General features: G+C 38.8%; 2 protein-coding genes across 11 annotated transcripts; both read left to right on the top strand.

Moving 5' to 3' along the window:
• Window positions 1-7,863: 7,863 nt before the first annotated feature.
• LOC104092343 (proline transporter 1-like) lies at window positions 7,864-15,971 on the top strand. Of its 7 annotated transcripts, none has more exons than XM_070196992.1 (7): window positions 7,864-8,012; window positions 9,601-9,699; window positions 9,939-10,033; window positions 10,390-10,579; window positions 14,519-14,643; window positions 15,203-15,418; window positions 15,573-15,971. In XM_070196992.1, the coding sequence occupies exons 2-7, from the start codon at window positions 9,633-9,635 to the stop codon at window positions 15,948-15,950; spliced, it is 1,071 nt and encodes a 356-aa protein (XP_070053093.1). In that variant the 5' UTR covers window positions 7,864-8,012; window positions 9,601-9,632; the 3' UTR covers window positions 15,951-15,971. The 7 variants fall into 7 exon arrangements, with proteins under 7 accessions (XP_070053093.1, XP_009596228.1, XP_009596225.1 ...); XM_009597933.4 differs by having other exon boundaries at window positions 9,601-9,825; XM_009597930.4 differs by having other exon boundaries at window positions 8,010-8,282; window positions 9,601-9,825.
• A 26,737-nt stretch (window positions 15,972-42,708) lies between these two features.
• Window positions 42,709-53,761, top strand: LOC104116604 (proline transporter 2-like). Of its 4 annotated transcripts, none has more exons than XM_009627490.4 (7): window positions 42,709-42,925; window positions 50,473-50,697; window positions 50,794-50,888; window positions 51,256-51,445; window positions 52,370-52,494; window positions 52,872-53,087; window positions 53,329-53,761. In XM_009627490.4, the coding sequence occupies exons 1-7, from the start codon at window positions 42,766-42,768 to the stop codon at window positions 53,704-53,706; spliced, it is 1,389 nt and encodes a 462-aa protein (XP_009625785.3). In that variant the 5' UTR covers window positions 42,709-42,765; the 3' UTR covers window positions 53,707-53,761. The 4 variants fall into 4 exon arrangements, with proteins under 4 accessions (XP_009625785.3, XP_070053089.1, XP_070053088.1 ...); XM_070196988.1 differs by having other exon boundaries at window positions 52,872-53,091; window positions 53,329-53,520; XM_033661403.2 differs by lacking the exon at window positions 42,709-42,925 and adding an exon at window positions 49,726-49,928.
• The last annotated feature ends 18,328 nt before the right edge of the window (window positions 53,762-72,089 follow it).

The raw sequence follows: 72,089 nt of genomic DNA, 5'->3' as shown, positions 1-72,089 counted from the left end.
ACTAAAACCATATTTCCAATGTCATCCAATGTGTTGTAACAACTTATCCACTTCGAAATATTTTGCACAAACCCGAGCTTTCGGGTCGATTGGCCAAATGGGCCGTAGAAATCAGCGGGTACGATATTGAGTATCGACCCCGAACCGCCATCAAGTCTCAAATCTTGGCAGACTTCGTGGCTGACTTTACGCCGGCCTTTGTATCCGATATTGAAAAAGAACTACTGATAAAATCGAGTACATCTTCGGGAGTCTGGACACTCTTTACGGACGGTGCTTCGAACGCAAAGGGGTCCGGACTAGGCATCGTACTAAAATCACCCATATGTAATGTAGTTAGACAGTCTATCAGAACTACCAAATTGACTAACAATGAGGCCGAGTATGAGGCCATAATTGCAAGTCTCGAACTAGCTAGATGCTTGGGAGTGGAGTTCATAGAGGCTAAGTGTGATTCCCTCCTCGTGGTAAACCAAGTTAACAAGACTTCTGAAGTCCGAGAAGACCGAATGCAGAGGTACTTGGATAAACTACAGGTTACTCTACATCGATTTATGGAATGTACCTTGCAACATGTACCTAGAGAACAGAACAACGAGCCCAACGCTCTTGCAAACTTAGGTTCATCGATCGAAGACGATGAACTCAACTCAGGGACTGTCATACAACTCATGGGATCTGTAATCAAATAAGGTCACACTGAGATAAACTCCACAAGTTTAACCTGGGATTGGAGAAACAAATACATAGAGTACTTAAAGAACGGGAAGCTTCCATCAGATCCAAAGAAGTCGAGAGCTCTGCGCACAAAGGCAACACGGTTAACTTTGTCCGAAGATGAAACGTTATTTAGAAGAACGTTCAATGAACCTTTGGCAATATGTTTGGGATCGGGAGATACCAACTACATCCTACAGGAAATTCAAGAGGGCACTTATAGAAATTATTTCGGTACCGATTTGCTGGTCCACAAAGTAATCAGAGCAGGGTACTATTGGACCGATATATATGGGGAAGGATGCAAGAGAGTTCATTTGAAAATGCGATAAATGCCAAAGGCATGCGCCCATGATTTATCAACCCGGGGAACTACTCCACTCGATCATGTCCCCATGACCCTTCATGAAATGGGGAATGGACATCGTTGTCCCTCTCCCGCCGGTGCCAGGTAAGGTTTAATTTATTTTGTTTATGACTAATTATTTATCTAAATGGGTTGAAGCACAGGCTTTCGAGAAAGTCAGAGAAAAGGAAGCCACATCATATGTCGATTCGGGTTGCCCTCCGAGATTGTATGTGATAATGGAAAATAATTCATCGGCAGCAAAATAACTAAATTTCTCGAGGATCACAAGATCAAAAGGATCCTATCAACAACTTATCATCCCAGCGGGAATGGACAAGCCGAATCGACCAACAAAACCATCATCATAAATCTTAAGAAAAGATTGACCGACGCCAAAAGAAAATAGAGAGAAATACTACCCGAGGTTCTATGGGCATACCGTACAACATCGAAATCCAGTACCGGAGCAACACCGTTCTCGTTAGTTTATGGCGCCGAAGCTCTGATACTGATCGAGGTCGGATAACCTAGCATCAGGTTTCGATATGCAACAGAGGAGTCGAATAACGAGACCATGAATACGAGCCTAGAATTATTGGACGAAATACGCGAAGATGTTCTCGTCTGATTGGCTAGCGGATCGAAAGGTACTACAATAGAAGAGCCAATCTCCGACATTTTAACATCGGGGACTTGGTGCTAAGAAAAGTCACCCTCAACACCCGAAATTCAAATGAAGGAAAACTGGGTCCGAACTGGGAAGGACCGTACCGGGTTCTCGAAATCATCGGAAAAGAGTCCTACAAGCTCGACACGATGAACGGCGAACAACTGTCGAGCAATTAGAACGTATCGCACCTAAAACGATACTACTTCTAAGGTACGGCCCCTCACATTTTTATTTATATTTTAAACTAACCCTTGCAGGTGTTCGACCAAAAACAACGATTGATTCTTTGACACGAAGCTTTTAGGTCTGAAAGCATGCGTTGCACTCTTTTTCCCTTAGACCAGTTTTTTCCCAAATGGGTTTTCCGACGAGGTTTTTAATGAGGCAACCATTGATCGTGCTAACTTAGAACAATTCAACAGTATCCGAGGCTTCTTTACAATTAACCTCGAATACTGGGGGGCATTGCCCTCGAATATCAACTTTGATGCAAGGAAGTTACTTCATGGCAGCAGGGTCTCGATAGAAAAAATTTGTAAGGGCCAAACGGTCAAACGAACCATGCCTGTGTAGTTTGCTCAAGCCCTGGAACATAACATGTACACATGTATAATCATTTATAAAGAGAAGTATTTTTCTTTACCAATATCCGAAAAAAATTTCTACTTTACAATTTCATACTCTCGATCTATTATGTAAACAGGCTTAAGGGCCGACCATGACCAGAGTTCGGATAATTACCCCACGCTCAGGGAATACTGTCCGAAAAATAAACGAGATTGAATTATTAAAACTCTGAGATCATAAGACCTTTTAGGCAACCCTCGATTTTTATAGGTCACGGCCACCCCACTCGGGGACTGACACTTTGGGAAAGCTCGAAGTAAAATGGGAAAATAAGCCCAAGGGAAAAATCCAGAACAAAAAAGGCTACGGGCGAATTAACATGGGTCGGAGACATACGAATTCCATAACAAAACAGGCATTCAAATTCTTTCATAAACCGGTTAAAAAGGCTTCCCTTGGCAAAATCATAGAAGGCTTCGATAATATCAAGCCTCGAAAAATCTAATGAGTACACAATTGTTCAAACTCTCGAACAATTACTTATTTCATGCTAAGGCATTACAAGTTTTACAAATACAAATGATAAAAAACTTTTTCAAGCCGAAAAGGCGAGAAAGCCATAAACAATCTTTTTACAAAAGCCTAAGGGCTGTTTTTTGCTTCGAGTTCGAGAGACCATCCTTGCTCAAATAAAAAACTTAAGGGTTACCTTACTTGGAGTTCGAGCAAGCACTCACTCGATCGTAATGCCTAAGGGCTATACTGGTTCGGTTTCAATCAAATTGTCTAAACCTCGAACCTTAGGAAACAACTTCATAATTTTATAAGGCAGAAAAGAAAAAAGTTTATATATATATATATATATATATATATATATATATATGTGTGTGTGTGTGTGTGTGTGTGTGTGTGTGTGTGTGTGTGTGCGCACGCGCGCGCGCGTCTGTGTGTATGTGTGTGTCAAAAATCATTTACAAGGGTAGCATGGCCCGATCAAATTTCTCTACAAAAAACCGAAACGGTCTTAAAAGAAACACAAAAAATACTAATCCTAAAGGACTTAATCTTATCCGGGAGCAGCATTTTCTCCCTTAAGGCCTTCTTCGCTTTTAGATCTGCTCATACTACCAGAATCATCATCATCAGGAAAGGCCAATACTCTGGCTTCAGCTTCAAGCTCCTTAGCATTCTTGATCAGCTGTAAGATCGAAGCCACGAGCATGGATCTCCTCGAGAGTCTCCCTTCGAGACTTGCATTTAGCATGCTCGGCAACCCAGTTTTCTCGAGCTTGAGCAGCTTCGACAACCTCCTTTGCTCGAACCTGAGCAGTTTCAGCGTCGGATCGGTAGACGGCCACCATTGCATCAACATTAGCCTTGGCCATTTCGAACTTCGATTTGGCCGATGCAAGTTCTGTGGCCAGCCTCTCTTGATCGGAAGTTGCCGATCCCAACCGAGACTGGAACTCCTCAATTTTCTTGGCTTGCTCCAAGGCCTTCTCTTTCAAGCTTCGGAGTTGGGTCTCAGCCGAGACTAGTTGAGCTTGGGCAACCTCCTTTTCTGAGGCAAGGCGGTCCATGTTCTTCTTCCATACCTCAGCCTCCGGTTTCACTGCGTCCACTTCCTCACGAAGCTGCCCGATCACATTGAGCTTTTGCTGGACCTGTGGGACTGAACTGTTAGCCATCTCGTCCGAGTCAGTGTCATTAACTTTAAAGATTCTTTTTACCTACTCGGCCAGATCAACCTGTTCTGTCTTAGCTGCTTCTAGCTCAACCCGAAGTCCTTTTGCTTCCCCTTCTCTCTGCTCACTGAGAAACTTGGAGGCATCTCTCTCCTCAGTAAGCCCTCGAATTTCGGCTGTGTACCAGCTCAGCTCCCTTCAGTATCGGACGAAAGCCTCGTGATGAAGCACAGAAGCCTACAAAAATAGAAAGAAGGAATTATACAATGGGAGAAAAGTACAAGTATGAAAATTGACAAAGAAAATATGAACTTACCCGGTTCAGGGCCTATTGTGCTTCATTGAAAAGACAAGGCATTCCCACCTCGTCCATCTGGGCTTGGTCTTCTCCTGTGACCAAATATCGGAGGTAGATAGCCACCCCTACGGGGGTAGCAAGAACCCGAGCATCCTCCGGGACCGTGATAATGATTGTTCGCTTACGCCCGTGATCAACACTAGGGGCCGAAAATTGATTGGTCAGTTTAAAACTCGAGGAAGCCTCGCCCGAGCTCTCCATGGCCCGAGCATCGCGTATCATCGATTCGAAAAATGAAGGAAATGAGGGGGAATCCCCGATGTCTATTGCCATAGGTGGGTCTTTTGGGGCGGCGCCTCCGTCTTGGGGAGCCTCAAGCCCGGTTTCTGCACCGACATCCACCTCCTCTTCAACGGTTTCTTCACCCCGAGATAAAGCATCTTCGGTTCCCCTCGGCTCGGGGACTTGGGCCGAAGTCTCATCCCGACCTCATCAAGCCTAGACGAAGTAGTATCAACTCCCACCAGTTCCGAAGTTCTCCGAATCTCGGTGCTAGCTCGTGCACGGGCCACCAGCCCGGAATTATCTTCTTTCTCTTCATCTTCTTCTTCTTATTCTTCTTCCCTTAGTCTTTAGACTAACTCCATAGTCAGTGGGATTGTGTTCCCCTTGGGTTTACGGTTTGTTCTCTTCTTGGGTTTTTGACCCTCGGAGTTCGAGGCCCTTTTCCTCTTATTCTCCTTTGCCAGTTTCGAGATATGTGGTGAAACTTCTTCATCACTGGACAAGGGTCTCATAGTCGCATCCTTTTCGAGACCTACAAAAGGAGAAGTAAGTAAACTCATGTTTGAAAAGATGTTTGAACGATAGGCAAATCGGTAAGACAAGAAGAAGGCTTACCATGAGTACGAGCCTCCCACCGGCCTTTTGACAAATCCCGCCATGAACGCTCGGCGTATGTTGATGTCGAAACCAGGCTCCTGACCTAGTTCTTGAGGTGGGGAACCGCACCTGGCATCCAAGCAACGACTGCATTGAGAAAAACACTGATAAGAAAGGATGAAGAAGTAAAAATAATGAATAGAAATTAAAGACGAAATCATACTTACGTTTCATATTCCATTTCTCAAGAAATGGCATGCTCTCAGCCGGGATTAGGTCAGTGATCTTCACCCGAACGAGCCGGCCCATCTAGCCCCGATCTTTGTCTTCATCTGTACTCGAGATGAGCACCTTGGTGGCCCGTCATTGAAGCTTTATCAGCCCACCTCGATAGAGTCGAGGGCTATATAATCTTATGAGGTGGTCAAAGGTGAAGGAAAGCCCGTCGATTTTGCTCACGAAGAAACAGAGCAGTATCACAATCCTCAAGAAAGAAGGGTGAATTTGGCCGAGGGTCACCTGGTATTTCTTACAGAAGTCTACGATGACCAGATCGAGGGGACCCAACGTAGACGGATAAGTGTAAACACTCAGGAACCCTTCCACGTGGGTGGTGATCGCTTCTTCTGGTGCCGGTATCACAACCTCTTTGTTTCCCCAGTTGCAATCTTTCTTCACCTGGTCAAGAAGGCTTTTGGATATAGAGCATATATATCTCGATATCGGCTCGTATCGACCGATGAGAGTTTCTCGACCTTAAAGTCGGAATCAATGACACACACCCCGGGAATAAGTTCTTCAGGGCATGGCTCCACCACTGGTTTCTCGCCGGCCGACCGAGATGAGGAAGCAACCTCTTTATGCGGAACAGTTTTAGATGGTTTGGCCATTTAGTTTTTGTGGGCAAAGAAGAATGGAGATTGAAGTATTTGGTGTTTTAGGAAGAACACGCAAATAAACTCAAAAACCTGAAGATAAGAAGCTTTAGAGAAGGCAAAGAACTATGGATGATTGGAATGAAAAAGATTTGAAAGTAAAAGTTTGAAATAATGAAGAAGGGAGCTATTTATCCTAGGTTCAAAACTGGTAGTGGCCGACCGTCGACTGACGCGCATTTAATGCCTTGGTAACTGGACCGACGGGACGTTTGTCGCATACGTCACAATCGGGCTCATCGTTAATGTCATTGATCATCTAGTCAGAGTTCGAAAATTCATATCGTTTCTCGCTATCTTCTTTCCGAGAAACGAAGGGACTATCTGTATACGGTCAAAACTGAGTTTGTCCTTCGAGATTGGAACATGATGGACCAAGGTTTATCATTGTAATATCGAGCCATGATACGAAGTTAGATTGTCGAGCTCGTGCCCCAGAGACCGATCAAGATCGAGATCGGCCAAGATCGAGCTCGAGACCCAGAAACCAATCGAGATCGGCCAAAATCGAGGTCGAACAAATAAAGACCAATCAAGATCGAGATCGGTCAAGATCGAGATCGAGCCAAGAAACAAAAAAGGCGTTATAGCCGCAATTAAGGGGAGAATCTCGGTGGAAACCACGACACATATCAAGGAGAGACTAATTAATTAATCTATCATGGGATCCCCACTATGCATTTTTAATTATATCCAAAATAGGATTTCCCCGCTATATCAAGGGTTGTTATTATTTGTAGAGAGGGGGGGGGGGAGGGGGGTCAGATTCATTGAAATTTATAGAACATAAAGCAAATACTGTCTTTTTCTGGCTTTGATATTTAATCATATTGTTCTTCTATCAATCACTCCCCATTCAATTTGAAGTTGATAAAACTTGAAGGCTTAGACTAACTAATTCATTCAGTTTGCATTCATTTCTTCTACAACTAATTTCGATATTCATTTACTTATTTTTTCCAATTTGTACCAAGTTATACCACGTATCCTTAGAATTACGTATAAATTCAATTGCTATCCATTTTTCGGGTAAACAATATCACATTTAGAAATTGAAATATGTGATATAAAGTAATTTTCGAATTACATCTTCCCTTGTGATATGGGATACAAAAGTTCATATATCACTAATTTTCCCACCCTATTTGAGCAGTACAATTATTTCCGACAAAGAGATTTAGAGCCCGTTTGGACATAAGAAAATTTTACCTTTTTTCCAAAAAAAATTTACCTTTTTTCGAAATCAGCGTTTGTTCATAAAATTTTCAATTTTCACTTGAAGATGCATTTTGAAAATTTCCGAAAATTTGAAAAACTCCAAAAAGCTATTTTTCAAAATTTTCACTCAAATCACTCACAAAACTTCAAAAAAACCCAAAATTATATTCATATCCAAACACAACACTAAATTTCAAATATCATTTTTATTTGAAAATATTTTCCCCCTATTTTTGAAATTTTATAATTCTTATGTCCAAACGCCCACTTAATTGAACTCTTGCCTCCCTTTAGCTCCCTTAGTATAGTTTATACTAAATTATACAAATTTATTATAATTAAATGATAAATTAATGTGAGAATTTATATTAATTAGTTATGATTTAGTAATAACCATATTTATGTGACATAATTTTGCCATCTATTTATTGATTTTGTATGTATAGATAATTTTTGTAGATGAGATAAGTGCTTACCTAATTCTCTACGTTTTCAATAATTAGAAATAAAAAACAAAACAAAACATGTGGAAGCGGACCGACGAGGGAACTAATGAAAATAATGAATCGCAGGGGAGATGGAAGGCGTCACGATTTTGAGAAACTTGGCCAACCCAATTAGAGGTGGGTTGACATTTGACATTACATGACAAAGACAAAAGACAACAAGTAACCAAGCAGAAAGGGATCCAGTAAGCATTTCAATTATTTTCTTGTTTATTGTGTTGGCGGGTCCTCTGGAAATTAGGCAGAGCTGGCTCCGATTGAATTAGCTTCGGCTGGAAAGCAATTGGAGCTGGCGTTCGACGACGGCTTAATTAGGGATGGGGCGGAGGAGGAGAGCATCTTGCTCTTGCCCGGACGGGAGAATGAGATTGTTGAAATGGGAAATGATAGCCCTTCTCGGAAAGAGAATGTGGACGATCACTACCCTGTTCATACTGCCCACCAAGTCAGCAACGGTCTCTTACGCTTTTCCAATTTTCAATTTCATTTACTTCAACTCCTTGTTTCCAATGTTAGTATTTGAATTGATGAGACAGAAAATGGGACCTTATAATTCCATTGACCCATTGTTTTTCGGCTGTCCCATTTGATTCTTTAAATTCCTTGACTTCTCACCTCAATAAACTCTTCATCTTTTTGGTGTTGGATACATTGTTTTATTTGATCCTTTTAAATGAACTTTCCCCTTCCCTTTTAATGTGGGTACTCTATCTATGAGAATTTAGTTTGTTCTTTACCTACAGTATTTGGTTAAATTCCTATTTCATTCGATTATGACAAATGATTAACTGTTCCATTCTGTCCATTGAAAAGTTAAGAAGAAAGCATTTCTATGATCTGTATTGACAGTTAATTGTTTTGTCAAATGATCTTTCTGAATATGATTTGATGAAAAAGGAATGCCAATTACAGATTGAGGCCATTGATCCATTGATTTTCAGCTGGCACATTGCAACTTTAAGTTCCTTGACTTCTCGCCTCAGTAATTTCTGTGTGAACGGCACCTCATGCTATACTTGTAAAGTTGTCATTAAATTTCAGTTTACATGATACTTTGTAGAATCCACATAAAGCTCACTTAATAAAAGATTCAATAGAACAGACTTACATTTGACTCAGGTGCTTTTGTCCAGTAACTTGCAAGAATTAAGAAAACTGAATTAAAATGAGAAATTTATTGTGTTTATGCATTTTCCAACTTTTCCCTTCTTTCAAATGGCTAAATTAATCCATGCGTATACTCTATCTACATGAATTTAATTTGTTACATAACTATAGAGCATCTGTTTGGATTCCAATTTTATTGAATTTTGACAAGTGAAGAGAAAGAATGAGCCGTTTGGACAACTTTTGGAAAAAGCTTATTGATAATCTTTTCAAAGAAAAAGTTTGTGCAAAAAGGAAATGTGGTTGGATATTTCTAGTTTAATCCAAAAGACCCGTGAGTGTTTTATGAGTAGAAGCAAAACCTTTATTTGAAAGACACCTCAAACCATTTCTTTAAAAAGACAGTTTTTTTCAAAACAAGAAAATTTTTTGAAAAATATATTGCAAGATCTCAAAAAGAATTCATGGAAAAACTCCACCTTTATTTCCATTTTGTCTTTTGAAAAATTAAGAAATAGTACTTTGTGATGTGTTATGATATTATGAAAGAATCTGTTTTTCTTTGTGTTTTCTGTATCTCTGTTGGTTTTTTTCTGTAACTCTTATCATTGGCATCAATGCTGTTGACTCATTGTAATTTTACGTTTCCTTCTTTTTTTTTTTCAGATTCATGGTTTCAGGTGGGAATTCTTCTCAGCATGGGCGTCAACAGTGCATACGCGCTGGGATATTCTGGCACAATCATGGTTCCTCTAGGTTGGATAGGTGGTGTAGTTGGTCTAATTTTATCAACAATGGTATCATTGTACGCAAGTATTCTTACTGCCAAACTCCATGAAGTTGGGGGAAAGAGGCATATCAGATATAGAGACCTTGCAGGACATTTATATGGTACAAATAATAAAGGAAACACATCAACTGATGTACAGGCATCAGACATCATTCTTTTTATTACTTGATCAATTATTTGTTTGAATAAAATTGAGCTTATTTTGTTGCTGCAGGAAGGACAGCATACTTGCTTGTTTGGGCATTACAATATGCAAATCTTTTTTTGATAAATATTGGATATATTATCATGGCTGGTTCAGCATTGAAGGTCAGATCTTTTCCTGTCCTCCAAACCTTCTTTTCTTATTTATTCGATGAGACACTTTAGCAGAACCATTACCATTCCCCTCTACCCAGGCAAAAGGAAAGAGAAAGATTATACAGAGTAAAATAAAGGGGGGGGGGGGGGTAAGGAGTTGCCAGATAAAGATGATTAATAACTGAGTCTTTTTTACATTTTCGGTTTTGTGATGTTGGCTTGATTTATTGTTTAGTTTTTCTGCTGCAAATATTTGTTTGCTTGGTAGATTTTGACAGTATGATTACTTTGTGTATCTTTTGTGAATACAATACCTAAACTAACCTTTCTTAGTACATACTCTTTTGACTTGATTGCAATGCCAGGCCTTCTATCTTCTCTTTAGGGATGACCATCAGCTGAAGCTGCCACATTTCATAGCGATCGCTGGATTCGCATGCGTGCTTTTTGCCATCGCGACGCCCCATTTATCAGCACTAAGGGTTTGGCTGGGGGTTTCATCATTATGCTTGCTACTGTATCTCTGTATAGCATTTGTGTTGTCTCTTGAAGATGGTATGCTGCTTCCTCTCTTTGATTTTTAACTAGCCAGCATAGTGCATTGCATGCTTGTGTCAATGTTGGTATTGATTTAATAATGTATCAAAAAGAGCACAACATCACCCTCATGACTTGTGCATAATATTACTGCCCATATAGGCAAAATAACTCGAGCAAATATCCATGGTCTGTTTGAAAGTTCAGTGCAATGTTGTATCCCGATATCAAATGTCACCAGTATGTGAAATTTATATGGAAAGGCATCTAGGTTTACCAGTGTAGCTTGTTCCTTGTTCCAGCCTTTCTGGTGGTTTCGTTTCTGCTCGAGTTATTTCCTGTAAAGTGATTTGAAAATCTGAAAGTCTCTTCAAACAAAATATAACAACAACAACAGACCCAGTGATGTCCCACAAGTGGGGTTTGGGAAGGGTAGTGTGTACATAGACCTTATCCTTACTCTGGGAGGGTAAAGGGGCTCTTTTCGATAGACTCTCGGCTCAAGAAAGATGCAAAAAACTCTTCAAATGAAATATGCTTTCTCAAAATATTAGAAGAGTTAATTATAAGCACTTAATCCGGGAAATAATAATTATACACTAAAAGAATTAGTCCCTTGTTTTTTTGTCACATTTCTCCTTAGTCAATAGCATTCCAAGTTGTCTTAATCTTCAGAAAGCTGTCATATGGTAGTAAAGACATCATATTCACTGCCACGTTATCATTATATGAGGGGAAGCATTCACTGGAAAATGCCTGCTGCCACGTTATCATTATATGAGGGGAAGCATTCACTGGAAAATGCCTGCTCACGAAGAGGGTGATCCTATTTGTTTGCCTGGTATTTCATACAAGCACATTGATAGTATCCTTGATGAGCATCTCGAAAACCATGCGGAATTGGAAAATTGTAGTGTTTAGAATTACAGGAAGCAACTAAACTATTAAAAGAATAATTTATGCAGGGTAGGCTGATTAGCCCCCCCCAAAAAACAGAAGCAAATAAGGATGCAAAAATCTGTATTTCGGTCTAGAATTTCCTATTAGAAAGGCTTATAGAATTTTGGAGGAAATTCAATTTTGAATGAAGGTTGAAAATGTTGAAAATTAGAGACAAACTTCTAGTTTCAGACGGAAGTCCAAACAAGATATTACATTTGTGATTTCTAACTTTCATCCTGAGCCAAACGGAGGAAGAATATGAACTTCTTCTTGTCCTTGTATTTCTCTTTTCATCTTCTCTTTCTTCCCAAAGCAAGGACATGTATGATGGGGCTAAGGAACCGGGTTAGGACAGTAGGAGGCGACTCTGAGCATTTTCCGGTTGTAATGGAGTTACACCAAGGTTCTGCGCTCAGTCGGTTCTTATTCGCCCTGGTGATAGACGCGTTAACACACCATATTCAAGGGGATGTGCCATGGTGCATGCTATTCGCCGATGACATAGTTCTGATTGATGAGTCGCGAGCCGGTGTTAACGAGAGGCTGGAGGTTTGGAGACAGGCTCTTGAGTCTAAGGGTTTCAAGCTGAGCAGGACGAAGACGGAATACCTGGAGTGTAAGTTCAGCGCTGAGCCAGGGGAAATGGGCGTGGGTGTGAGGCTTGATTCGCAGGTCATCCCGAGTAGAGGCAGCTTCAAGTACCTTGGTTCGGTTATCTAGGGGGGAGGGGAGATCGACGAGGATGTCACACACCGTATCGGGGTAGGATGGATGGAGTGGAGGTTAGCATCTGAAGTCCTGTGTGACAAGAGAGTGCCACCGATACTCAAAGGTAAGTTTTATAAAGCGGTGGTTAGACCGGCCATGATTTATGGGGCTGAGTGTTGGCCCGTTAAGAACTCACATATCCAGAAGATGAAAGTAGCAGAAATGAGGATGTTGCGGTGGATGTGCGAGCACACTAGGATAGATAAGATTAGGAAAGATGTTATTCGGGAGAAGGTGCATGTGGCTCCCATTGACGACAAGATGCGGGAAGCGAGGCTTAGATGGTTCGTACATGTTCAGAAGAGAAGCCCAGATGCTCCGGTACGGAGGTGTGAGCAGCTGGTTGCGGAGGGCACGAGAAAAGGTAGAGGGCGGCCTAAGAAGTATTGGGGAGAGGTGATCAGGCAGGATATGGCGAGGCTCCAGATTTCTGAGGACATGACACTTGATAGGAAGATGTGGAGGTCGAGTATTAAGGTTGTAGGTTAGGAGGTAGTTGAGTCGTGCCTTACTTCGTACCATTGTGGGACTAGCCATGTAGGGTTTTTGTCTAAGATAGCTAGTGGCAATGTTGTGGTTTACTATTTCGCTTTTCAGTGCATGTCCTATTTACTAGCTATCGCTTTTGCTTTGCATCTTTCTTCTAGATTTCATGGTGTTCCTATTTTTCTTATGATTGTTGTGGCGATACTAATATTTACTAATATTGTCTCCCTTTGCTTTGCATCTTTCTTCTGGATTTCATGATGTTCCTATTTATCCTATGATTGTTGTTGTGATACTAATATTGTCTCCTTTTTGTCCTTTTGTCTTTTTGTTTTTTTTGAGCCGAAGGTCTTTCGGAAACAGCCTCTCTACTCCTTCGGGTAGGGGTAAGGTCTGCGTACACACTACCCTCCCCAGACCCCATTAGTGGGATTTTACTGGATTGTTGTTGTTGTTGTTGTTGTTTCTTCCCAAAGCATCTAGAATTTTCATCCTGGCAAGTTGAGTGTATTAGAACTTCTGTTTTTCAGTTTACTTGAATTTATTAGCACCATATTTAGACTTCTGTTTGGGCCTGAACTAGTGCATGATGATGAATGTCTGGTTTTTCATGACATGCATATCCATGAAATATGGAAGCGTCATAACAGTGTCTGGATAGATGGTTCTTTAGGACTTCACTGGAATGGTAAGGATGTAGGTTGCCTTTCATTAATTTGCCATTGGATTGATTTCTAGCAACTTTAATTTAAACAACTTTATTATGTTATATTTAGTTTTTCCCGAATACTTGGAGTAGAAGTTCAGTGATAGGATGTCTGAAGTAGCAGGGGAAGTGAAGATTGATTCACAAGTCATCCCCAAAAGGGATAATTTCAAATATCTTGGGTTTGTAATCCGAGGCAACGGGGAGATTGACCGTTACTCACCGTATTGAAGCGGGGTGGATGAAATGGAGGCTCGCTTTTGGGATTATGTGTGATAAGAATGTGTCACCAAGACTTAAAGGCAAGTTCTACAGAGTGGTGGTTAGACCAACTATATTGTATGGGGCGGAGTGCTGACCCGTCAAGAAGTCCCATGTCCAAAAGATGAAGGTAGCTGAAATGAGGATGTTGAGATGGATGTGTGGGCATACTAGGAAAGACAAAATTAGGAACGAAGTTATTAGGGACAAGGTCGGTGTGGCCTTGGTGGAGGACAAACTGCGGGAATCGAGGCTGAGATGGTTCGGGCACATGCAGAGGAGAGTCATAGATGCCCCAGTCAGGAGGTGTGAGAGGTTGACCATGGCGGGTCTAAGGAAGGGTAAGGTAGGCCTAAGAAGTATTAGGGTGAGGTGATTAGGCAGGATATGTTATTGCTCCAGCTTTACCGAGGACGGGGAGGGTGGAGGTCGAGATTTTGGGTGGAAGGTTGACAATAGTCTTTAGTCCCTTAGTCTTATTGGTAGTACTAGTACTAGTTTTGTATTTTTTTCTTATTCCTGGTCTTTATATTACATGTGCCATTTGTTCCTATTATATTGTTGCTACTATTTAATACTTTATTCTCATTGTTCCTTGAGCTGAGGGTCTATCAGAAATAACCTTTCTACCTCCACAAGGTAGGGGTAAAGTCAACATACACACTACCCTCCCCAGACTCCACATGTGGGATTACACTGTATTTGTTGTTGTTGTATTTAGTTTTCCCTGAGTAGTCTCTGAGGGACTTCTTTTTTCTTTTACTAAAGCTGGTAAATTTTTTTCCATGTTACAGGTATGAAGGCTCCTCCTAGGGACTACAGTATTCCAGGATCAGAAGTAAACAGGATCTTTGCAACTATTGGTGCGGTTGGGAACCTCGTTTTTGCATTTAACACGGGAATGATACCAGAGATACAGGTCAGAAAATAAAACCGTGAACTTATGTGATCAGGCCATCCTTTGTTATGACTTTAAAGCAAGTAATAAATTAACCTCCTTCCAATCATCTTACTTGATTTATGTTTCTATTGCCCATCTCAGTTACATCCCTGAAATTTCTACCAGTGGTTGCAGGGGTAATATCTAGTTGATACACTGAACTCGTATTCTCCCAGTTTGCTCATTATCAGAGTGCATGGACTTCTACCCACATGTAATCAGGATTGGGGTGTTTATCCGATCTCTGTCTTTTAATTACATTACTTTTTAGATTAAACTAGCTGACCCAATAGACCAATCATTCAACATGATTTACCTTTCCATTTTCAACTTCCATTTCTATGACCTCATTTGCTGATTGACTGATACAGTCATTTGAAATAAAGTAAAAAATTTCAGAATTTGCTCCAAGAAAGGCAAGTCACTTATTTTGCCAGAGAGAAAAGCCGTTGGTTACTCTTGCACTTGTTCTGCATCTTTTTAGTTTTGTTCACCCTGTTGCAGTTAATACAATATCTTTGAATCCGTCTTGTTACAGGCTACAGTCAGACCACCTGTAATTGAGAACATGTTGAAAGCTCTGTTCTTTCAGTTCACAGTGGGAGTTGTGCCCTTGCATGCTGTTACTTATATAGGTTATTGGGCTTATGGATCTAGCGCTTCATCCTATTTACTGAACAATGTTCATGGTCCAGTTTGGTTGAAGGGTGTTGCTCACATGTCTGCTTTCATACAATCGATCATCACTTTGCATGTAATCATCGCCCTTCACTTTGATTTGAGATTTCCTTCTAATCATTTTCTCGTCACAGTTGATTACGTGTCCTTGGAGATGTAAATCCCTCCAAGCTTCCATGTCTTCTAATCTTGTTTTCTGAACTTAGTGTTGCTTTTGCTGCTACTTGCAGATATTTGCAAGTCCAACATATGAGTTTCTGGATACAACATATGGAATCAAAGGAAGTGCTTTGGCTCCTCGTAACATTGCATTTAGACTGGTTGTCAGAGGTGGTTACCTTGTCTTGACCACTTTCCTATCGGCTTTGCTACCGTTCCTGGGAGACTTCATGAGCCTCACTGGCGCTATCAGCACATTTCCGCTCACATTTGTACTCCCAAACCACATGTACCTTGTCGCAAGGAAAAACAAGTTATCTAGCTTACAGAAGAGTTGGCATTGGTTAAACTGTGTCTTCTTTGGTTGTATATCATCTGCTGCATTTGTAGCTGCCTTGAAGCTTATTGTTGTAAAGACTCAAACATTCCATTTTTTCGCAGATATATAGTTTTCCTTAGTGGGGTTTCAATTATTTATTTATTTATCAGCAACTTAACATTAGCATTAGTTGAATAATGCAGCTTGGTTTCAGTCATATCCCGGTGATATTCTGATTAGAATTCAAGTGATTAATAATAAGGTTTAGTGAATCTTGTGGTGCCAGGCAATATTATCCATTTGCAGGCACATTGAATTTGAAAAATTTGAGCGAGACATGGATAAGATTTGGTTCTAATTAATACCCTTTGATCCTAGTATCATTTCCATTTAGCTTAAGAGAAGGCTTTGCGCTCATGGCCTGGTAGGTCAGAAAGACTGGGGGCAAGTGCACAAATAGTCACTCTCAGGGATATAATTTAGGGATAGCCTCAACTTTAGGATAAATCAGGACATTTTTGTCCTGAAAAGCAAAAATTCAGGACGCACCGACTAATTCCTAAATAGCAATATTTTAGAGTAACTACCTGTTGTCATTTCTACGAAAAAGACTAATACAGGGCTCCAATGCTCCAATGCATGAAGATGCAAATTTGATTTTAAGTTGAGATTTGATAAATGAGTTTCAGTTCAAACGTCGTATATTAACTTATCAAATATTTTAGCTTTGGAGGTTTCTAGAAATATTTTATAAGAACACATTAGTCAATGATCACCTCAGCAAGGAGTATTTAATGGGTGCCCAACCATACCACTTGGGAATTAAGGGATAAACTCAACATTAAACAAAACACATTCCTAAAAGATTACCAAGTGGCAAGTGGTATGGTTGAGCACCCATTAAATACTCGTTGCTGAGGTGATCACTAACTAATGTGTTCTTATAACAATATTACAACTTAAAATATCTTCAAGTAGCTTATACTGACCCCAAATAGTTGAGCAGACAAAGTTAAGCGAATCTATCAATCTAAAAATTTATCATAAAGAAAGGAAAGGAAAAAGACCAAGCCAAAAGAAGAGCAATTAATCTTTGAAGTAAGGAAAACGAAAGGGATAGAGAAGCCACAAAACAGAGTTGTTCAGTTGTTGTTTACAAACAAAAAAAAAACAGTCAGACGAAAGAGTTCTGAAATAAACTAATACAAATAATTTAAATAAAGAGAGCTTATCAGCCAAATACAAAAATATAATATAGAACAAATAAACAGTTTCAATATAAACAAAAATTAAACTTAACTGAAAGTTATACATCATTTCAACAAATATTCTATCATGTTGTACTGAAAATTGTAAGAGAGAAAAAACAAATTAACTTCGAATAAAGTTTGAAGTGTTTGAAGTAAGACAAAGGTAAAAACTTATTCGCACCAATGTGTTTACATCCTGATAGATACATAACAAGTATATAGCACATGTATTTCATGTATTTTACCATACTTAATTATATGCGTTTTCACATCATTAAATCACTGAATTATAGTAAATTAATATGATTTGGTGCAAATATTTGGTGCTAAATAAGGCTGAGCTCCATTTAAGCATAAAAAAAAGGGTCAAAAAGATAAGAAAAAGTGCTGATTGAAAGCTCGAAGACTTCGGTAGAATCTGAACTCGCTCGACCACTTCGCCGGAATGTCAACGCTTTATGTGAGTGGATTCAATTCTTAAAAAAATAATAATAATAAAAAAAGAAATATATATATATATATATATATATATATATATATATATATATACACACACACACGGTATAACTTTCTGACGAAGCGGGTTCATACGAACCCTCTCATATAGGTTCGCCCCTGCATGGTATGATGGAAAGACATGCTCAAAATTTAGGGGCGTACAAAGAAAACCGACAAGCCACACCAAACCGATAATGCGAGTCAAATCGAGAAAAAAAATCCGACTATGGTTCGGTTTGACGATGTAGTGGTTCTGCCGGTTGAGTGCGTAGCGTTGGCACTTATCGCATTTTTGTACGAAAGCTTTGGCGTCTTGTTTCATGCGGGGCCAATAATATCCTGCCTTTACCAGTTTTAACACTAAAGAATCTGCGCCCGAATGGTTTCTGCATATCCCTTCATGGACTTCTCGCATAACGTAATTAGCTTTGGATGCTCCCAAACATCAGGCCAACGGGCCTTGGAAAGATTTTCTGTACAATTGGCCTCCTTTGAAGCTATATCGTGCTGCTTTGACATGCAGTGCCCGGGATGCCTTGGAATCTTCGGGCAATTTCTCGTGCTCAAGATAATCGATGATCTCATTCCTCCAGTCCCAAATCAAATTAGTCGTATTTACCTCGTAGTAGCTATCTGCATCCAGGACCGAGTGCATAAGTTGTACTACCGTCCTGGACTCTGATCCCTTCATTTTCGTTGATGAACCGAGGTTAGCTAGTGCATCTGCTTCTGCCTTTTCTTCCCTCGGGATATGAGTAATCGACCACTCCCGAAATCGAGCCAGCAGAGCCTGGACCTTCACCACGTATTGTTGTATGCGCTCCTCCTTGGTTTTGAAAATCCCGTAGACCTGATTTATCACCAGCTGTGAGTCACACTTGATTTCTATGACCTCAGAATCTAGTCCCCGGATCAGTTTGAGTCATGCAATCAAAGCCTCATACTCTGCTTCATTGTTAGTTAAAGGGACCGTTCTGATGGCTTGCCTTAGGGTTTCTCCCAAAGCCGTGGTTAATACTATACGAAGCCCGGACCCTTTTGACGTTGGAGGCTTCATCCGTAAATAAGGTCCATGTCGATTATGACACTATTACCGCCTCTTTGGTTGCTAGAGGTAGTAATCCCGGACTGAAATCGGACACAAAATCAGCCAAGACTTGTGACTTAATCATGCCCATTTGACCAACCTACCCGAGAGTTCGGGTTTGTGAAGGATGTTTCGCACTGGAAATGTGGTCACCACAGCTATCGGGTGACACTGGAAGTAGGGCCTCAGCTTCCGTGCGGTGACTACGAGAGCTAAGGCCAGCTTCTCCAACTGCGGGTAGCGAGTTTTTGCTCCCATTAAAATTTTAATAACGTAATAAATGAGAGATTATGTACCTTTGTCCTCACGGACTAAACCTGCACTTACCGCTACTTCCGAGACTGCGAGGTAGACCAACAGTGTTTCACTTTCCTTTGGTTTCGAAATTAACGAAGGGCTTGACAAGTACCTTCTCAAATATCTCAAAGTCTTCTGGCATTTCGAGGTCTATTCGAATTTTGTTTTTCTTTTTGAGCAGTGCGAAGAAACGATGGCATTTCTTTGATGATCGGGAAATGAATCTGCTCAAAGCAGCCAATCTCCCCGTGAGCCTTTGGACTTCTTTCACAATTGACAGCTAGTCTGGGATGTCTTCAATGACCTTGATCTTATCGGGATTTACCTCAATCCCCTTTGTGATACCAGAAATCATAGGAACTTGCCGGAGCTGACCCCGAACGCGTGCTTCTCGGGGTTAAGCTTCATGTTATGCTTCCTTAGGAAAAGTTTCTTGTAGATGCTTAAGGTGGTCACCTGCATTCAAAGACTTAACGAGCATATCGTCTATATAAACTTCCATAGTTTTCCCTATTTGTTTTTCAAACATCTTGTTTAGGAGCCGCTGATAAATGGCTCCGGCATTCTTCAACCTGAAGGGCATCACATTATGGCAATATGTGCTGAAATTTGTTATGAACGAAGTCTTTTCCTGATCCTCCGGGTTCATATTAATTTGGTTGTACCGGGAATAAGCGTCGAGGAAACTCATTAACTCATGCCCGGCCGTTGCATCAATCATTTGATAGATGTTTGGCAGTGGGAACGAGTCTTTCAGGCACGCCTTATTCAAGTCCTTATAATCTACACACATGCGAAATTTATTGTTCTTCTTAGGAACTACTACTACATTAGCTAGCTAGCCTGGATACTTTACCTCTCGGATCGAACCGATATCAAGTAAGCGAGTTACCTCTTCTTTGATGAATTTATTCCTAGCCTCAAATAGGGCATTTCTTTTGTCTTACCGGAGGGATGTTGGGATCCAAACTTAGCTTATGTACGGCCACCTTTGTTGAGATACTTGTCATGTCTGCATGCGACCACCCAAAACAATCAACATTAATTTTAAGAAATTCAATAAATCCAGACCTGAGCTCGGAGTGCAGTCTTGTCCCCAAGTGGAATTTCCTTTCTAAGAACTTTTCAAATAATGCAACTTGCTCGAGCTCTTCCGCCGTGGATTTTTTTGCATCCGTCTCTTCTGTTACCTGGAAATACCTTGGCACCTGATAAGATTCCGACGCTTCTAGCCCTGGGCTAACTTTATTTGATTCAGGAGTGGGCGCCGATTCCTGTAGTTGCTATGCCATGTGCTCCTTTCCTTTGCTATTGGAGACCTAAATGACATTCATCGCCCTTGCCGCCGGTTGGTCGCCCCTTATCTGTTTAATTCCTTCGGGCGTTGGAAATTTCAGCAATTGATGATACATTGACGATACAACTCTCATCTCGTGTAACCACGATCTTCCCAGAATAATATTATATCCCATATCACCATCCACCACTTCAAAAAGAGTCATTTTCATCACTCTTTAAGCGTTTGTGGGCAACAAAATCTCTCATCGGGTTATCACGCTCGCGAGGTTAAACTAGCGAGGAGTTTTGTGGCTGGAATAATGCTTCAGTTGAGTTTAGCTTGCTCCAATACTCTCCATTGTATGATATTGGCCGAACTTCCTGGATCTACTAGCACACGTTTGATTTTAAAGTCTAGCACATTTAAAGAAATTACCAATGCGTCGTTGTGCGGTAGAAACAATCTGTCTGTGTCCTCCTCCTTAAAAGTGATGTCGTCTTCGGCAACTTCCCAGAGCCTCTTACTATGGGTTATTGATATTTTCATCTTTTTTGCTGCTGAGAAAATGACCCAATTGATCTCATTCCCCCCGAAAATCATGTTGATCGTCTGGCGTAGGGGATCTTCTCCTGATTTTGAGGGTTCCGCGTTATCCCGGTTGTGACCGTAGTTATTTTTGGCCCAATCACTTAAGAATTCTCTGAGATGCCCATTCTTCAATAGTGTCGCCACTTCTTCTCAGAGATGTCGGCAGTCCCTAGTCTGGTGGCCATTCGTCCCATGGTATTCACACCACAAGTTGGGATCCTTCCGGCTGATATCAGATCTCATTGGCTTCAGGAACCATGCTTCTTTGATGTTTGTCATAGCTGATACCAACTCTACTACACTGACGTTGAAATTATATTCTAATAGCCTGGGGTAGGAAGGATCCTGCGTACCTGACGCTTCTTTGTCCTGCAATGATCTATTATTCTGACAGCGATCATTCCTTCTATCGGTAACGATTCTGTCTGCTAACCAGAAGCCTCTACCGGGGCCTTCGGTCCGTTCGTAGGGCAAAAACTGGCCCCTCGAAGACCGTTTGTCCATGACGAAATCGTCTTTTGATTTTTATTTATTCTTCTCCCGTCCTTTTGCCGACGATGAGAAGCCAACCTAATCATCTTCGATCCTTATTTTTGACTCGTACCGGTTGTGGACATCCGCCCAAGTCGTTGCTTGGAACTCAAGTAAGCTTTCCATCAATTTTCGGGAAATGTGTGAACTTCTCGAATTCAGACCCTTGATGAATGCTTCAGCTGCCCATTCATCCGGAATAGCCGGGAGCAACATCCTCTCCTTTTTGGAACCGGGTAACGAACTCTCGTAGAAACTCGGATTCTCCTTGTGCAATTCTGAATATGTCGGCCTTATGGGTATGCACCTTTATGGCCCCAGTATGAGCCTTAATAAAAGAATCCGCGAGCATCTCAAAGGTATATATGGAATGCTCGGGTAACAACGAATACCATGTCAAGGCTCCCCTCGTGAGAGTCTCTCCAAATTTCTTCAGCAAAACAGATTCAATCTCATGAGGAGCTAAATCATTCCCCTTCACCGCCGTTGTATAGGTGGTAATATGCTCATGAGGGTCTGAAGTTCCATAATATTTTGGCACGTCGGGCATTTTAAACCGCTTTGGGATTAATTCTGGTGCCGCTCTTGGTTTGTACGGCAACTGGGTATACTTCTTAGAGTTCGGACCTTTCAGTATCGGTGGTGCACCCGGTATTTGGTCCATGCGGGCGTTCACTTCTCTCATGAACCATAGGAGCTCATTCTTGAAGGGTTCGTTTTCATTACTGGGGCTGGATCCGCTCCCCCTAGCCCTATCAAAACCAACCTCGCCCCTCGGGGTATTGTTGTTGACCCTCTACGTTATTTGATTTGTGGGTGCGCCGGGAGCAACTGGACCTCGTCTATTCGCGTTATTGGGAGCCCTCGATAACGCATGCTTCAAATCCGTCATAACCTTATCCTGCCGTGTGAGGTGGCCTAGAAGAATCGCTTGTTGCTCTTGTAGGACCCTTACTGCATCAACAACATGCTACTCTTCAGCATTATCGGGACTTGCCTCCTCAACATGTCGTGGGCACCGCCTGTCGTGGACCGGCGTGGCATTGTTCCCCTCATTGTGGCTGTCACTGATTGAATCCTCGAGATGGGGATAGTCTCCTTGAACCTCAGAATTGTGTGTGTTGTTAGCACCATTATCTGCCATTTCTTATGATTTTTTGCTAAGACAAATAATCAAAACACGTTAGTAAAAGAGGCAAGGATCAACTTAATCACACGGCTGTCTAGGTCCCACGGTGGGCGCCAAACTTTTTACCTGTAAAATGGTACAGTTGAATTATACGTGGTTTCTAGACAAGTGAATTAATTTGATTCTGAAATAATGAAATAATTAAAGAAATGCGCGATTCTTAGCCTTGAAATGAAGATAAAATCATGAAAAACAGTAATTCCGGGAACAGAGCTTTCGGGCACAACAGTGATGAAAATAAGGAACAAGAAAGTAAAATTGTATAAAGCTTTTAATTGATTATAGCGTAAGTTTGCCAGAAAAGTCGTGTCCTTTACATTGATAACATAGCTTACTATTTATAGCTACACCTAGGGGACAAGGTCCTAGGATCGTGCCCTTCTTTTATGTCAATTATGAGTTCCATTGATGAAGGTGTAACGGTGAGAATAAATGACAAGTTCTCTATAACGGACAACACACTAAATGCTGTGAAATATTTTCCATTAAATGCTATCGGTCGGAGGGTATTTGTTGCATCTTTACGAGTATCATTCTTTCCGGTGACAAATGAGATAATTACCTTCGGTTCTAACTATCCTCCGCCTTACGTTTCACGTGTCATTTTATTAAGCGGCCACTTAGCATAACGTATTTTACCGTATACAATTACAAGTCTGAATACTTGCTTCCTTGCATCACATGCACAAATCTACCTTGTGACTATAGTGACAAAATTTATTTGGAAAAGTACATAGAATGCATTTTGTACTTGTCCGAAAAAATTAGTTTCATATCTAACTTTTGCGAGCGTCTCACTACCTCCCTATACTTATCCAAAGTGAATTTAATATCCACTCAAAAGCTGATTTGGCAAAAATATAAAATAAAAATAAAAAGGCGCGTTTTGTTAGCATTAAATTTTAAAAAAATCATTTTTTTGTAAGAATAGACTTTCTTGGATTCCTCCCCCCACCCCCTCCCCCAAACCCCCTCCTTTATTCTCCATCTAAACACTCACTACCTTATTCTCCAATTTCACATCCACCTCTCCTAAGAACCAATTTTCTTGTCTTCCTCTTTCTTTCTTCATCTTCACACCCGAACCCTTTTTTTCATCACTAATTCTTTTAATTTTTGCTGTACATTAAATGGATTTCTAAAATATAATTTTTCTTCTAGCCAATTAATGTCCTCCATTGAAAAGCACCCAAGGTTTTAAATTTGAACTAATTTAAGATTAGGCCTAAAATTCTATGTTTGGATAGCTGGGTTCGTGAATAGATGAGAGATTTTCTTTGAATTTTTGCTGGAACTAATTTAAAGGCCATAAAGTTTATCTATAATGGAGGTTTGGTAGGGGGTATGGAAGAAAATGAAATAAGAAAAATGTGCAAATGAAAATAAAGAAGAAAAAATAGCAAAAAGCATAAATTTATTATATTTCTGACATGATGCTAACATGGCACGCGCGTGTGGAGTACCTCACACCATGAAAGTGGTATTACGCTTCGCACGGTGGTATTAAATTCACTTTGGACAAGTATAGGGATGCGATGGGACGCCCGTAAAGATTAAGTGTGAAACTGATTTTTTCGGACAAGTACAAAATGCATCTCATGTATTTTTCCAATTTATTTCTCTAGCTTCTAATATGCTTCCATCAAAAATATTATGTTGAGTATTATAGGTTCTTCTAAGGATGGAACTAGTGTAAAAATTAAGGGTTCAATAGCTTTTGCCTATTTTATTAAATGTATAAGAATATTTAGCTCGCAACCCTCTTTGTTGGATTAGTTATTATTATATATTTACTTAAGATCGTTATAGGAACCCATAAATTTAAAATCTTGAATCGACCTACGAATTCAACCTTATTTATCTCTACAGATACCAAATATGAAAACTATATGCACAATAAAGGTAATTTCATATTAATAAAAAATGTATCAAAAACAGTCGACATAAATCAAAGTAACTACACTTTATAGGGCTAACAACCACTACTAAAAAACAGCAAATTTGTGACCGTCAAATCAGTGGAAAATTTCCAACAAATTTCTGACTGAAAAGTGTCAGTCAGAAAATACGTGGTCGCAAAATATTTGCGACAGAACAGTCGAAAATATTCGGCGGATTCGATCGCAAATTAAAAAATACAAGCACATTTGCATTTAAGTCATTTCTGACCGAATTGATTGCTAAATTTGCGACTGATTCAGTCGCTGATCAAAATAAAAAAAAATACAAATTAAAAGTTCCGACTCAAACAATCTTACATATTGAGTATTAATTAATAAAACAAATTCAGAAATTCGCAATATGCGACCGAATCAGTTGTAAATCTTAATTAAAAAAATTCAGAAATTCTCAATTTGCGACCAAATCAATTACAAATCTGGGTAATTTCTGGTGAAATTTGTGACTAATTCAATCGCAAATCTGGGAAATTTTTAGCAGAATTCTGCTGCATTTATAATTACACCACCTGCCAAACACAACAGCCAACCAAACACCTACCAACCAACCAAACATCTAGTATAACAATCCAAATCCAATATTTACTATAAAATGAATAATAATATTTATAACAATTCAACCAACTAATCAAACAACCAACTATCAAATAACATAAATTAAACATGTCTCTAACTTCTACTCTAAAACATTCAAATAGCTAATCCTAGTTAGACTCGGTCTCTGTCACGACCCAAATCCTAACTTGTCGTGATGGCACCTAACGTGGTATTAGGCAAGCCGACATTTACGAAATAACTCCAACACTTTTAACAAAAATGGATTTAAAGCAGTTTAAATAATAAAACTCCTCATAAACAGGATAGAGAATTCAAAACACAACGCGAAAATTCCTAACATCGGGGTGTCACTGAGTACATGAGCATCTAAATATCATAAGTCTGGAAAATACTGTCAATCATAGTCTGAAACTAAATACAATAAGTGAAAGGGTAGGGAAGGAGAAACAAGGTCTGCGAAAATGCCGAGCAGCTACCTCGAAATCTCCGAAGGGTCAAATGCGTAGTGAATCAACACCCACCATGTCCGGAAATACTTGAATCTGCACACGAAGTGCAGGGTGTAGCGTGAGTACAACCAACTCAGTAAGTAACAAGACTAAATAAAGAACTGAAAGTAGTGACGAGCTTCACAGTTATAGTGCAATTACAGTAATTTCAACATAGGAAGGTAGTCATGCTTTCAAGTTTGATAAATTAGGTCAAAACAGTTACTTCATGACAAGTTTAAGTGAAACAGAGTGTAACATCTTTTAGAAATTTCAAGACAGTGATACACGGCAGCTAAGTGCAACAATAATGAAATCAAATGCATCCTCTCAGGGCCACAGTCACTCAGTCCTCCCATTCACTCAGTACTCGGCACTAGCACTCAGTAGGAACCTGCTCTCACTGGGAGTGTGTACAGACTCTGGAGGGGCTCCTTCAGCCCAAGCGCTATAATCCGCATGGATAACTCACATGCTGTACAGAAAACTCACGTGCTATAGTATAATATCTGGATCAGCACGGATAACTCATGTGCTGTACGGACAACTCATGTGCTATAGTATCAATATCTCACAATCAGGCCTTCGACCTCACTCAGTCATCAATCTCTCTAGTCTCTCGGGCTCTTAGTAATCATGAAAATCAGCCCCAACAGAAATGATATAATGTATCAACAAGGAACAATAGAGACTGAGATATAATATACAAGTAAAACTGTGACTGAGTACAAAATAACAATTTAGTAAATAATTTAACATGTACACGACCTCTGTGGGTCCCTACAGTGCCAACACATAGTCAAAATATAATTTCTAACATGATTTGTGGTTCAATTTCTCTAATACATAGAGAATGTACAAATAACAACAGAGTATTCAACTACACAGTTCCATGGAATTTGACCAAGTCACAATTTCCTACGGTGCATGCCCACACATCCGTCACCTAGCATGTGCGTCACCTTAAAACCAAAAACATGACACGTAATACGGGGTTTCATACCCTCAAAATGAAATTTAAAACTGTTACTTACCTCAATCCGAGCAAATCTCTACTCCAATATACCCTTGCCTCGCGAAACGGCCTCCAAATGCCTCGAATTTAGCCATAAACAATTCGATACAATCAATATGGGCTAAAAGAATCAACACTATAAGAAAATGCTAAGCTAATAATCAAAAGTAAGAAAATGACTCAAAAGCCCGGCCCCGGGACCACGTCTCGAAATTCGATAAAAGTCACAAAACAAGAAGGCCCATTCAACCACGAGTCTAACCATACCAAATTTATCAAAACTTGACACCAAATCGGCATCCAAATCCCCAAATCAAACTCTCCAAGTCTCTAGCCTCAAAATCCCAATTTACACCTTAAATATACACCAACGAGGTGGGAAAATCAATGGGGGAGCAAGATTATTGATAAAAAATGAGCACAAGGGACTTACCTCAAGAATCAACTCGAAAATCCTCTCAAGAATCGCTCAAACCCGTGCTTGAAATGTTTGAAATAAGGTCAAAATCACGAACCCTTGTTTTAATAATCTGCCCAGCACTTCCGCTTCTGCGGGAACTTAACCACTTATGCGGCGACGCAGAAGCGACATCACACATGCATCTGTGGCCCATTCCACTCCTGCGGTCCCTCACTTTGCTATTGCGGACTCGCTTCTGCGAGCATCCAAGCCGCTTCTGCGGTTCCAGCTCTTCTACCCACTTCCGTTTCTGCAGTCCTCCTGCCGCATCTGCGGTCACGCAGATGCGAAACTCCCTATCGTACCTGCGTGTCTTCTATTTCTGCGCACCTCTCGCCGCACCTGCGGCCACATAGGTACAGAATAGTCCTCGCACCTGCAACCACCTGCACACTCCCCTCCAATCTCGCACCTGCGCAAGCCAGTCCGCACCTGCGCAAGCCAGCCCGTATCTCGATCAAAGCTCCGCAGGTGCGGTTACACCAACATAGGTCCATCTTCAGCAATCACTCAACTTCAATTTTTGATCCGTTAACCATCTGGAATCAACCTGAGACCCCCCAGGTCCTCAACCAAACATACCAATAAGTCCTAAAACCTCATGCGAACTTAGTCGAGCCCTCAAATCACATCAAACCACTTCAAAACACGAATTGCACCCCAATTCAAGCCTATTTAAGCTAAGGAAATTCATTTTCTACAAACGACGTCGAAACCTATCAAAACACATCCGATTGACCCCAAATTTTGCACATAAATCACATTTTATATTAAGGACCTACTCCTACTTCCGGAATTGAAATCCGACTCCGATATAAAAAAGTCCACTCCCGGGTAAACTTTCCAAAAATTCCAACTTTCGCTATTTCAAGACTAATTCTACTACGGACCTACAAATCACAATCCAAACACGCTCATAAGTCCAACATCACCCAACGGAGCTAACAAAATCATCAAAACTTCATTCCGAAGTCGTTTACTCATAGATCAACATTCGGTCAATCATTTCAACTTAAGCTTTCAACCTTAAGACTAAGTATCTCATTTTATTCTGAAATTACTCCGGACCCGAACCGACTACCCCATCAAGTCACATAACAGCTATAAAGTATAAAATGAGCAGTAAATGGGGAAACAGGGCTATAACCCTCAAAACGACCGGCCGGATCGTCACATCCTCCCCCTCTTAAACAAACGTTCATCCTCAAACGGGTCTAGAAACGTACCTAGAGTCTCAAATAGGTGTAGATATCTGCTCTGCACCTCCCGCTCTGTCTCCCAAGTAGCCTCCTCATCTAGCTGACCTCTCCACTGCACCTTCACTGAAGCTTTGTCCTTTGACCTCAACCTTTGAACCTGCCGATCCAAAATGGCCACCGACTCCACATCATAAGTCAGATCACCATCCAACTGGACTGTGCTGAAATCCAAAAATATGAGACGGATCGCCGACATACTTTCGGAGCATAAAAACATAAAATACTGGATGCACACTAGGTGGCAAGGCAAGCTTGTAAGCCACCTCCCCAATCTTTTGAAGTACCTCAAATGGCTTAATATACTAAGGGCTCAACTTGCCCTTCTTCCCGAACCTCATAACACCCTTCATGGGTGAAACCTTGATCAGCACCTTCTCCCCAACCATGTAAGCAACATCACGGACCTTATTGTCGGCATAACTCTTCTGTCTAGACTGCACCGTGCGAAGCCACTCCTGAATCAATTTAACCTTGTCCAAAGCATCCTGAACCAAGTCAGTACCCAACATCCTAGCCTCACCAGGCTCAAACTAACCCACTAGAGATCTACACCGTCTCCCATACAAAGTCTCATATAGAGCCATCTGAATGCTCGACTGGTAGATATTGTTGTAGGAAAACTCCGCGAGAGGCAGAAACTGATCCCATGAACCCCCAAAATCAATGACACAAACGCGTAGCACTTCTTCCAATATCTGAATAGTGCGCTCGGACTGTTCGTCTGTCTAAGGATGAAATGTTGTGCTCAACTCAACCTGGGTACCCAACTCTCGCTGCACGGCTCTCCTAAAGTGCAATGTAAACTGCGTGCCCCGATCTGAAATGATGGACACTGGCATACCGTGGAGGCGGACAATCTCTCATATGTAAATCTCAGCCAACCGCTCTGAAGAATAAGTAGTACCAACTGGAATAAAGTGCACGGACTTGGTCAGCCAATCCACAATCACCCAAATAGCATCGAACTTCCTCGAAGTCCGTGGGACCCCAACTACAAAATCCATAGTGATACACTCCCATTTCCACTCTGAAATCTCTAGTCTCTGAAGCAATCCACCCGGTCTTTGATGCTCATACTTTACCTATTGACAGTTGAGACACCGAACTACAAACCCCACTATATCCTTCTTCATTCTTCTCCACCAATAATGCTATCTCAAGTCCTGATATATCTTTGCGGCACCCGGATGAATGAAATCTCAAGAATCAACTCACGTAGCCCATCTACATTAGGCACACAAATCCGACCTTGCATCCTCAATACCCCATCATCCCTAATAGTAACATCTCTAGCATCACCGTGCTGAACCGTGTCCTTTAGGAAAAACACATGGGGATTGTCATAATGGCACTCTCTGATGCGATCATATAAGGAAGACCGAGATACCACACAAGATAGAACCCGACTTGGATCCGAGACATCTAATCTCACGAACTGGTTAGCCAAGGCCTGAACATCAACTGCAAGAGGTCTCTCACCAACATGAATGAATGTGAGGCTACCCATACTCACCGTCTTTCTACTCAAGGCATCGACTACCACATTGGCCTTTCCGAGATGATACAGAATAGTGACATCATAGTCCTTTACAAGCTCCAACCATCTCCGCTGCCTCAAACTTAGATCCTTCTGTTTTAACAAGTGTTGGAGGCTCCGATGATCCGTAAATACCTCACAAGACACACCGTAGAGATATGCCTCCAAATCTTCAATGCATGAATGATGGTAGCCAACTCCAAATCATGAACATGGTATTTCCTCTTGTGGGGCTTCAACTGACATGAAGCATAAACAATCACTCTACCCTTCTGCATCAAGACACACCTAATACCGGCCCGAGAAACATCATAATACACTGTATAAGAACTAGAAGCTGAAGGTAGAACTAGAACTGGAGTTGCGGTCAAGGCAGTCTCGAGCTTCTGAAAGCCCTCCTCACACTCATCCGACCACCTGAAAATGGCACCCTTCTAGGTCAATTTGGTCAAAGGCAATGCAATAGACGAGAAACCCTCCACGAAGCGACGATAATAACCGGCCAACCCGAGAAAGCTCCGAATCTCTATAGCTGAGGACAGTCTGGGCCAACTATGAACTGCCTCTATCTTCTTCGGATTCACCTGAATCCCCTCACTAGACACCACGTTCCCCAAGAATGCTACTAAACTAAGCCAAAACTCACATTTGGAGAAATTAACATAATGCTTCTCCTCACTCAACCTCTGCAACACAATCCTCAAATGCTGGGCATGCTCCTCCTGGATAAGAGAGTACATCAGGATATCATTAATGAACACTATGACAAACGAGTCAAGATAAGACTGAAATACACTGTTCATAAAGTGCATGAATGCTACTGGGGCGTTGGTCAGCCCAAAAGACATCACGAGTAACTCATAATGATCATAACGGGTCCTGAATGCTGTCTTTAGAATATCCAAGTCTCGATTCTTCAACTGGTGATACCCAGACCTCAAATCAATCTTAGAGAACAAACTCGCTCCCTGAAGCTGGTCAAATAGATCATCAATGCGCTGCAAAGGATACTTTTTCTTGATTGTAACTTGCTCAACTGCTTGTAATCAATGCACATCCGCATAGAAGCATCCTTCTTCTTCACAAACAAGAACGGTGCACCCCAAGGAGATACATCAGGCCTAATAAACCCCTTATCAAGAAGTTCCTGAAGCTGCTCCTTCAATTTCTTCAACTCAGCTGGTGCCATACGATACTGTGGAATAGAAATGGGCTGAGTGCCCGGTACTAAGTCAATACCAAAGTCAAAATCCCTGTCGGGCGGCATGCCCGGCAGGTCTGCAGGAAACACATTCGGAAAATCTCGCACCACCGGAACATAATCAATAGTAGGAGTATAAGGACCAACATCCCTCACAAATACCAAATAAGATAAACAACCCTTTCCAATCATCCTCTGGGCCTTCAAATGTGAAATCAATTTGCTGGGGACATAGTCTAGAGAACCTCTCCACTCAATCCTTGGCAATCCCGACATTACCAACGTCACGGTCTTATCAATCCTTGGCAATCCCGGCATCGCCAACATCACAGTCTTAGCGTGACACAGAATAACATGACATGGAGACATCCAATCCATACCCAAGATCATGTAGAAATCCACTATACTAAGCAATAAAAGATCAACTATAGTCTCAAATCCCCCAACAGTCACTACATACGATCGATATACACGGTCCACAACAATGGTATCACCCACTGGCGTAGATACATGAACATATAAAACTAAGGACTCACAGGGCATATCCAGATAATGAGCGAAATACGATGATACGAATAAGTAGAACCAGGGTTAAATAATATAGAGGCATCCCTGTGGCATACTGAGACAATACTTGTGATCACTGCATCGGAGGCAATAATATGTGGTCTGGCAGGAATAGCATAGAATCGGGCCTGATCGCCACCTGATCAGCCTTCCCCTCTAGGGAGACCTCTAGCCGCCTGGGCCCCACCTCGAGCTGGCTGAGTGGGTGGTGTAACTGCTGATACTGGTGCCATCGGCTGAGAACTCTGCTGTGGAGCCCCACTCAACAACCTAGGGAAATCTCTCTTTATATGCCCAAAGTCTCCGCAATCGAAACAACCCCTTCTCTGACAGAACTACTACTCCTGATAACCCGAGAAACTACCTGTAGAAACTTGAGCGGACGAGGCATGGTGAAAACTTTATGCTGGTAGTGCACTGAATGAAGAATGGCCTGAGTGAGCACTGTAAGAACCATGGCTAGCTGATGCACCTCGATGAGCTGGACGAGCCATTTGAGCGGGCCTGTAAGGATGGGCCCTGTTGTGGTAGGACTACCCTCCAGAAGATACACCACCGAAACCACCCAAACCTCGAGGCCTTTTGGGCCTCCCTCTCACCACGCTCCTGGCTACAGACCATCTCTATCTACCAAGCAATATCAACCACCTCGTCGAAAGTAGCACCAGACACCCTCTCCCAGGTCATAAGAAACCATGGATGATATGTAAGGTCATCAATGAACCTCCTAATCCTCTCCCTCTCAGTGGGAACCAACCAAACTGCGTGACGAGCCAACTCATAAAACCTCATCTCGTACTGTGTCACCGATATGCCCTCCTGTCGTAACTACTCAAAATATCTGCACAGCTCTTCCTTGCGAGACTGCGACACGAACTTCTCCAAGAAAAGAATGGAGAAATTCTGCCATGTAAGTGGTGCTGCACCGACTGGCATGCGCCTCTCATAAGCCTCCCACCATCTGAAGGCACCCCTAGTGAATTGAAAGGTAGTGAACGAGACCCTACTAGTCTCCAGAATACCAGCAGTGCGAAGAATCCACTGGCACTTATCCAAGAAACCTTGGGCATCCTCTGACTCAGCACCGCTAAATGATGGAGGCTGAAGCCTCCCAAATCTCTCAAGTCTCCTCTGCTCATCATCAGTCATAACAGGGACCACCGGGGCTTGAGCAAATGCAACCGGATGGCCTGGTAGTACCCCCATTGTCTGAAGTCCCTGCATTACCTGCTCTGGAGTACGAGCAACAGGTGTATGAATACCTCCCTCGGCCAGAGAAGTGGTTGGTGCGGCCCGAGCCAAAACCACCTAAGCAAGGCCAGTGCAAACCGTCAATATCTGGGCCAAAGCCTCCTGAAGGCCTAGAATTACAATGGGTACAATTGGTGTCTGAGCTGGCCCCACTGGCTCAGCTACATATGGTACCTGCTTCTGAGCTGGAGCAACTGGTGGATCTGTAGGTGCTTCTCTAGCTGTTTTACGAACTGCACCTCTGCCCCTACCGCGAACCCTACCGCATCCTAGTTCTCTCGTGGCCCTAGCTGGTGGTACTGGTGGCTGTCTGTCCTGTCCGGTAGCACGTGTCCTCACCATCTGTGAGAGAATAGAATACAAAAGTTTAGTTACTGAAATTAACAAATCTGCACGACAAGAATACAAGAATATGAAGTTTTCTAAGGGTTCGGCAACCTCTTGAAGATAAGTACAGACGTCTCCGCACCGATCGGCAAGACTCTACTAAACCTACTCATGACTCGTGAGACCTATGTAACCTAGGCTATCATACCAACTTGTCACGGCCCAAATCCTAATCTGTCGTGATGGCACCTAACATGGTACTAGGCAAGCCGAAATTTACGAAATAACTCCAACACTTTTAACAAAAATGGATTTAAAGCAGTTTAAATAATAAAACTTCTCATAAACAGGATAGAAAATCCAAAACACAACGCGGAAATTCCCAACATCGGGGTGTCACTGAGTACATGAGCATCTAAATATCACAAGTCTGGAAAATGTTATCTATCATAGTCTGAAACTAAATATAATAAGTGAAAGGGTAGGGAAGGAGAAACAAGGTCTGCGAAAACGCGGAGCAGCTACCTCGAAATCTCCGAAGGGTCAAATGCGTAGTGAATCAATACCCACCGTGTCCGGAAACACTTGAATCTGCACACCAAGTACAGGGTGTAGCGTGAGTACAACCAACTCAGTAAGTAATAATACTAAATAAAGAACTGAAGGTAGTGACGAGCTTCACAGTTATCGTTCAATTACAGTAATTTCAACATAGGAAGGTAGGCATGCTTTCAAGTTCGATAAATTAGGTCAAAACAGTTACTTCATGACAAGTTTAAGTGAAACCGAGTGTAACATCTTTCAGAAATTTCAAGACAGTGATACATGGCAGCTAAGTGCAACAATAATGAAATAAAATGCAGCCTCTCAGAGCCACAATCACTCAGCTCTCCCATTCACTCAGCACTTGGCACTCGACACTCACACTTAGTAGGCACCTGCGCTCACTGGAGGTCCGTACAGACTCCGCAGGGGCTCCTTCAGCCCAAGCGCTATAATCCGCACGGACAACTCACGTGCTATAGTATAATATCTAGATCAACACGAACAACTCACCTGCTGCACGGACAACTCATGTGCTATAGTATCAATATCTCATAATCAGGCCCTCAGCCTCACTCATTCATCAATCTCTCTAGTCTCTCGGGCTCTCAGTAATCATGAAAATTAGCTCCAACAGAAATGATATAATGTATCAACAAGGAACAATAGAGACTGAGATATAATATATAAGTAAACCTGTGAGTGAGTACAAAACAATAATTTAGCAGATAATTCAACATGTACAAGACCTCTATGGATCCCTACAGTGCCAACACATAGTCGGAACATGATTTCTAACATGATTTGTGGTTCAATTTCTCTAATACATGGAGAATGTACAGATAACAACAGAGTATTTAACTACACAATTCTATGAAATTTGACCAAGTCACAATTTTCTACGGTGCACGCCCACACGCCCGTCACCTAGCATGTGCGTCATCTCAAAACCAAATACATGACGCGTAATACGGGGTTTCGTACCCTCGGAACCAAATTTAAAACTGTTACTTACCTCAATCCGAGCAAATCTGTACTCCAATATACACTTGCCTCGCGAAACGACTTCCGAATGGCTCGAATCTAGTCATAAACAATTCGATATAAACAATACGAGCTAAAAGAATCAACTCTACAAAAAAAATGCTAAGCTATTAATCAAAAGTAAAAAATCAACTCAAAAGCCGGCCCCCGGGCCCACGTCTCGAAATTTAATAATAGTCACAAAACCAGAAAGCCCATTCAACCACGAGTCTAACCATACTAAATTTATCAAAATCCGACACCAAATCGCCATCTAAATCCTAAAATCAAACTCTCCAAGTCCCAAGCCTCAAACTCCCAATTTACACCTTAAATACACACCAACTAGGTGGGAAAATCAATGGGGAGGCAAGATTATTGATAAAAATGATCACAAGGGACTTACCTCAAGAATCCCCTCGAAAATCCTCTCATGAATCGCCCAAAACCTTGCTTGAAATGTTTGAAATAAGGCTGGTAAGTGGGTCGGTCCAGGCCCGAGACCGCGAGCCAAACGGGCCAGGACAGAAGGCCCGATTTTAGTGGGTCTGGGCAGGTCTCGTGGGTCGATCCTATGCTTTGGGCCCGCCAGGCCCGGGACCATTTAGCCCGCCAGGGACCGGGACCGGTCCCTTAGCGGGCCAAACGGTCCCAACGGCTATATTTAAAAAAAATATTATTTAAAAAAAATAAAAATATAGCCGTTGGCTATTTATAAAATAGTCATTTAACCCCCCAACTTTGTTTTAACCCCAAACTTTTTATAATTATATTTTTTCCTATTTTCAACAATAAATACCCCCTCATTCTTTATTTTTTTTATAAAATCATCAATCTATCACAATCTCTTTCTAATTTTCTTCTATAATTGCTACCATTGCTTACTTTATTGTTACTAAGTGTATAATATATAAGCTATATTCGATATATATATATATATATATATATATATATATATATATATATATAGTATATATACTATACTATACATCTTATATAAGCTATATTATACATTTAGTATATATACTATACTATACTATATATACATCTTATATAAGCTATATAAGATGTATATATATATATATATATATACTATATATACATCTTATATCGACTAAGTGTATAGTATATAAGCTATATAAGATGTACGTATAGTATAGTATATATATATATAAAAGTTATATTCGATATAAGATGTATATATAGTATAGTATAGTGTATATATATATATAAGTTATATTCGATATTAAATATTGAATATTAAAATTTAGGATGTTAAATAAAATTTAGGTTACAATTCTATAATAAAATTTACAAAGCATTGCCTTAGATATGTTTTTAACATCCTTTTGTCTCTAATATCTATTTAATTTAATTTTTTTAAAAAAATTGTTGGGCCCACTTAGCCCATTTAGCCCGTGGGCCGGGACCGTTTAGTCCGGGACCAAACGGTCCCGGTCTCGATCCAGGGTCGGTCCCTACAAAAAGTATTTTTAGCCCGGGACCGTTTGGACCGGCCCACTTGGCCTGTTTAGGCCCGGGATCGGCCCACTTGCCACCCTTAGTTTGAAATGATGCCAAAAACGCGAACCCTTATTTTAATAATCTGCCCAGTATTTCCGCTTCTGCGGGAACTTAATCACTTTTGCGGCGTCACAGAAGCGACATCACACACGCATATGCGGCCCATTCTGCTCCTGCAGTCCCTCACTCTGCTTTTGCGGACTCGCTTCTGCGAGCATCCAAGCCGCTTCTGCGGTCCCATCTTATCTGCCCACTTCCTCTTCTGCAATCCTCCTGCCGCATTTGCGGTCACGCAGATGCGAAACTCCCTATCACACCTGCGCGCCTTCCATTTTTGCGCACCTCTCGCCGCACCTGTGGCCACGTAAGTGCAAAACGCAAGTGCGGAAAAGTCCTCGCACCTGCGATCACCTGCACACTCCCCTCCAATCTCTCACCTGCGCAAGCCAGCCCGCACCTGCGATCAAAGCTTAGAAGGTGCGGTTACACCAGCAGAGGTCCATCTTCAGCAATCACTCAACTTGAACTTTTGATTTGTTAACCATCCGGAATCAACTCGAGGCCCCCCGAGACCTCAACCAAATATACCAACAAGTCCTAAAACCTCATACGAACTTAGTCGAGCCCTCAAATCACATCAAACTACTTTAAAAATACGAATCGCACCCCAATTCAAGCCTATTGAAACTAAGAAAATTCAACTTCCACAAACGACGTTGAAACATATCAAAACACGTCCGATTGACCCCAAATTTTGTACATAAGTCACATTTAACATTACCGGTCAACTCCAACTTCTAGAATCTGAATCCGACCCCGATATCAAAATGTCTACTCCCGGGCAAACTTTCCAGAAATTTTAATTTTCACCATTTCAAGTCTAATTCCACTACGGACCTCCAAATCATAATTCGGACACGATCCTAAGTCCAAAATCATACAACGGAGCTAACAGAACCATCAAAACTCCATTCTAGAGTCGTTTACTCATAGATCAATATTCGATCAATCATTTCAACTTAAGCTTTCAACCTTGAGACTAAGTATCTCATTTCATTCTGAAATCACTCCGGACCCGAACCGACTACCCTGGCAAGTCACATAACAGTTATAAAGTATATAATGAGCAGTAAATAAGAAAATAGGACTACAACCCTCAAAACGACCGACCGGGTGGTCACAGTCTCCTCCTCAGACTCAGACTCAGACTCCATTGTAGCTTGACTGCCTTTCTTGCTTTTTTTTTTTAACAATTTTTGGATCAAAGCTGAGTTGCTTGAAATTGTTGCGACATTTGATCCACTATTTGACGCATAGCTTCCATATCTTTTGGGAAACTGATGCCCCAGTAAATAATGGTATTGGTGGACGACTGGAGGATGGTTGTACTCCAATCCCGTAGACTCGACCTTTATTTATTTTCACGAGAAATAAAGAAAAGAAAGTAAAAGAAGTAATAAAACAAACACACAACTTTCAAAGTAATACCAAAATAGATAATTACATAATATTTATACCTTTATTCACACCACCATCCGCCTGTGTCCAAATTGTAGTCATATCCTCCAGGGCCGGCTGAATTCCTTCAGGCTGAGTTTGTCACCATGCATCAAGATCAATACTTGTCCTACAATAAAAATAATACACGTTATATAAATAAAATAAATCAAGAGGAAAAAATAATATAGTGTTGGAGTTGGGATCATATAAATGATTCTGAAGCACGCGGTTCGACCCATCCTTCTCTTGTGCTGTCCTCCTCCCCCTCCTTCTTCTTCTCAGCGTAAGTCACATCTCCCCCACGTTCCTTTTCTTGACTGCATTTTCTTCATTTCGTTCCAATAATAAATAATATAATTAACACATAGATAAAGCATGGAGAATTTCCAAACGAAAAGCCGAAACAAAGAAGTATTAGCACTTAAATTATTTCTTAACTAACCTAACTTGAATGTATAAAAATTCTAACTCTTTAAAATGTTGTTCACCTCTAATAGAGAAGTATTAGCACTTACGTTATTTTTTATATAAACAAGAATTTCATACTTATAGAAAATACCCAAATCTTTCTAATTTTTTTTCTTGATTTACTATTCAATACATACAAGTATACTAGCCATTTTTACAAGAACGTCTAACTAAAAGAATTTTTTTTTAGCTAATTAGTCTAAACAAGCAAATTTTTAACAAGTCACTATATACATACTGTATTGAAAACATTATTACTAATTTATCCATACTATATTGTAAATTATATAGCTAATTTATACATACTATATTGCTAAATTAATGCAAAAATAAATTACCTGGAAAATGACCAACGGATCTGCTGCCGGACCAACACCGGAGGGGAGATGAGCTGCCAGATTCCTGCACCAAAAATGAGTTAAACAACTTGGGAAAAAACTATTAGGGGGAGGGGGGTCGGCCGGACGGGAGAAGGGAGCGTATGAGGGAGAGGGAGAGTGAGAGAGAGGGAAATCGTACCTTATATGGTTAGATTAGAGAAGAAAATCAAGAAATAGAGCGGGTGGGGGAAGAAGAGGAGAGGGGAGGAGAGGAAAAAAGAAAACTAGAGAAGAAAGAAGAAAAAACAGGTGAGGACTGTATTAAAAATAGATTTGCGACCGAATCGGTCGCAAATTTGAAATTTGAAAATTTCAAATAACAGCTAGTTCAGTCGCAAATCCGTTGACCAGTCAGACCTCATTTTTATTGTAGATTCCGACCAAATTGGTCGAAATATTTATATTTATATTTATATTTTCTGCGACTGATTCAGTCGGAAAATTGAGCGACTGAAAGAGTCGCAATTTGGAGCCAAAAATTAAAAGAAAAATTAACATATATTTTTAATAAAGTTTCCGACTGAATCAGTCAAAAATTGCGATTGAATTAAATCGGTCGCAATTAATCAGTGGCAAATTTGTTGTTTTTTTAGTAGTGAATATGCTTAAGACTAAAAGCTAGTAGTGAGAGAATATACATACTCCGATCCTTATATTGAAGTGCTAGCAAAGTTAAGAGATTAATCACCATATGAGATGTATGATGTATTCAACAGAAATTTTAGTAGCCCTCACTTTTACTTAAGCGTAAGGAAATTTGTGACAAATATTTACTTTGATTTCCATTCTTATTAATCTTCGCGAAGATGACCACAGACCACAAAAATAGGCCTAGCAATAGAGTCGACAATCAATAATCCAAATTCAAATAGCCTATGTATAAAAGAAATGGATCTTATAGCACATAGTAATTCTATTTCCATGAGAGATGATTCTAAATGGACTATTTAATACTTATTCAAAGAACTCTTACATATATCAAAGCCAAAATCTAAATATTTAATCAACTTCAGTTGATTACTCATGAAGCTCTATCTCTAATCTTTAGATCCTTACAATTAATATGTGACCTTTGCAGCTATCTAATGGATCTTTTGGAACTATTTCTTATCTAATTGCAACTTGGATCAAAAATTATTTTATTGGTAACAATCCAATTTTGATTTTTAAAAGGGCAAATGTCCAAATATGCCCTTGTACTATGCGAAATTGAGCACATTTGCCCTTCGTTAATACTTTAGCTCAAATATGCTCTTACCGTCACATAGTTGGTCCATATATCCTTAGAGTTACACAGTTGGCCCATATATGCCCTTTTCGAAACGGAATTCACCCAAACTAATTAGCTATTTCATTAATTGTATTAAAGTGTATTACAAACACTATTTTCTTTTTATTAGTATTTTGTTTCTTTACCTTTCTCTTTTCTTTCTTCCTTTTTCTTTTCTTCTCTTTTTTTTTTCCTTTTTCTCTCTCCCTTATCCGCTTCCTCCATTACCGATGTCTTCTCAATTTTCGTCACCAATTTTACTTGACAAAACTCATGAATTCCAATTACTAAGAAAATTCTCCCGTAAGGTAATCAAGTTCCAATTTCACTGGCCCTCTAAATAAACGAAATTAAATTATTCCAAAAATTATGCTTTAAACTTTAAAATAATAAAAATATCTCAACCTTTAACAATACTCAAAAGACCATAATATTTAAATTATTTCCAAAAAAATAATTTAATGATTAAAAGCCTAGAGTTCAAGTTGTAGTGTTATAAATTTACGTTGTTAGCCTTTTTTCATCTTTTTTCAGCTGGATATTTTTTATTTTTTTATTAACTATGTAAATTAGGGGTGTACATAGAACGGGTTGCTTCGTTTTTTATCAAAACCATACCAAACCAATTATATCGGTTTTGATTGTTTAATTTTGTTGGATTTTTTGGGATTTTTGTTACATAAATATTATTTCAATCTACTTTGTTAAATTTTTTAGAACTAAATATATGTTCAGTAAAAATTTTAAAAAAATTGACAAACATATGATCTATAAAATATTCTTATGGGAGAATTTTCTTAGTAATTGGAATTCATGAGTTTTGTCAAGTGAAATTGGTGACGAAAATGGAGAAGTCATCAGTAATGGAGGAAATCGGATAAGGGAGAAAGAAAAAGTAAAAAAAAAAGAGAAGAAAAGAAAAAAGAAGAAAGAAAAGACAAAGGTAAAGAAAAAAAAGTATTAATAAAAAGGAAATAGTGTTTGTAATACACTTTAATACAATTAACGAAAGAGCTAATTAGTTTGGGTGGATTTCGTTTCGAAAAGGGCATATATGGGCCAACTGTGTAACTCCAAGGGCATATATGGACCAATTATGTAACGGTAAGGGCATATTTGAGCTAAAGTATTAACGAAGGGCAAATGTGCTCAATTTCGTATAGTACAAGGGCATGGACCTTTTCCATTTTTAAAATGTCAAGCAACTACAGTGGTTCACTTTCATATTCCTCAAGATAACTGTATGAGGAACTCCTACTAATCTACGAGTCCTTAAAAATTATAGAGATCCTACAGTCTTTTCAGAACAAGAATAATAGCTTGCGAACATAGTACTCATTATCTCTATCAGGTCTCAAAATCTTTATCTTTCTCTGAATTGCTTTCTACTCATTTTCATAAATTAATATCTTGGAAGCATAAAATGTTTTAGACTTTTTCCAAAAGCAAATAGAGAGAAGTATGTCTGGAGTGGTAATCACCTAATGAAATAAAATATCTCTGACAATTAAATTGGATATGAATAATGAATGATCCACATTATATCAGTTTTTGTAACTTTTAAGACTTCATATTGCTTCTTCAAGTATCCTTAATGGACGTATTAGTTTGCTTATTCATATGCAATCTGCATAAGTCCCCGTCTCTGAAAGATTAAGAGAAAGCGTTTAACACATCTTGACTGTCAAATTTAATATGCTTTGGATACTCCTAAATTTATAAACATGTAACCTTTGGCATTCATGATTTAACGTTCAATGTCATACCCATGATAGAATGTTTTAAAAAATAATGCCTTATGGTTCTAGGATGCATTAACTATTTATTTTTCGGTGTTGTCCCCATACTGATGAGCATCACTTAATCTCGACTATACTGAAATTATAGCAGGATTATTGTGCTCTCTTCCAAGAAACTCTCTCTTGTTCATGCTATTTTGCTTACTGCATTACCTCAATTGTCTGGTCTTCTATTATCAAAAGTTCAATAACCGTTGGGTTAATATAATTATTTGTGGCCTAGATAGAATATAAATTCAATTGCTTAGCCTACTAAACAAATTTTAGGTTAAATACTCAGTACTTTCTATATCATAACACATGGCTTCAGTAGTGACAGCGACACTGAACTCTATCAGGATTGAAAAATTAATCTTTAGTTATGCAATAATTTAAGATTTCCATGCATAATATGCACCAATCAAAATGTCATAGAGGGCCAAAATCCATATGCATATAAACAAAATATACATATGAATTGCAGCGAAATATAGAAGTGGGGAAGATAACGCAAGACAATAATCTTGAAACACAACAAAGAGAAAGAAACTTTTGTGGTATAGTTTTCAAGACTGTATTGGTAATCTGAGGCACGTGCTAAATAACCAGCCATCCTGTAACCCATAGTTGGTTAGAATCTAAGAGTCCAGCCTTATCACGCAACTTTACTAGATACTTTACTCTTTTAGTCGTTTTAAAATAAACGACACATTTCTAAATTTGGAAATAATTTAACTGTAAGCTCTTTATTTTACTCATTTTACCCTTAATGAGAATCTTTTATAACCACAGAATTGTTATGGCCCCACAAAGATTTTACCCCTTAAGCTTTTAAGACTACAAGTTTCAAAAGTCTTATTTTTTTCTTAAATTCCGTGTCGAGTCAAACTACCTCATCCAAATTGAAACGGAGGGAGTATTAAATATTATTACCAAATGTTATTAATTTAATACATATAAATAAAATGGGCCGTACTTTAGTAAACTTAATGGAAAATCTATCCATTGCGACTATATATAATTAAATGCTTTAGCTCAGTCTCTCAGCTTTCAAACAGAAAATACTTTTCAGATAAATTGTTTCATTAGTAGTGTCATAGCAGTGGTTACAACAACGATATGGGAGAAGACGAACAAAAGAACGAAATCGCCATAAGTTCCAGTCTCTCCCACTCCAATAGAATCCACTCCAACAGAATCCATTCCAATAGAATCTATTCCGATGATCATCTGACTTTAACTGTTGAAGTTCCTGAAACTCATCATCAGATTGGCCAAGGTAACAAATTAATGCTTTGATGAAATTACGTATTTTATTGTTGGAATTACATGCATAGATACGAATTTAAAAACCATTTTATAGCACCAAAAAGATCAGACACTCAGCTAAAGTGTATATATTCCAAAGGGTGCAGAGACTATTCACTTCACTTTCTCTCTGTCAGTATGCTATCATATTGAGCAATAGTTTAGTTAATATATATGTTAAGCTAAGTTAATTTATCACTTATACTAAATTAACATTGTTTGATGTATGCTTTGAATGTGAATAATCTTTTTTTTCCCGGCTGATTATGTTATTGAGGAGGCGTATCTTTGGAGTCCAAGCAAGAATAATAGAAATATGATATTTTTGTGCCACTAGTAATTTCTTGACCTCTGTAATAAATATTTTGGAAAACAATCCATACCAAAATTTATAAACACGTTGGGAAATACTCTTTCTTTTGAGGTTGTTTTATTATTAATGAAAAATCTAGTCCTAAGTACTCTACGTACCCTGCGGACTTGCCTATATAAAAAGAAACACGTTGGGAGTACAATTTTCCTTAAGCGTCAGAGTTTTAAGGCACGTAAGCACGCAGCAGTTATAATGATAGTACTTAGAATTTTGCCATAAAATCTTCACCAGAATTTTTTAATATTGTGAAATTTTGTGGCAAAATCATGATAATCACCACAATATTGTTACTTGTTTTAAAGTTCTGCCTAGTGTGCTTCAAAATTTTATACCCATCGTGCTTTAAAAATCTGGCGCATGACTATTTTTATCAAAATATTTTTTAATGGGGTCAAAATATATGTAAACTGTGGTTTAAACAAAAAATAAATGATCTTTTTGACCACTTATAATATAAAATTAAGAAAATGACTTTTTTCATATTTCTTGTTTCTTATTTTTATATTTCTTATGCTGTAAAAATGAATATCTCTTGTAAAAAAGGTATTAAATTAAAAATAAATTTGTTGTGTTTCGCATTTACCTACAACTATGTTAATAATCGACATCTCCACTAATTGACGCTTGATAGCCTAATACGGACGGAGTAAGGCCTCATTTGTTTGCACTTAACAAAGGTTTGAATATTAATTATTTAGATCTCAAATATTAATTGCGTTTGTTTTTAAAGTCTGAATCTCATTCATTCAGATCTTGATCATATTAAGTGTATTTATTTTTTTAACTTCACAATTACTTAATGAGTCTGAATAGGTTTGTATGATTAAGATCTATAATAAAGTTAATTTCATTAAGATGCTATCATCTATATTCATTACTATCTGCTGCCATCGCTTACCATTATCAACTACCACCACCACCATCATACTCAACCACCATCACCATCACCATCACTATCCTCAACCATAGCTTCCACCACTACCACCACCTATACCGTCCCCGCCACCATCATCCTCAACCACAACCACACACTCGTCCACCTCAACTATCACAACCAACCACCCCATCACTATCAACGACCATAGCCGACACCACCCACCATTATAAACTACCATCATTCACCATCAACTTCTTCAATATCACAACCACAACCACCATCACTACCCATCATTATAAACTATCACCACCTACCACCACAATCCTCAATCATAATCGTCATCGCTACCAATCACCACTAGCTATTATCCAGAACCACCACCATCGACCAAAACTACCACCAACCACCGCCTCTAGTCTTCATTCACAAGCACCTCCATTAGCTATCACCACCATCAACTACCATATTTAAAATAATATATATATATATATATATATATATATATATATATATATATATATAGAATATTAGATTTATTAGCATTTTATTTGAATTTTATATTTATTAATTTTTAAATAAAGATAAATTTTATACATTTAGATGTTAAAAGAACAAACAATCTTAATCATTTAGTATTCAGATCTTAAAACACATCTTAAAATATTTAGATGCGTATTTAAATTCATATGTGTTAATCTTAATATTCAAATATGCTTGTATTCAAATTTAAACGTGTTTAATCTTGAAAAAAACAAATGAGTCCTAAGCCTTGTTATGCGCTTCCATAGCTGGGATTTGATTTTTATGAAAACACAAGGGATTCGGCAGAGTGGAGAAGCTGGATTTGTCACACTCACTAGTGTTGAATTGGGAAACGAAAATATTTATTTACATTTTGTGTTTACGTCAAAACACATCAAAACTATGACTAAAAAAAGCTGAGATAAAAACGTGCATAAGGTTATTATGATTACGTGATAATATTATATGTAATGATATGTTTTTAATTAATTAAATTGGTATAAACTGAATAAAGTTTTCTTAAGAGAAACTCTAAAATGGAGTCCTTATGTCCAACCTTCCAACCTTTCCCGCATGATATATCTGTAGTTATTTTTAGTTTAAGCAATTAGGTAGACGGTTATCCGGGCTAGTTCTTCTTCAAATTATGCACTGGCCCCACTCTCACCAAAAACTAAAAATTTAAAAAGAAGAAACGGAAACAAGTGAGTAAACAGATAATCTCTGCGCAGTCTGATTATATGAAAAAAATTGTTATAAGTGTACTTCGGAATATTTCGGCGAAATTGAGAATTTGCGAAAGAGAATGAGTCAAATCATCCAACATAAAATAGTACCAGATTTATTGATTAATTCAATGTGTGGGATTCCAACTTACATAGTATAACAATAAATTCTACTTAATGTTCATACCTTAACCAACGCCTACACTTACTATATTCATTCCCAAAAATTACTGAGTACGTATTTGAAAGTTGAATTAGCAATTTTTACAACCTATATTCTAAAAGAAAGTCAACAACCAATCTTTAATCAATAAGAGTGCTACTTTTCACTTGTTGACCTCATCGTTTCAATTCAAAGAAAAATTCATCTCTGATTCACCAGGCTAAGCGTCTTTCCCCGTATGAACAGTTGCCAAATACTACCGAAAATCTAAGATGTGAACACTTTTTTTGCATAAAGTGAATGATTCATCCTTTTATCTGGAAGACAAACATTAATGATCTATACTAAATTGATTGTTAAGGAATACAAAATGGAGAACTTACTGCTTTTCTTCTTTTTCCCAAAGCAATAAATCACGACTAAAATTATTGGTCGGCAGTTATTCGCACATTGTGGTGAATGAGGCCCTTTTAGCACAGCCTAAACACTACGTTGATGGGAAAGAAAAAAGAGAGAGGAAAAATGAAGCAAAGAACAGTTAACAATAATAACTAAAAAACTTGGTTAGTATTATCGTTACGATCCGAAATTCATAATCTCGGGATCATAATGGCGCCTAACACCTACTAGCTAGGCAAGTCGACGTGAATAAAGTAAATAACTAATTTTTAATATTTAATACAAAATAAAGACATTTAACGAGAAATAAGCTCAGAATTTAACACAGTGTGAATAAAAGCAACGCGGTACTAACTATTCCAAGAAATCCGGAGTCACATGTACATGAGCTACTAGAATACTACATACGTGGTCTGAAACAAGAACAAATATTTGAAACTAGATAAACAGTAGGATAGATAAAGAAGGGGACTTCAGGGCTGCGGACGCCGTGCAACTACACCTCAAATCTCCAACTGTGGCTGAATCCGAGCAGAAAAATCATTAGAGACCGCTAGGATCAACACCAATATCTTCACAAGAAGTACAGAAGTGTAGCGTGAGTACAACCGACCCAATGTACTCCATAAGTGTCGAGCCTAACCTCGACGAGATAGTGACGAGGTTATGACAAGACACTATATATATAGCAACAAAATAACAAGTAAAAAAGTAAAATATTAACGGGGAGGGGACATACGAAAGGGGAAATATCATGAGAACGACAAGTATGAAATCACCAAATAACATTTTCCGAGATAAACAACAATATAACCAAGTAAATCATCAAATTCGAAAATCAATTAAGGCAATAAAATAAAGATAGCACGGCATCACCCTTCGTACTTTTACTCTCGTCCTCACCATGTAATATCATAAATAAAATGGCACGTCATCACCCTTCGTGCTTTTACTCACCGACACGGCATCACCCTTCGCGCTTTTACTCTCAAATCTCTCAATATATGATAATGAATGCAAATAAGGCACGACAACACCCTTTGTGCTTTTCTCCCCCTCACGAAGAAACAATACAAATCTGAATAATAAAAGCAAGGCGGAAAATAATTTCACTTCAATTATAGTGCCATGATATCAAACTCAACTTTCAAAATATCCAACATCTTTGAAATAAATAATAAATACGAAATAAATAATTAAAAGAAGTAATAATCTAACCTAAGCATGGAAAACATAGTCAATAAAATAATATAATATAAAGAAATAATTTACACCCGCATGCTTTAACCCAATGACAACACATAGATATTCGTCACCTCACATATACATTGTCGCCCCACACATAATACACGTAGCAAATAGACCAACAAGTCCTAATCCCCCAAGTCAAGGTTAACCACGACACTTTTCTTGCTTAGCAACTAAATCAAGACATAATCGTGGCTTTTTCTCTAGAATTAGCCTCCAAACCAATCAAATCTAGCCAAATATAGTTCAAATAATTCAAAATAAGCTTTGGAAACTACCCATGAGTGAAAAAGATTCAATCTTTAATGATTTAAAAAAAAGTCAACAAAAGTTAATCCGGACCCGCTGGGTCAAAACCCGAGATTCGGATCAAAACTTAATTACCCATTCATCCTCGAGTACGGTTATGTGATTAGTTTCGAAATCCGACCTCAATTTGATTTCTAAATCTCAATTTCTCAAAATCCCTAATTTCTATCTAAATCCCTAATTTCTACATGAAAAGGCTTAGATTAAAGGTTAAAATCAATGGGTATTTATGAAAATGTAAGGAAACAAGTTAAAATATACTAACCAATGAAGTTGGGATGCAAATCTCTTCAAAATTGCCTCTAGGCCGAGCTCAAACTTGAAAATGGTGCAAAATGACTCAATCCCCTTTTTTTGAAAGTTCATAACACTAGGCGTCAGGTGTTCTTCGCGTTCGCTAAGCAGCTGACGCGATCGCGAAGCACAGCGGCCAAATAGGCCTTCGCGTTCGCGATGGCCTCACCCCCTAGCCTTCACTTTCGTGAGCTTAGGCTTACATTCGCGTAGAGTACTGCCCAACCTGCCCTCAGATGCCACAAACCATCGCGTTCGCGAGGTAACGGTCGCGTTCGCGAAAGGTAAGCCCTCCACTGCTCCGCGTTCGCGACCGCATCCTCGCATTCGCGTAGAAGGAATCCACCCCAGCCCTAAGTTCTCCCTTCGCGATCGCGAAGCACAAGACATCAGACACCAGAGAATAATTGAAACCAACAACTTTCTAAGTTCAAAATGGTTTGTAGCCTATTCGAAACTCACCCGAGCCCTTCGGGCTCCAAACCAAACATGCACGCAAGTGTAATATCATCATAAAAACTCGCTCGCACGATCAAAATACTAAAATAACACATAGAACTACGAATCGGATATCAAAATACATGAAATCTTCAAAGAAACTCAAGAACTTCAAAAATCACAACCGAGCGTCTGAATCCTATCAAACTAACTACGATTTGCACCAAATTTTGCAGACAAATTTCAAATAGCAAAATAAACCTATACCGAGTCTCAAAATCAAAATCCGAACCCGGTAGCCATAAAGTCAACCTACAGTCAAACCTAAAAAAAATTTAAATCTTTAAGTTACTAGCTTTCGACAAAACACGCCAAATCAAGTTAGGGACTTCCGAATTCAATTCCGAACATACACCAAAGTCCAAAATCACGATACGGACCTACCAGAACCGTCAAAATACCGATCCGGGATCGTTTACATAAAATATTGACCGTAGTCAACTCAAGTTATTTTTAAAGCCAAAAATCATATTTTCTTACAAATTGAGGAATATTAAATGGAGATAATAAAGGATTCAGAATACGGAAATAAGGACTAGAACTCAAAATGACCTATCGGGTTATCACAATTATCCAAGACCATATACGAAGACCGATCCCAACACCCCGCAGGGCAAGGCCTGCTAACTGGACATGAACAACATTATATGGGAGTCTAGGGTCTTAGCATATACGTACTTTTATAGGACTTAGCAAAATTCTTCAGACATTTTTACAGTTTAAAAGGTGATGAATTAAGAAAATATGAAAGATGGCTAAAGCATAGATCCATCAAATATTCTACAGCAGCGTAAACGAAACTAAGCAAATACAAAGAAAATATAAATCACCCATTTTAAGCTAGCGTTTGGCCATAGATTCCCAAATTTATTCTGAAAAATCTGATTTGGGTGAAGTTTGGTTTGAAGATGAAAATATGTTTGGATATATGTTTTGGGTGAAATTTGGTTTGGAAAAACATGAAACATGACTTATACCCACAAGTTCTAAAAACTATCACAGATACCCAACAATACCATTATCAATAACATTCATTATATTATCGCAAACCATAATCCAGAACATAAATAAATTTGATACAAAATTATCATTTTTATAATGAACTACATGATACACTATCAGATGACCGAGAAGACGAAGCAATATCGTTATAAAATAATAAATGGTAGGCTCTTTTATAAAATATAAAAATTTGAGGCAATTTTTTAAAAATATAATAGTGATATTTTGGCCCAAAACCAACTATTGAGCTGGTTTTGGAATTTGGGATTTGAGATTTGGCAAAAAAGGTAGGCAAAATCTATGGCCAAACATATGTATGCCAAATAAAACTCAAGTTTATTTTGGCAAAATCTATGGCCAAACGGGTCTAAATCTTCCATTCACCTAAATTCCCCCAATTCTTCATGTTCCTTTCAATTGAATGTGAAATTTTATTTTCTCTCTGAATGAATGTTCAACCCTGTTCCTAAATTTTAAACATTATACAAGTAAATGATGGGAAACCAAGATAGCGGCACTCACAAGTGCAAAGAGAAAGATGACGAAAAAGAGAAAAGGGAAAAGGTACTAATAAACAGAAAAAAGATGGAAAATAGAGGGGAAGTGCAACAACGGCACTACCAATTCTTCGTGTTCATTATCTCTCTCTTAATTTTCATCCATGTTTCTAAACTCTTAACTTCTTTAAGTTATTTGTCAAGTGCAAAGAGGAAGATACTGAAAAAAGAAAACCGCTTTTGGAATTTGGGAAGAACGACGGGTGGAGATGAAAAATAGAGGAGGAAATGTTTTCTGTCTAAACAGTTAGGGAGAAATGAAAAGATGAAGTGTAAATTTTAGTAAAATTACCAAAAAGTCCTTGAATTTAATGTGGTGAAAACATATAACGAGAACACTTTAGAGAAACTAATTATGTATACAGTGATGTAGTAGGTTAGCAAAACCCATAAATTAAAACGAAGGGAGTATAATATAATTGCAGGAGTTACTGAAGAAAGAAAATGAGCACATGCATGTCATGTGTTTCGTATATTACAACAGATATTTATTTGTTTGTCGAAACCGTTGTAATTTGTGTTGTCTGACTCATGTGTTTTGCAAAATGTAGATTCATCCTTTCAGGTGGGAGTTCTTCTATGTACTGGTATGAACAGCGCTTACGCACTAGGATATGCTGGTGCAGTCATGGTACCTTTGGGATGGATTGGAGGTGTGATTGGTCTGATGTTAGCAGCAGTGATATCATTATATGCTAATGTTCTAATTGCCAAGATCCATGAATATGGGGGAAAGAGGCATATCAGATATAGAGACCTTGCTGGATTCATATATGGTGCGTACGAGAAAATTCATATCAACATGTAGTCTTTTTATTTAACATCTCAGTTTATTTGACTTAGTTAATTTATTGGGATGTCGGATGATGCAGGTCGGATAGCTTTTGTAGTTGTCTGGGGATTACAGTATGCAAATCTTTTCTTGATAAATATTGGATTTATCATTTTGGGTGGACAGTCGTTAAAGGTAAGATGTTCTATATTATGAGGATTTGTCATATAAATGGGCTGGTTGTAGCTTGTTGTTAGTTTACCTAACCTTCCTCCTTTATTTGGGTTGGGAATCGGCAATGTGAGCAAGCTCATACAAGCTTAGTCGTTACAACGAGAAAAGAACTTGTGTAGGCTATATAGGTTAAGTTTTAGTTATAACACTGTTTACTTTTTGTTCAATATTTGCTAGGAGTCTTTCAGTCTTGTTAGAGATTTATAGACCAAATAAAAATATATGGACCGCAACTTGGAGTATTTGTTAAGAGGAAATCGATCTTGAAATGTTACCTTGTTTGGTCAAGTGGTAGAAATGGTTCTGAATGAAGGTATATGATTCACAGGCTTTCTATATTCTCTTTAGAGATGATGATGAGATGAAGTTGCCGTACTTCACAGCAATCGCTGGATTGGGATTTTTTCTTTTTGCCATAGCTGTACCGCATTTGTCAAGTTTAAGGGCTTGGTTAGCGGCTTCAACATTCTTCAGTCTAGTCTATATCACTATAACCTTTGTTTTATCTCTTAAAGACGGTATGCATGTCTCTCTCTCTCTCCCCCCTTAGTGTGATCTGACTACATCAGAAATGTGACATTAATTTATTGAAGTTTTATATATGCTCAATGTTTGTTCAAATACTGTGAAGTTAACTATCATTGGGCTAATTTTTGCTAGGTAATGATATTCTTGGAGCCTCTTCTTGCCTGGTGTAATTTATCCGTGATATGAAAAAGCAAATACATAAAATGGAGAATGTTGTCTCACTAATTTGCTGTTGTCAGCTAATATATGAGAACAGAAGTTACTATACCAATTTGAACCTCTTTAGTTCTAGTAACAAAGATTAGCAACGTGAAAAAAATAAAATAATGTAACTGGAATCATGCCTCCTTCAGAGAATGTGACTTTATTGGTGTCATCAGACAAAGTCTGAACTGAGTATTAAAATGAAATGCTAGAGGGAGCTTGTCTGATTATTGCACTCAGCAAAACAACTACCTAAGCATCTCCATTTCAACATTTTATCATATTCTATTAGACCTGCTATTAACATCAGCTTTACTATATATCTGTCGTCATAATTCTTCACATCCAACAATAAAGCCCAGGGGGCTTTAGCACCATACTACCACTATACAGAATCGGTACCACTAATAGAATTGGCAGTTCAGTTTCTCTCTGCACTACTGAAATACTGGGAAGGATATTTCGTATTTAGTAATGTGCTATTGGATTGACTTTAAGAAAAGCTTTTTTATTTTGGTTCCAATTCAATACTTAACAAGTCCGAACTAATTGAATACTTGTGTCAGAAATTCCTTGAATCGGTTTGCCATTTCCATAAAGGATATAAAGCTTTATGTGAAATGTCCATGTCCAGTATCATTTCAAACTCTCTTGTCTAAGGAACTAGTACATAGTTAACATGCATCCTTCTCTTCTTTCCTAAATTGCAGGAATCAATGCTCCACCTAGGGACTATGGCATTCCAGAATCAAAAGCAAGCAAAGTTTTTGCAATTATTGGTGCAACAGGAAACCTTGTTTTTGCATTTAACACCGGCATGGTTCCAGAGATCCAGGTATCTATATAAGCTAGAAATATAGGAGCCTTATGAACAGAGTATTACTTCAGCAATGTATTTGTGTGAAGGACAATATCATTTTTAGCACTTTTTTTTACCATCATACGTCTCCGTGGATAAACTTAGATATTTTGAAATATATTCTTGTTATTAAATTGAAGGATATTTAGAATATGACTATGAATAAGGCGATGAATCATTCTCCAGCCCATGTATCTACTCTTTATTTCGTTTTGTTGAGTGTGCCTGCCCCATTGTTGTACTATGTAAATCTTATCTTGTCTGACTTTTCACTTATTTCCTCTCAATCAATTTGTTTCCGTCTAGATTCTAACAGTATACTCATATTTGTTGTTAAATCCTTTTTGTAACAGGCTACTCTTAGAGCACCTGTTGTCGACAACATGTTGAAAGCCCTATATTTACAGTTTACTTTAGGCTCTGTGCCTGTTTTTGCCGTTACTTTTGTGGGGTATTGGGCTTATGGATCAAGCTCATCATCCTATTTGCTCAACAATGTCAGTGGCCCAGTTTGGGTGAAGGCACTAGCCAACCTTGCTGCTTTCTTGCAATCCATCATATCTTTACATGTAAGTATATCCCCACTTTGATCTTATGCTATTCCTTCCTTTCTTGGTCTCAAAACAGAAAATTCAGCTCTGTTACTATGCCGGCTATATAATGGATTTAACTGAATCTGTTACTTTTGGCCTAAACTATGTATTACGAAAAAAGATCATTTAAAATATATACATATGTGATATGATCACACTTATTCCGAACTGACTCACTATAAAGGTTCCCTTTTTTTTTTTTTTTTGGGTATTGCAGATATTTGCAAGTCCAACATATGAATTCCTGGATACCAAATATGGATTCAAAGGAAGTGCAGTCGATTTTCGGAACGTGGTATTCAGAACAATAGTCAGAGGTGGTTATCTAGCAATTACTACGTTCTTGTCGGCTCTGTTACCTTTCCTTGGAGATTTCATGAGCCTCACTGGTGCTATCAGCACATTTCCACTCACATTTATTCTCCCTAACCACATGTACCTTGTTGCCATGAAAAAGCAGTTGTCTTCACTACAAAAGAACTGGCATTGGCTAAATATTGTCTTCTTTGGTTTCACTTCTGCAACTGTTTTAGTAGCTGCCTTCAGGCTCATTGCAGTGGACTCAAAAACTTACCATATGTTTGCAGATTTGTAACTCTTTATGTGATACTTACATGATGAAATGTTCTGTTCTTATTCAGGGACTTCAAGTATTTTTTTAGTAATGACAAACTTTTTCAATTGAAACATGTGTTGGGGAAAAACAAGTAGTAAACAATGCACGACAAGGTATCAGCGGAAAATATCCAAGTCAAACTTCACCAATCCATTTGAACCAAGAGAAAATAATCATACTCACGTACAAATATTTTCGGGCAGTAAGTATATCAACCAACGTCAAATATAGCCAAGCAAAATAATCAAACACACGAGACACCAAGATTTAACGTGAAACTTCTTCAATGTGAAGAGTAAGAACCACGGTACTTCCGACCCATAAATATCCATAATATCAATCAACAAGAATTACAAAAGTTCTCTAAATTGACAACAAAGCAAGTGTCAAACCAAGAGCAACAATAGAAACAAGAGCGCACCAAAGCAATTGAAACAAAAGGAGAGAATTCACCCAAAAATGAGTTACTGTTCACACCTCCAAAAATGAAAATACAAGCCTTCAAATCCAATCTTCACCGTTGAAATCCAAGAATTATATGTAAAGAACTCACAGTTTAAATTTGAGCATGATCCAATGGTTAGCGAGTTAGAAAATACTATTTGAAGTGGACTGCCTAAGCAGAACTTTTTTGCAGCAAAAGAGCACAAATTTTCCCTCAAACCCTTCAAAATGACTACTCTCTCATTTTTCTCTCTTGTTATGTTCAGACCTAAATAGGTCTTGTTTATACTCCTTAACAATAGTGGGCCTTAGGTCAAAAGTGATCTAAGTCCAAAAGGGCACCTTTAAATCCACATAATAAGGGAAAGGCCCAAAAAAATCCAAGAATTCTCCCCCTCCAACTATGTGAAGGAAACCGCCATCCTGGCGATCAAACAATATCTTCAAACTTTCCTATTGGCTGAGATTTAGTTAACATGTCTGAACCATTATCTTACGTGTGAATCTTCTCAACAATCATGGATTTACTGAATATCTATTTTCTATTAATGAATATCTATTTTTTACAAATTAATTAAGTACTAGTCTTAAATTAATCACGTAGTATTAATATTATATAATTATAAATGTATTTACTATCTTAAGATTATTAAAATAACTTTTTGTATATACATTACTTAGGTTTTATAATTAATTTGACAAATTTAATCCTTAATTTCTAGCGAATTAGGTTACTATGCTAATATTTTGAAATTAGTGCTATAATTCAAAATATACGTTTTTATAGATAATTAATTAAAATAATTAGTAACATATATAATAATTATAATTATATCACATTTTATTGAAATAATTAAGCTTGTTTAAAATAATTTTAAAAGGGTTAAAAAATTAAAGGGCTACATTTACAATTCTTCAATTAAATACAAAGTAGCTATTCCCTAAATCAATTCCAGCCCAATTCAGAATTGACCCAGTCCAAACACCCCATCCCCTTCCAACTTCTCAATCCATGCCATTCTCATTTAACCAATGAGGTCATGCCACGTCATCCTCCTTTATCACTCACAAAATAAACACACATACATCTGAACCATTGATCTATCTGATCAACGACTCACATTTAATCTCTGATTTTCCTTTGATATTTAAACACCTGCCCAAATATCCCATCACCAGATCCAACGGCCCAGATCCTATCTCCTATCTTTAACCTTAGAGACGGCCCCTAATGCCCCACGAACCCTAAATCATTTGTCACCTGCCCAGCCACCCTTCTTTCCCCTTCCTCTCTCTTTTCTCTCATTTGCCCCAGCTCCATCAATCAACATGATTTGCACATATTAGTGCCTGGTCGTGAAATCAACTTCAAATCATCTCATTTGTCTCTCATATCCATGATTCATGCTGAATCTTTGCCTGTTTCATCGTCAAAATTCAAACCCTCCAAATCCAAACCCTAACCCCCAGAGATGAAACCTCAAATCGCCATTGACCTTTCATATTCATGGTGTCACGACCCGGAATTCCCACCGTCGGGGCCGTGATGGCGCCTACCATTTCACTTGCTACGCAAGCCAACGTTAGAGAATCATTAAACCAATTCCTTATTTCCATTCAGTAAATAACAATAATTAGTTAAGATGAAATATAATAAATGCGAAATAATATAAAAACCGTATTAATTATTACCACCCGGATCTGGAGTCACAATTCAGGAGCATTCTAGAATTTACTACAAGTAATAGTCTGAAAGAAATACAACTGTCTAAATGAAAGAAACAGAACAAAGAAGATAGACGGGGACTTCAAGGTCTGTGAACGCCGATAGATCTACCTTGAGTTTTCGAATAACGGTCCAATAGCAAAATCTCGATCAACTCTAGCCAGTACCAAAATTTGCACAGAAAAAGTGCAGTATCAGTACAATCGACCCCATGTACTGGTATGTGTCGAGCCTAACCTCGATGAAGTAGTGACGAGGCTAAGGCAAGGCACCTACAAATCAACCTGTACAGTTTAACAATGTATATATAAATAACAATAATGAAGAATTAGATAGGAGATATCGGGAGGGGGAAACATGCTGGGGGAAATACGAGATAAATAACTACAGCTGAATGATAACTGGAAAAACTAATATATTATGAATCAACAGGAACACGAATACAGAAAAGGAAAAATGTATGGCATCACCCTTCGTGCTTTTACTCTCAGTCTCACCATAAATCAATAGAAACGACACGACATCACTCTTCGTGCATTAACTCTCATAATATGGCACGACATCACCCTTCGTGCATTAACACTCACAATATGGCACGGTATCACCCTTCGTGCATTAACACTCACAATATGGCACGACATCACCCTTCGTGCATTAACACTTTTCCTTCCCATAATGCAATGCATAAATAATAACAGGTAGATAGAATAACAAGTACAAGCCTTACTTCGACATTTGGTTCCACAATATCAATCTCAGCTTTGAAATAAATTCTCAATTATAACCAGAAAATCCGTAAACTTAATAAGAACGATCAATTTAACAACATTAGTATAAACACATAGCAATTAGGCATAGGAAAGAGACAATATAAGAAAAATGGAAGAAACATGGAAAATAGGTAAATTGACGGCGCATAAGTATTCGTCACCTCACATATATGTCGCTCATATGAATTTCACATAGCAAATAGTCTAAGGTTCCTAATTTCCTCAAGTCAGGGTTAGACAGAACACTTACCTTGCTCCTAAGGCCACTTAATGCTCAATCATAGCTTTTCCTATAGAATTCACCTCCAAACCCCTCGTATCTATTCAAAAATGACTCAATAATATCAAATATTGCAAAAGGAATCAATTACATTGCATAAATTAAATTTCTCAAAATTTTCTCCAAAAAGTTAAAAATCGACCCCGGGCCCACTTGGTCAAAACCCGAGGTTCGGACCAAAATTCATTTACCTATTCACCCTCGAGCCCGGATATATAATTAGTTTTTGAATCCGACCTCAAATTGAGGTCTAAATCCCCAAATTTCCGAAATCCCTAGTTTCTACCCTAACCCCTAATTCTACCATGAATACTCTAGATTTTAGGTTGATAATTCATAAAAAGGTAATGGGTAATTGAAGAAAAATGGTTTAGAATCACTTACCAACACTTTGGGGAAGCAAATAACTCTTGAAAATCGCCTGTAGTCCGTTTGGTTTTTGAGAAAATGAAATAAATGGCCAATTACCGTTTTTGGATTCTGTTAAGTGCTGGGCGACAATGTTCATCGCGTTCCCTAAGGGTATAGGCTGTCAAACCTTCGCGTTCGTGAGACCTTGTTCACGTTCGTGTTGGCTACCCCCTGGCCTTCGCGAGACATCACTCGCGTTCGCGATGAAGGAAAGACCGACTCTCCCCCGCAGTGCCTAATACTACGCATTCGCGATGAGCTTGTCGCGTTCGCGAAGGGTAACTCCCCCATTGCTTCGCGTTCGTGACCAAGCCTTCGCGTTCGTGAAGAAGAAAATTCTGGCCTCTTCAGTTTACTCTTCGCGTTCACGGAAGTACCTTCGCGAACACGAAGAAGGACATGCCAGAATACCTGCTGCAGCAAAATACCAGATTTTTTCAAGTCTAAAACATCATGTGGCCTATCCGAAACTCACCCGAGCCCTCGGGGCTCCAAACCAAACATGCACACAAGTCTAAAAACATCATACGAAATTGCTCGCGTGATCAAATCGTAAAAATAACACATAGAACTACGAATTTAGCACCAAATCAAATGAAATTCTCAAGAACACTTTAAAATTCCTATTTTCTCAACTGAACGTCCGAATCACGTGAAATCAACTCCGTTTCTCACCAAATTTCACAGACAAGTCTTAAATATTATAATGAACCTGTAACGGGCTCCAAAACCAAAATACGGACCTGATACTAACAATGTCAAACATCAATCAATTCTTAAAAACAAATAATTTTCAGACTTTAAATTTTTATCAAAAATTCATAAATCGAGCCAGGGACCTCCGAATTCGATTACAGACATACGTCCAAGTCCCATAATTAGATACGGATCCACCTGGACCGTCAAAATATGGATCCAGGCCTGTTTACCAAAAATATTAACCAAAGTCAACTAAAATCAACTTTTAAGGCAAAATTTCTTATTTTCATCAATTTTCAACATAAATATTTTCCAGAAACACGCCCGAACTGTGCACCCAAATTGAGGAGGGTAAAAATGAGATTTTTAAGGCCTAGGAGCACAGATTCGAGTTCTAAAATACAAGATGACCTTTTATGTTATCTCACATGGCATGCATGGTCATTCGTTTTGTTCCTGTACTCCGGATCCCGTCGTTCTTTCCATTTTTATCATTTGATTTTAAAAGCCCTAATCGAAGAGGTCAGACCAAAAGTTGAAACTTCAACTCACCAGATTTCTTCTTTCATCCTTCCAAATTGAAGCAAGCATAAGACGTTGGCTGGCTTCATCATTGATATTCGACACCCAGAGGTCAAATGCAATGACCTCAGGTATTAGGGTTCTGTCGGATGACCTCTTATGTTCAGTCTCTCATATCTCTTATACTCAGGTAAAATACACAATGATTTACCCTCTGTTCTCTGTGATTTTACCTGACTATGCTCACATCATCAATTCATCGTCACTCTCCACTATCTTAGTTTGAAATCTGAAGCCTTAAGGCCCTAAATGGCGCTATAAAAAGGGGTCTACAATGCTCTCACTTAACAGAGATACAAACACACTAAGCACACAAAGACACAGAGAAATTTAGGGTTTCCCATCTTAGCTTTCTTACTGTTTTCCCTCTCTTTTGTTGAGTTCTATTGCTGGTTTAAACTCAAGAGTTTTGGGGATTTTGAGCAACAAAGAGAGTTCATTTGGTCTGCTGCCCTCGAAAAGGTCAGCACCTCTCTCTCACTTTTCTCTTTTGTTTGTCTCTTTGAATGACATGAGTATACTGAGATAGGTTCTATAGATTATAATTATTCCTTGTGTGTTTGGCATATTTAATATTTATGCTTTGTTAGTTTTATAACCTTTTGTGGTCAGCTTGTTTTGTTATGATTCTTTAAGTGACAATCGATTAAGTTATTGATAATTGTTGACCTTTGTTCTGAATTTTCCAACAGTCTCCATGCTTAAGTCTTATGTGTTTATATTCAATATGAACTTCATAATTCTCATTAACTTGCAGTAAGCTCATCTCTGTCTTGTTGCACCTTTGTAAATTTTTATGAGCTTTGAAGTTGAGTTTACTACCTGATAATATAACTAAGATGACTTATATCCCCCTAGCGTTTAACCTAGAGCTCATCTCTTCTTGTGTTTGTCTAACTGTTTTTCTGAGTTACTACTATAATCTTTTAATTTGTTTAGCCATTATCGTTAAACCAATCATGCCTACCTAAACTTCATAGTTTTCCCTTCATTGCTGATGCTGTTGTAATCTTCACCCCTGCATATTGTTCCCCGCACCTTACTTGTCTTATGATCGAATTAGTTATTTGGTAATCCTAACTGAGATTAAATCTGAAAGTTCAGTGAGTCCATATCACTAAACTAAGGTGAAAGAATCTAAGTGATTACATAATTTCCTTCTCTGCATTTGTATCTACTAACTCCAAGGGTGATCTTTGGGATATCACTATGACCTTCTCATGATCATACTTGACTATTGTATACATTTGTAAGGAAATATCTTGTTTCAATTAAACTATCTTTTTTTCATGAACTTTTGTTGTATATATATATATATATATATATTATGTGAAGCTTAAGCTATCTTCCCCTTTCATAGATTAAGTCATGATCTTGTTTGGATAAAGCCGACTGGTAATTGCTGCATAACTAAGTTTGTTTGTGCCATGATTAGTTGAGATCTTCATGTACATGTGTAATTCAAAACTTATGCAATACATCCCTATCCTCAGTCTCTTTGAGCCACTACTGATTCTGTAAAGCTTGGATGCATCTATCATCAACTTGTCTTTCATAAAAGTAGAACTTAGACATTCTATTATAATCAATTTAGGAGATGAGGTATGATTACTTCATACTTATATACTAAGCTAGATTTATGTTTGAGTTGAATTTGTTTTGATGCACTATTTCCATTTCCTTTCTTCGCTAACATGTTGATTTGGTTCTATAATTGGTTCTGTAATGTGAAACGTTCCCCTGCTTGTATGGGGTTACTACCTCACTTACCTTGCATATGTGTAGTTGATTAAATATTGCAAGTATCTCTGTTTAATTCTATAATACCATGTTTTTGATTTAAATTATGCCTAGTTCCTCTCTTTAATACTAATCTAAAACTGAACTTGACTCTCAAAACTTATGAAGTCCATTTGTTGATATTATCTGAACATGATGACCTGCTAATACTATTAGAAGCATCACCCTGTTGAGACCTTATAAATCCCTTATATGAACCTGTGAATTTGTAGTCATGATGAGAGTTTAATCCCATTCTTGAAGTTCCTGATAACCTCTCTATAACAATGGCTGACCATGACTATTGGTTTGAATCTACATTGATGATCCTTAAGGTGTTAAGTAGTGTTATTAATACCTGTTTGAATATGTTGTTCCTTAATGACTTATTCCTGCAATAGTATGATATGAAACTTTTTTTTATCTATATGTGTTCTGAATTCAGCCTCCTTTAGGTTTACTTTATATGTTTTATTTATTTAGTATCAAGAGTGATATGTATTATCTTGTGTTATTATATTAAGAGGAAAAAAATATATTTTGTGGTAAGTAATACTTTAGTATTTAGTTTAAATCGGAAGGGCCTCATTGGCATTTAAACTCGTAGGGAAAACATATGGTGTGTAAGGGTATTAGGAAGCGGAGTTCGACCCTAGGTTAGACTGCCCTCCCTGGCACAAGCATTGCCCTAGGCCTTGAGTCCCTTGGGAACTTTGAAGTGTAGGGGGAGCCTTGTTGCATTTCGTCGAGGAGCCCAACATCCATTGTATTCACATCTCTTTACTGCTGGGCGTATCTTCTTGAGGCCCAATCACCAGAGTCCAGTCTTCTTTCCCCCAACTCCTTTATCCTTATTTACTGTCTCGATTAATTTAGTTTACTGCTTCTGCTAGTTTAGTTTAGTGTTGGTTGCATTTGTTATGCCTTTGTTGTTGTTTCGTCTCTCATGTATATAACACTCATATATTAAATCACATGCTTTTCTTTTATGCTTTAATATTATATAAACTTAGGCAAGCCTTAAACAATATAGGATTTAAACGGGAAATTAGTTAGTAATAGATCCTTAATTCGCTAAATATAATTTGCTCACAAATTATTATGTTTTCACTCATCTTTCCTTTCCTTAAAAGATTTTTAAAGCCTAGAACTTAGCAAAACAACATCACTATTTCAAAAATGGAAATATGATCTCAGCTTCATTTTCTAAAGGAAAATCAGAACTTCAAGAACTGTCGCCCTTAAGGAATTGTCGAAAAATAACCTCTTCTTTGAAAACCATCCGAATCTAAGGTAATTTTAAGCTAACTTTCTTACAAAACACCCTTTAGAATTATATAAATAACCACCCCCCAAATCAAAATATTTTCATAACTCAATCTCTTTTATAAGAGGTTATTTGTGAAAACATAATAATTTGAAAGAGTTTTCACTCAAACTCCAGCACAAATATCTATCATGGATCTATTATTGAGTTCTGACAGTCATAAGGACGCTTTGTTAAAAGTACTAAGCGGGGTAAGTGTACCAAGTAACACCACCAGCGAGGCATTGGCCGCCACAATTGGGAAAATGGAAGAAGCAAACATGATCACTTTCAGAACAGATTTACTTACTGTCGAAGGCGCAAGTCACAACAAGGCTCTTCACATCACTGTCAAATGCAGGGACAAAGTGGTTTCCCGAGTGTTGGTTGATGCAGGATCATGAGTCAACATTTGTCTGTTCTCCACCCCGCGGGACTTGGGAATTCATTTGAGGGAGGTCAAGGAAAGCCACGTAAGGGTAACAACCTTTGATGGCTCGCAAAAGGATGTTATTGGGAAAATTTATCTATCCTTGCAAATCGGGCCGGTCGACTTTCTGGCATTATTTCAAGTGATGGACATCTCACCTTCCTAAAATTTGATGTTGGGCAGGCCGTGGATACGTATGGCAGGGGCCGTGCCATCTACCTTGCACCAATGCATAAATTTCGAGTGCGGATGCCAGGAGATCGTGGTCCACGGCGAGTGGGGTGACCCCGCCTATTTTGAGTATTTTGTCCCATTCATTGTGGGACTAGACGAAGTCTCCTACCACACCGTAAAATCATGCAGAATACTGAGGTGAAGAATACTGAATAGAATCTAGGAATGCAATCGCCGCACAGATCCAAGATAGACATGAGGGAGATGATGATATATGGATACAGGCCAGGAACAGGGTTGGGAGCCAAGTCAGATGGAATCACAGAGCCAATTGAACAAAATGAGTAGAAAGAAAGAGCTGGCATAGGATATCAGCCTCCGAACAAGAAAATTCGCACCGTTAGCTCTGGGAATTTTTTTTGTGCTAGAGCATATTTTATGTCCGGGATAGAGTTCAACACTCGAAGATGATATCATCGACGGGATGGGAAGGTTGTTTGTGAATATGATTGAAGAATGATGTGAAGGAATTGACATCAAGACACCTACTATCAGGGATGCTAAACTAGGGGAAGAATTGCAGAATTGGACAACCAGTCCATCTTTGATTCGCTGGGATTCTTTGTAGTATGGAAATGTAAAAAATTTCTTTTGAAAGAGCACGGTTAATTGAGGCTTGTACCGTGTCTGTACCTTTTGTTATTTGCCTCTTGTGAACGCTTAAGACGTTTCCTTTTGATGAAATAAAAGAATCTTTTCCTAAATATCAATTTTATTTTACTCCTTTATTTATATCTAGCTTTTCTTTTCAGTAATCAAACCGATAAAAAACCGCATTTCGCGATTATGACATGTAACGAAACCACTGAGCGCAACGATCCAATTACGAGAAATATGACAAGAGTATGATGCCAGACAATCTCTCGCAGGAGATCGAAAAGATGGAGAGTCAGAAGAAGCCTAACCTTGAAGAAACAGTAGTAGTCAATCTTGGAGGTAAAAAAGACAAGAAAGAAACCAGAATCATCATTCACCTAGAAGCCAAGCAGAAGGAAAAAATGATTAAGCTCGTATGACAATACGTCGACGTGTTCGCATGGTCCGATGATGACATACCGGGATTAAGAACCGACATTGTCTCACATCGACTACCCACTGACCTTGCCAGACTGCTGGTCAAGTAGAAGTCGAGGAAGTTCAAACCTGATTTAAGTCTAAGGATAAAGGAATAGGTGACCAAACAAATAGAGGCAAATGTAGTAAGGGTCACCAACTATCCAAGATGGTTGGCAAACATCGTCCCAGTTCCCCAAAAGTATTGAAAGATCAGAATATGTGTGGATTACCGGGATCTCAACAAAGCTAGTCTAAATGACAATTTCCCTTTGCCAAATATGCACATTCTCATTGACATCTGTGCGAAGCATGAACTGCAGTCGTTTTTGGAATGTTTTGCTAGATACCATCAAATCTTAATGCAGGAGGAAGACGCAGAGAAGACATCTTTCACCACTCCTTGGGAGTATACTATTATAGGGTTATACCGTTCGGTCTCAAGAATGCCAACGCCACCTACATAAGGGCCATGACGACCATATTTCATGACATGATTCATAAAAAAGATCGAAGTGTATGTGGATAATGTCATCATAAAATGTCGAAAGAGTTCGAAGCAATTGGATGACTTGAGGAAATTTTTTGAACGCCTACGAAGGTACAATTTGAAGTTGAATCTGGCAAAGTGCGTGTTCAGAGTCCTAGCTGGAAAACTATTGGGTTTCATTATAAGCGGGAAGGGGATAGAGTTGGACCTATCAAAAATCAAGGACATCCAGGAATTGCCACCACCAAAGAGCAAGAAAGATGTCATGAGTTTCTTGTGATGATTGAATTACATCAGTCGCTTCATAGCCCAGTCCATGGCAATCTGTGAACCCATTTTTAAGCTGCTAAAGAAGGATGCTTACATGAAATGGATGGAGGAGTGCCAAAAAGCCTTCGATAGAATCATAGAGTATTTTCAAACCTGCCAGTGCTGGTTCCTCCTGAACTAGGAAAACCATTATTGATCTATTTGTTAGTCTTGGACAATGCCTTCGGCTACGTATTGGGGCAACACGATGAAACTTGGAGAAATAAGCAGGCCATCTACTACTTAAGCAATAAGTTCACATCATGCGAGGCCAAGTATACTTTGATAGAATGCACTTGCTGTTCTCTGACTTGGATTGTTCAGAAGCTAAGGCATTACATGTTGGCATACACAACGTATCTGATATCTCGGCTCGACTCGCTCAAATACATTTTTTAGAAGCCAATGCCTACCGAAAAGCTTGCTAAATGGCAAATTCTCCTCAGTGAATTTGACATTGTGTACATAACTTAGAAGGCTATCAAGGGACAAGATTTAGCCGACCACCTCTCTGAGAATCCAGTGGATGGGGATTACGAACCGCTTACCACGTATTTACTCGATGAAGAAGTACTATTTGCCAAGGAAGATGTTGCAGAATTATACCCTGGATGGATAATATTTTTCGATGGAGCAACAAATTTCAAAGGAGTCAGGATTGGGGCAGTCCTGATTTCGGAATCTGGACAACACTATCCAGCATCGACAAAGATATGATTTTCTTGTACCAATAATATGGCTGAATACGAGGCATGCAGCCTTGGAATCAGAATGGTAATCGACATGAATATCAAAGAACTTTTGGTCATAGGAGATTTCGATTTGCTGATACACCAAGTCCAAGGAGAATGGTCCACTAAGAATGTCAAGATATTGTCGTACCTGCACTGCATGAAGGAGCTATGCAAGAAGTTCACAAAGATTGAGTTCAAGCACGTCCCAAAAATTCAGAACGAGTTCGCTGACACCCTTGAGACCTTATCATCTATGATTCAACATCCGGACAAGAACTACATCGACCCCACAGAGATAGAAATCAAGGACCAACATGCCTAATGCTTGCATGTGAATGAAGAACCAGATGGTAAACCTTAGTATCACGACATCAAGAAGTTCCTTGCGACCCAAGAGTACCCAGAAAATGCTACTAACAGTCAAAAGTGAGTACTCAGGAGGTTGGCAAACAACTTATTCATCAACGGGGAAGTCTTGTATAGGAGGACCCTAGAATTAGGTTTGCTGAGATATGTAGATGCCGCTGAAGCAACCAGATTGTTAGAAGAAATACATGCAGGGACGTGCAGACCCTACATGAACGGATTCACGTTAGGCAAGAAGATTTTGAGAGCTAGATACTTTTGGATGACTAGTGAAAGAGACAACATTCGCTATGTGCAAAAGTGTCACCAGTGCCAGATTCATGGAGATTTCATTCGGGTTCCACCAAATGAGTTAAATGTAATGGGTTCACCCTGGTGTTTTGCCACTTGGGGCAGGGATGTGATAGGACCCATAGAGCTTGCATCATCAAATAAACATCATTTCATTTTGGTAGCCATCAACTATTTCACCAAATGGGTCGAGGAATCTACTTACAAGGCCGTCACAAAGAAGGTAGTGGAAGATTTTGTCCGGAACAACATCATTTGCAAATTTGGGATGCCGGAGTCCATCATCATTGACAATGTGGCTAACGTCAATATCGACCTCATGAGAGAAATCTGCGAGAAGTTCAGAATCATCTACCGCAATTGCACATCTTACATATCACAAATGAATGGGACGGTCTTGGAAGCCAACAAAAATATCAAGAGGATTCTGCGAAACATAGTGGACAATGACAGAAAATGGCTCAAGAAGTTACCTTTCACTTTAATAGGTTATCGGTCTACCATGAGAACATCTACTGGGGAAACACCATACAAGCTGGTATATGGCACTGAAGCAGTGATACCCACAAAAGTCGCAATACTGTCCTTAAGAGTCATTCAAGAAGCAAAATTGGACGATGTAGAGTGGATACAAGTCAGTCAAGAACAACTCATGCTCATTGACGAGAAAAGAATGGACGTTATGTGTCAGGGATAGCTATACCAGAATAGGATGGCTAGTGCATTTCACTAAAGAGTGAAGCCTCACCAATTCACACCGGGACAGTTGGTTCTAAAGAAAATCTTTCCTCATCAAGAAGAAGCTAAAGGGAAGTTTGCACCAAACTGGCAAGGTCCTTACGTGGTCCATAAAGCACTGTCTGGTGGAGCTCTAATCTTAGCAGAAATGGATGGAAGAGTTAGCATGAAGCCAATCAACTCAGATGCAATCAAGAGATATTATGACTGAAGACATATAGGGTTAGCATTTTTGATGTAACAGAACTACGTTCAACCTGACTTCCCACGGAGGGATACGTAGGCAACCTAAGAAGGGTTCAGTTCCTCTCCCTCTTTATCTTTATATATATATAATAAATAGTTCCATCTACCGAACTTTGTGGTGCAATCATGTCAAAGGATGGGGCAAAATCAATATCACGGTCGACACAAACCAACCCCCCCTCCTCCCACTAAGAAGTTTTCTTTGTGTGCAGGGTCAACAGGGAGTGAAGAATCGTTGGGACCACACTAGGACAAATGACGGAACCGCCACTTACCTAAAGTTATCTCTCCCCCTTTTTTAACTAAAATTTTCAAGCACAGTTAAAGCTAACTCTTGAATTCTCTGCAGATGCCTTGAAATCTGACAGTTGATACAGAAATTTGTAAATAGCAAACCGCTTGCTCAATATATATATATCTCCCTCTTTATCTTTATATATATATAATAAATAGTTCCATCTACCGAACTTTGTGGTGCAATCATGTCAAAGGATGGGGCAAAATCAATATCACGGTCGACACAAACCAACCCCCCCTCCTCCCACTAAGAAGTTTTCTTTGTGTGCAGGGTCAACAGGGAGTGAAGAATCGTTGGGACCACACTAGGACAAATGATGGAACCGCTACTTACCTAAGATTATCTCTCCCCCTTTTCTTAATTAAAATTTTCAAGCACAGTTAAAGCTAACTCTTGAATTCTCCGCAGATGCCTTGAAATCAGACAGCTGATACAGAAATTTATAGATAGAAAACCGCTTGCTCACTCAATCGGAACACCCCATACAAATCGAATGTTGGCTTCGCCAATCAAAGTCCTTTATATAGCAAACCGCCTGCTAAATCAATCGGAGCACCCTGTACAAATCGAACGTTGGCTTCGCCAATCGATGTCCTGTATGTAGCAAACCGCCATCTCAATCAATTGGAGCTCCTTGTACAAATCAAATGTCAGCTTCGCAAACTGGAGACTTGTACATAGAAAACTGCAAACTTCGCCAACAAAAAGCAATCCGCAGCACCGCTCCATCAACCACGGATGCCGGAATAGATAATCACAAACCTCGTCAACAACATTCTGCCAATTGATGGTTGCAACCTAGCTTCGCAGTCAAGAGTATCTCTTTTGCATGCTTATATTTCATTTCTCTATTACTTTGAATGTTTTAACATTTTGTTTGTGCAACGTTAGGCATGATTACGATTTTAATCAATCACCCCCGAGGGGAGAATACTTTACATTTCAGTTCAAAACTCTCCCAACAAGTGGAGACGCACTTTACAAATCAAGCTCTCCCAACAAGTGGAGACATTTCTCAGTGCAAAGCTCTCCCAACAAGCGGATACACACTTTAACAATCAAGCTCTCCCAACTAACAGAGACAATTTTAAAATGCTCCGACATCTGCGAAACGGTACACAATTCGACTAACAAATTGAGTCAGGATCAAGTATCCCATAATCCCAATCCCATATAACGGCTCGCTAGCAGCCAAGAATTATCATTCATGAATCATTTGCATCGCATCTTAATATATTCTACATTACAATATATTGGTATGCGTATATTTCATTTGTTTTGTAGGAACAAACACTGTAGTGTGGAACCTTTTCTTAGCAGCAGATCAAACTACAACATTGTGAGTACAACTAACCCAGTAACGGGCCGAAAATCCCAGCTCAAGATGACCAGCGAGCTCAAAATTTTGAATCATTAAAATCAGGCCTCAAAATTCAAGCTATCATGAGTGACCAATCTTCTGTCTCACTGTATAGGCTTGATCCTCATTAAGCCCGAGGTATGTAAGTAATTCAAAGCCAGAATTTGGCCCAAATCCAACACCGAATCGATATTCAAAACTCAAAAATTCACTTTAGGAAAGTTTAGACAACCCCCCCCCCCCCAATTTGTTTCTATTGAAATCATCATTCAAATTCCAAAAGGAAAGATGTAGTCACGAAATATATTCAAAACCGAGTAGAAAAAACTTACCCCAATCCATGTGGTGAAAATCATATCCGAAATTACCCTAATCTGAGCTCCATACCTAAAAATATGATAAAATGACCAAAACCTTCGAAATAGAGTACTTTATAATCACTGAACAACAATACCCAACGCGATCGCGAGACATCCTTTGCTATCGTGAAGAACAGATGCTACTGCCACCAAAATACTCTATGCATTCACCATACTAGCCAAGTGAACACGATGACCATAGATGCTGAAGCTCCGCGAACACGATAAAGAATTCTCCAGCTCCCAGCTCCTGCTATTCCCTACGCGTCCACGGTGCCCCATGCGCGAACGCGAATTATAACCAATCCAAACCTCCGTGATCGTGTATCATCTATCGCATTAGTGGTGAACAAACCACCAGAGGATCAAATCACACTTTGCGATCACAAAGAACACCAAAGACACCAGCTAACAGCAGAAACCAACAATGCAACCAACTCCGAAAAGGTTTGAAACCACCCTGAAACTCACCCGAGCCCCTCGGGACCCCGTCCGAATATACCAACAAGTTTCAAAATACAATACGAACCTACTTGAGGCTTCAAATCACACATAACAACATCAAAATAATGAATCGCATCTCAAATCAAACTTAATGAATTTTTGACATTTCAACTTCCAAAACGCGTGCCGAAACATATCAAATCAACTCGGAATGACCTAAAATTTTGCATACAAATTCCAAATGACATAACAAACCCATTGCAATTATCGAAACCACAATCTGAACCCGATATCATCAAAATAGTACCAAAACCTCCTAGAAACATCCAAATGCAAATCTGGGTATATACCTAAGTCCAAGAATCACTATCTAGACCTAACAGAACCATCAGAATTCTGATCCGAGGTTAAATACACAAAAGTCAAACTTCGTCAACTCTTCCAACTTAAAATTTCTTAGTTTAGAATCATTCTTCCAAATCAATCTCGAATAACCTGAAAAACAAAACTGACGATTCACACAAGTCATAATACATCATATGAAGCTACTTTAGACTTCAAACAGCTGAACGGAATGCAAATGCTCAAAATGACTGGTTGGGTAGTTATAAAATAACAGGAATAATGGGTTATGATTTTACCTAATAGATGGGTCTGTGTAATTGGACTCAAACCGCCAGAGCAAAGATGAGAGTTTCGAACGGTGCCAAACGACCCTCAAACATGCCTTTTCTAGTTGGAAGACATCTAAGCCATGGATTACTATGAATTGGACGTCAAATCCAACATCATACTAACTAGAATAGAATGTTTTGAGGTCGTCTCTAGGTAGTACAGGGATCCAGTGAGTTTTTGTGGTGGTTAACAGTGGCAAGAATGGTGAGACAACGGCCAAAGTTGGTTGAGATAAGTGTTTTTGGGGTGAAATTAGAGGGTGAGTATAGATCTCCTAGAGATCTACCCATTTATGTGAGATTCGTAGGGTGGGGACAGTTGGGACTTGTCGATTTTCATGAGCGAGATCTAGGGTTTTGTTTGGTTAGGTTTAGATCTAGAAACACTAGCGATGATTTAAGGGATTCTGGTTAGGAAATCAGAAAGTAGAGACTGAGAAGAGAATGTGGTGAATTTTTGGGTTGATTTGGGGTGGTTTGGTGGTGGCTGGCTGATAGTGGCGATTTTCAGTTGGCGGAGGACGATGGTAGTGGGTAAAGAGAAGAGAGATGAAACAAATAGAGAAGAGAGGGAGAAAAGAGAGCAGAATAAGGAGAAATAGGGGCAAAAATCAGAGATTTGGGGCTTTAAATATTTGGGGTGGGGATTATGGAGGGCGTTAGATTAAGAAATATATGATGGTTGGGATTGATTATTAGTTTCATTAATCACAATGACGTAGTTTCAGCATGAATCTACGTCGTTTAGGACTTCTCCTCGTAGCCGCTCAATTAAACAAGGTATTTATACTCTAAGCCACCTAATCATTTCAATTTTAGCCTATTTTTGCCAAATTAAAAGAGAAATAGACTAAAATCTCTCAAACCTCTAATAACCTCATCTAAAATGCACACAACTAAGGTTTTGTTATTTATAATGCAAAATTTAGGCATTTACAATAATTATCGAGCCTAGCTCGATGAGGTAGTGATGAGGCTATGACAAGACACTTACCGTGAAAACCTGTACAATTAATAAGCAACAAAAATGGAAATAGATATAACAATGATAATAGCAGAAATAAAGGAAAAAATAGCAAAAGAACCTAATATCGCAAGTAATAACTAAATCTCTTGAAATACTCAACCAAAACCTTTTTCAGCAGCTCAACAACAAGGAAGAGCAATATCCGTGAATCACATAACTACAACTCTCATAGAGGACTAAATTACAACAAAACCAGAATATATATCATATACGTTGTGGCGCAAAACCCGATCCAATACACATAATATTGTTGTGGAGGTAACCCAATCCCATGGACGTACAACTATTGCAGCGACAACCCGATCCAACATATCGATTCACACAGAATTATCCAACAACATATCCAAATATAGCAAAATCCATATTAACTATCAAGGAGAATGAAATAGCATAATTCACTAAGGAAAGGTTGGACACGAACAAGAAGAAATGGAAAATTCCAAGTTTTAAAGCTAATCTTGCCCATGTAACGCAATAAAGATCCAAACAAGGTTATTAATGCGCAAACAATCAAATATCCACACAATATAATACCGCATAGAAGGATGAAGTATTGAATGAGTAAAAGCATCTGACAAGTAAGGTAACACATAAAGTCATGTAGCATGTAAAGGCATATAGCAGGTAAAAGTGTGTAGCAAGTAAAAGCATGTAGCAGGTAGAAGAATAAATCAAGTAAAAGTATTTAATGAGCAAAAGCATGAAATAAGCAAAGGCATTTAGCAAATAATATGATGAAATAAGTAAAGATATGAAAAAACTAGTCCTCCCGCATACTTTTAGCCCATGACAACACATATGCACTCGTCACCTGGCATATACACGGTCTTGAACACTTAGAATAAATAGTAATTAGACCAATCACACATAGTTCTCTCAAATGAAGGTTAACCACTATACTTACCTCTTTTCTAAATTATATCAACACTCCAATACAGCTTTGCCTTTAGCACAAGCCTCCAAATAACTCAAATCTAGTCAAATAATATTCAAATAAGTAAAAACAAGATTTAGAAACTATCCTAATGTAAAAAAGGTTTGAAGTTTATCACATTTAAAAAGGTCAACTAAAAGTCAACCCGGACCCACATGGTCAAAATTTAAAATTAAGACTAATTCCCATTTATCCATTCTCCCTCGAGCCCAAATATGTTATTTGAATCAAGATTGGACCACTAATCATGGTCCAAATCCCCAAAATTAGCCCTCATAATGTTTTTCCCAAAAGCACAATTTCTAATCTTTAAAATAATTAGCTTTAGGGATATAAATCTATGGATATTCATGGAAATAAATCAAAACTGGGTAAAAA

Source organism: Nicotiana tomentosiformis, chromosome 3 (assembly GCF_000390325.3).
Source record: "Nicotiana tomentosiformis chromosome 3, ASM39032v3, whole genome shotgun sequence".
NCBI classification, from domain to species: domain Eukaryota; kingdom Viridiplantae; phylum Streptophyta; class Magnoliopsida; order Solanales; family Solanaceae; genus Nicotiana; species Nicotiana tomentosiformis.
This window is presented reverse-complemented; position numbering and strand designations above follow the sequence as displayed.

Coding starts and splice junctions, on each gene's coding strand:
- LOC104116604 (XM_009627490.4), top strand. CDS start 42,766: ATGGGAGAAGACGAACAAAAGAACGAAATCGCCATAAGTTCCAGTCTC. Junction 50,889..51,255: donor TGGGTGGACAGTCGTTAAAG/GTAAGATGTTCT, acceptor TATGATTCACAG/GCTTTCTATATTCTCTTTAG. Junction 52,495..52,871: donor GCATGGTTCCAGAGATCCAG/GTATCTATATAA, acceptor TTTTTGTAACAG/GCTACTCTTAGAGCACCTGT.
- LOC104092343 (XM_009597930.4), top strand. CDS start 8,204: ATGGGAAATGATAGCCCTTCTCGGAAAGAGAATGTGGACGATCACTAC. Junction 9,826..9,938: donor CCTTGCAGGACATTTATATG/GTACAAATAATA, acceptor TTGTTGCTGCAG/GAAGGACAGCATACTTGCTT. Junction 14,644..15,202: donor GAATGATACCAGAGATACAG/GTCAGAAAATAA, acceptor GTCTTGTTACAG/GCTACAGTCAGACCACCTGT.